This window comes from Heterocephalus glaber, unplaced genomic scaffold (assembly GCF_053883595.1).
Source record: "Heterocephalus glaber isolate CG9 unplaced genomic scaffold, H.glaber_assembly_v1.0 deba00001097, whole genome shotgun sequence".
Taxonomy (NCBI): domain Eukaryota; kingdom Metazoa; phylum Chordata; class Mammalia; order Rodentia; family Bathyergidae; genus Heterocephalus; species Heterocephalus glaber.
This window is the reverse complement of record NW_028258191.1, coordinates 5,581,010-5,653,098: the sequence shown is the minus strand read 5'-3', so window position 1 is coordinate 5,653,098 and position 72,089 is coordinate 5,581,010. Positions and strand designations below refer to the sequence as shown.

General features: G+C 35.2%; 1 long non-coding RNA gene and 1 other non-coding gene across 3 annotated transcripts; one reads left to right on the top strand and one right to left on the bottom strand.

Annotated features, from left to right (window-relative positions):
* Nucleotides 1-12,067: 12,067 nt before the first annotated feature.
* LOC147828431 (uncharacterized) lies at nucleotides 12,068-53,224 on the top strand. Of its 2 annotated transcripts, XR_015450837.1 has the most exons (4): nucleotides 12,068-22,700; nucleotides 25,055-25,266; nucleotides 46,041-46,999; nucleotides 53,119-53,224. It is a non-coding gene; the product is annotated as an uncharacterized LOC147828431 (long non-coding RNA). The 2 variants fall into 2 exon arrangements; XR_015450836.1 differs by lacking the exon at nucleotides 12,068-22,700 and having other exon boundaries at nucleotides 24,739-25,266.
* LOC147828432 (U6 spliceosomal RNA) lies at nucleotides 50,188-50,294 on the bottom strand. Its single transcript, XR_015450843.1, has one exon. It is a non-coding gene; the product is annotated as a U6 spliceosomal RNA (small nuclear RNA).
* Nucleotides 53,225-72,089: the final 18,865 nt, after the last annotated feature.

Below are 72,089 nucleotides of genomic sequence, written 5' to 3'. Positions count from 1 at the left end.
CTTCTCTTAGAAGTTGGGCTTTCTACTCAGTTGTGATGATATTGTTGTCAAATTCTGGCTCCTCAGTTAACACCAACACAACCTGTTCATAAGATAAAGTTTTGCTGCTTACCACCTAAGGGAGGATGCCCCTGTACAGTGGTCTCAATGTCTTAGGGAGGCAAGGTTTGAATTTTTGGAATGGGAAGTTTGATTTAAGGTGAGTCAATTTTTGGTTTGTGGAAGGATGCATGAGATAATTGGTTAGGATTGGGTTGAGGATAATGAAACAACAAAGCCAGGTTTTTGGAGGCAAAGGTTCAAATAATTCGACAGTGCAAATTGTCTATTGTTACTTTCCATTGATGAATTAAAACCATCAGCCTATGTTAGTGCAAACAGTAAGTTGTAGGGTATAGAGTCAGAAATTTTAGTTTTCCATACTAACTTTTGTGAGGAGATAGGTAAATAATTATGGTTCTTACATCCCACTAGAAAGTAAAATCTTCAAAGGAAGAAAATTTTTTCTATAATTGCCTAGTAAGTACCGGGCATTCAATGCATATTAATAGAATGAATGGATGGATGGATTTGAAATAGATTTGTCTTCAGGCTCATAAGGGTCCTCAAGAGTACAGTCAGAATCAGTGTAAGATAGATAGATAGATAGATAGATAGATAGATAGATAGATAGATAGATAGATAGATAAAAGCCAACAAGCAGGGGCAATTCTAGTGGAAATGGGGAGAGTACGTTTGACAGTGCACATACAGTATCAGTCTGAAGAGTGTATGGAGCTCCTTCTTTAAATAAAAGATTGAATGGTCTAGACATACAGAAAATCAAAACCTGTGACTGAATTAAGATCAGTACAAGTCAGGTCAATATGGAAGAACAGTGGTCCTCTGTCTAAAATGCTACATGTGTTTATGATTAGCATCAGCTCCAGGGAGAATCAGAAGGGGAAAATCTTGAATTTGACTAGATTTAAATTCAAAAATCACTCTGAAAGTGTAAGTTAGCTAAATCAAGTTTTTTGAATCAGACTGAAAAGGGGGCCCAGGATTAAAATTGTCTAGTTATGGAAAGATAAATAAAGTAATATTTTTGCATCTCTGTGATTCGTGCAGTTTGTACATTGCTGCATAAACATGTATTTTCCCTCTCCAATGAAAAGATTAGGCTCCAAAAATCCCTGTGCCAGGAGAATTCACATTTCTAAAAACATGTAAGCCTTTAAGAGAAATGCAAGAGTGGGCCACTAAGGTTGTTAAAAAAAAGCTGTGAAAGTTATTGTGAATATACTTTTGTCTTTCTTAAAAAACAAACACCGGAGACAGCATACTTAAATTGTTTCTTAGCATGTTCAGCAACATAGATGTATGCTCTTTTGCTTTTACAGTATAGGAAACACCTTTATCCTGCCCTATACATATTCTACTTTTCATTAAAAAAATGCTGGGTGAGTAAAGAATTTTTTGGCTTATTTTCTGTATCACATGCTGATTGCTAATATATACAGTAACTTGGTTGGAAAAAATCTAGGTAACTTTTACTGACCAAACAGGTAGCTCCCAGGCCTACGTTCTATCTACTGTTGTAACTTTAGCTCTGCTCACAACAATTTTGTGGGAAAACACATGCATGTCTCCTCCATCCAGCCGGTGGGATGTAATACTCACTTTGCCTCAGCTACCTTAATTTCTCCCAAAGCTGCATTTAAATTTCTCTCTCCTGTTCTGCCACCTGCTTTACTTCTTTTATGCTTTGTCAAACTCCTGAATTCTTCCTCCCTCTTTTTCAAATTATCCCAACAGATGTGCATCTAACCAAAGGTAAGATTTTCCTGATTGTGGAAAAGTGTAAATCCACATATGTGCAAGTTCATGAAAGAGAAATTGCATTTGGTAAGGGCTTTCTGTAAATGCAATTATGTGTGAAAGTGCTTCAGTAGTGCTGTGGACAAAGTGCTAGGGAAGCACTTCAAACAGCTTGTAAACTTAAGCACTAGGCAGCTGGAGTCAAGAGGAATTCATCATAGTAGAGACCTGCGCCAGGAGAATTCACATTTTCAAATACTAAGTCTTTGAGGAAAAAATAAAATTGGAAAACCCAAGTTGTTAGTGAAACTATGAAAGTTATTTTAACTTTCAGAAGAAACTGGCTCTTTGCCTATAAATCTGATGATAAGAAAAACCACGGTCAGATTAACATGTTCTATTTATTGATCCATTTATTCAACAAATATCATGAAGAACCAAATCTGCTTCCTTTTCTATGTTGAGTGCTGACACACACTTAACCCTGCACTCCAGATCCCCAGCGTCTGGCTTTCCCAAGCCACAGCTGACTTTTGCCAACAGAAAGCAGCAGTTTACCAGAAGGGAAAAAATATCTATCATTCCTCAATTTGCTATGCTTTTAAAACTCAACAATCAAATCTAAAATAAGATCAAATTTCATTATCATGATTATCTGATATTTTATGTTGCCCCATAATTTTCCCTTAACACTCTTTTTTGCTAATAATTTAAATTTAATCTTTAGTATGTCTCCCTCATTCAAAAAGTTGAGTACTAATGAAACACCCTTAGATTTCTACTACCAATGAAATTTAAAGTCATTGTTTTAGGAAAGCCATCTTACCATTCCTCTTTGTGTGATCTATTCCACACATGACGTGGAAGAAATCCCACTCAGTTTTATTTGGAATCAGTTCATTTATTGATGAATGGATGCAAGCAGAAATTCACTGCAACAAACATTTGGTGAGCAACTATGGTATGCTGGCGATGAAGTGAGCTTTGAAAATACATAGGATAGTAAGGCACAAACTGCCAAGTAACTGCTACTATTACTAGTAATAATAATAATTACTGAATAGTAACACTAATGAATAAACTAGTTTTGAATGAAGGATGATTGGCTAGTCCTAACAAAGCACATTGATCAAGATTTCACTAGTATTTGTGGTCCAGTCTTCAATAAATACATTGCGTTTTCCTCCAAAATATAACTTACCTTCACAAGGGGACCTTATGGCATATGCAGCTCCTGCTTTCTGAAGCACTGGGTTTCCTATTGATAGTCTGTTTCCTTCTACATTTCCTTTGGCCCAAGTACTCTATCAGCAGAAATAAGATATGATATGTAATTTGCCTAGTCTGTTTTGAAGCATGTTTTAAACATCCCCATTATTCCCTGAAGAATGACAACCTACAAGTGTGTTTACTTGAACTTTTCTAATTAATGCTTTGCTATTTCTGACTCTTGACTTCGTCATAAAGTTAATCAGATTGTATCTGACACATTTTCTTGTGGTACCCAAAATATCAGTTGTGTTTTCTGACAAGTGGCACTTTTTAAAATAAGTTACATGAGGGTCTACCAGATCCCCACAGAAAAGCTGTTAGATCACTGCCCTAATTCTTCCAGGCAAAAAGTTGTGGTAGTAGTTAGTATGTGGAACAGATAATCAGTCATAACCCCAATACCCAACAGAGACCCTGACAGCTGAGCCAGAAGTCTGAGAACAATATCAGAGAATAACGAGAGGTCTCACATTAAAAGAATACACAGAGACACTTTAAATCCTGTGCCTCCCAGGGGGATAGTTTACCTTGGAAAGATACAGCATGCAATTGGGTTTTTCACCTTTACAATATGATTTCATGAATATCCTGAAAAATCGCCTGTTTCTGGCAGGCTGACAGATACCCCAGTATCCTGATCAATGGGAAATGGCCAGGAGGAAAGAAAAACTGCCAATGAGAACTGCAAAGGGAGTTTCTCCAAAAAGTTTATATTGTAATTCTAGTCAGATGACCTCACTTCAATTGATGTGTCATCACTGTGGGGACTTGAAGTCCACAGCTGCTGCCCTATCCAGGATGATACAGGCTTTCACCCTCATTGAACACATATAATAAGCTGCTGTCGCCTTTGCATTTTATCCTTTGCCTCTGTGCAAGAGCATACCTTAGTGGATCACTATCAGCCCCTGAAAACTGCATGGGCCATTACTATATTTTGTGTGTTAAAGAAACATAATTGATCATGACTTCAAATGGTTCTACTCTGTTAGCCTCCAATGCGGCATCTCTTAAGATTTTTAAAACACATCTGAGCACACTCCCTCCCCAAAAGGCAGAAATCCTCAACACCAAAAATAATGACTAATTAGCAAATCTATGCCAAAAAGTCTTACAGAAATACAAATTGAATATACAAAAAATACATCCGAACTCAGAAAACCCCACTCCAATTTTAACTGGAGAAAAAAGACCACATATGAAAAGGAGAAAAATGATTCTGACTTTTCTTTTTGCATGACTATTTTGCAAGTGCCACAGTGTAAGAGTGAAAATCACAAGAGCAAAAGAAAAATGGTGCCACCACTTCTTTGTCATACCACTTTCTTGGATGAGCAGAGTGCTGGTGTTGCAAAACCTTCCAGTGAAAGCAATAAGGAAGGAGAGGGAAATGTCAATGTACATTGTATCTTAGAAAGTATAATCCCTAAAGTAAAGATTTGAACAAAAACAAAAAGATTTTTTTTAATGCTGAAAATAAACTATTTCTATGCCTCCAGTCACTTGACCGCATCTAGTGGCAAAGACTTTGAGGAACGTGCTCTAGCTAATGAAGTAGAGTGAAAGGGTTGGTAAACAGATAGTAGTTTCTGCCTCACATGCAGCTCTCCTAGGTTAGTTGTGGACAGACATTAGAATTTGATCAGGAGCTGGCTCATTGCCCTACCTTCCTGCTGCACATCTAAATAGGAATTTTTCTATTGTTCAAGGCCATAATAAATAAACCTAGGACACAGAGCACAGAGAATAAGGCCAAGCCTAAAATGTTAGATCAGTGTTCTCAATTCTGAACCCTGACCCCAGAACCCAAAGCTTTTTAATGATGAATGGCTCTTTTTATGATGAATAGCTTATAAAATCCCCTTTATTACCTTGAAATTAAATGTATATATAATATAAAATATTTACACAATTTTCAAAAATATTAACATAAAGCCTTAACATTTACACAAATAATTTCTAGAAGTATTAACATAATCTCATAACTTTAATATAAAGTAAAAAGAATAGAAAGATAATTTATAATAAATTAATGTATATTCTACACAAAAATGTTCAGGTATTATAACAAGCAGCCATATGAAGTAGTCAGATGTTTGCGTCTATACTTAGAATACACATGAATGCGTCAACTACAAATGGAGTTGGGTACAGGTGTGTTGCATTGGCAACTCAAATACCCCAAATGGCACTGCCATTGGTGATGTAATTCTCTAAAACAGTGGGCGACTCTTCATAGAATTTCTAACAAAACAAATTACAATCTTTCCTCAATTTACAGTGCAGTTACATTCCTAGAAATTTAGGTATATATTAAAACTTTAATGAATAAGTTTACTTTGTGAATATATGTAGAATGGAGTTTTCAAATCCATATAATTGTAGGTAGATTCTTCACCTGTAAGTGGAGGACACTTGAAAGCCATAGGGAATACAGAACTGTGCTTACACTCACGTGAGGCTGCCTGCATGTGGCAGAACATCTGGAACCACTGACCCGTATACACTGTGATGCCACCAAACATCAGAATAAGCCAAAAGACATGCACAAATTTCAAAAATATCTCCAGAAACAGGTATTGGCTTTGTTAAGAATCACTAAGAAAGGAGGACAAGTGTGGTTAGTATAGAGAGAACAGAAAAGAAAATGGTTTTAAAAAATCAGTGTTTTAGGGAGAAGCCACATTACATTGTTGTTGTTCTTGTTCTTGTTGTCATGGAGCACTATGAGAAGCCATCAGAGGATTTTAAGTAGGAAGCAATATAATATATGGCTCTAAAATATCATTCAGTTTGCTGTGTACAGGATGTGTCATAAGGGCACAAGAGAAGAGGAGCAGACAGCAATTAGAAAGCTATTGCAAGTATATTGGACAAAGATGATAATGGTTTGCACTGGGTGTAGAGATGGATGTGGGGAAATTGGTGCATTCAGGATTTATCTTTGATATGGCGACAACAAAACTTACTCAGGTGGCCAGATGTAGTAGGTAAGGGAAACAAAAATAAAGAACGGTTTGTGGATTTTTGTTTGAGTAACCAAGGAAATGGTGGGCGTTTCCTCCGAGGTGAAAGATCAGTGAATAAAGAGGTTTGGGAGAAAAATATGTTTCATTTGTTTGGGAATATGTTAATATGCCTACTAAATATGCAAATGGTACTGCCAAAGTAGCCAGACATGTGCATTGGACTGGAGCTCAGTGAAGTGGTCATTTGAATGAGTTAAGCTACGTAGAATACGCAGGTGGATGGAACTTTAGAACAATCACCCATGGCACCAGAAAATGACTTATTAAGGAAGACCAGGAAGAGTAACCAAAGAAGTAAGAACATTCAGTGCTACAAAAATCAAGAGAAGGAAAAATTTTTTATGATGAAGGCAAGTCTTTGAATTATATCAAAATGTTGAGCAAGATGAAGGTAGAGAAGTGACCACTGGTTTCAGCATCAGAGAGCTGATTGCTCAGCTGCTTATGAGCAATTTGACTGTGTTGATGAGGACAGAAACCCTATTGGATCAGGTAACAGAAAAAGAGGGCACTGAGAAGTGTAAACTGCAGCTATAGGTTACTCTTTCAAAAGTTTTGATAGACAAAAAAATTGTTTAAAGATTTTTTTAAAGTTTTGATATGAAAGTAAATAATGTAACTAGAGGGAAATATAGGAACAGTATTTTTAGGTGTAAGAAATTTGAAAAAGTGTACCTTCTGAGAACAATAAACCAGTTGAGAAAAGTGGTGGTTATTAAAAAAGAGCAAAATTAAGTGAAAACAAGAATTCAATAGTCAAAATCTGAATCTAGCAAATACTGAGAAGAAAAGTATAACAACTCTGCTAGTATTCTCCCCACACCCTCTTTGCACTCACAAGTTGAGGGCTGATTCCTGGGGAATATATGCAACTCATATGAGCACTGTTTTCTAGACACCAAAACAACGTTTGCCCACATATAGAGCCAGATGAAAGTACCAGAGAGTTCATCCCCCTCCAAGGTATTTTCAACCAATAATTGGCAAACAATTGATAGATGAATATATCAGTTAAATAACCCTTACTCTAGGATGTCACTGAGGTATGTTCTAAACTATTTCTCAAAAATTCCTCAATAGTATTAAAATATAAGCACCAACCATGGTACTTTTCTGACAACACACATTTGACTGACTTGTTTTCCTTCTCCATCATACTGCTTTAATTTTTTACCAGTGTTTCTGGGGATGACTTCTCAAATAAATCATTTGTAACCATATCCTTGTCTTAAGGTCTGTTTGTACAATATAAACTAAGACCCAAGGGCAAAAGTGAGGAACATCAAATCAACAGTGATTACGAACTTAGCTAAAATATGTCATTGAAGAAAGACTGGACAGCACAAATTGTTAGCATTAATTTACATTGAACCTGGTGTGTGACTCTGGGAGGATTCTTTTAGTTATAAATTACAACAAACTCCTCTAACAGAGGTCTTCTAAGAAATACAAATTTTAAGTTTTATATCCAAAAAGTATAGGGAAAAGGACATAGCTTGATTCAGCATTCAAATAATCTCATGAAGAATCAGTGTATCTCCTTTTTTCAGTCATTCTCTTTTGTGGCAGCCATAATGTGACAGGTTTAGACAATGTCTCCACTATTAAGTCCTCTCAACTTTAAAAATCATGGAAAATAATTATCCCACTTCCTTGATAGCACATACAAAACTTCCACAATTGAAATACATTGGGTCTGATGGGCTGATTTGAGACAGATCTGTTTAGTAAGGATGATAACCAGGGAGTAACAGGTACTGATTCCTTATACCTGAGCCATCCAGCTGGCACCTGTCCTCCCAACCACAAAGAGCTGGTAACCCACACTGGCCAGCAGACTACACTCTGTGGAGGACTGGAGTGTTTGGCACATTTGGGTGTCCCTCATAGCTGCAATGAACCAGCCACCAAGTTCTGTGGTCTCTTTATCTTAGATATTTATCCCTTACTCTAAGCCAAATGTGTATACACTAGTTTACATGATTGGCATTGCCCACATGGATTAGCCAACAGCCTCCTAACTACTTGAAACACATTCTTTATCACCAACCCACATTCATTCTTTAAAAAACACCCAGAGACTTCTTCATAAAATACAAAATTGACCATATAACTTTCTTGTTTAAATCATTTTAATGTTACTCATTGCCTTTAAGATAATGAGAAAATTACGTTTATAGCTTAACTACCTTGACAATATCATCTTGTGCTACTTAATGTTCTATGCTTTTAATTTGCTATACTTCTTTTGGCTCTTTTAACATACCCAACTCTTTTTTACCACAGGGCCTTTAGCCTCTGTTTGCATACCATTTCTCCTCTTTGGCTCCTTATCCTTTACCAGACAAATGACCTTTAGGCTTCATCTTGAATGTTTCTCCATCAACAAGTCTTCATTCTTGCCTATCCCCTTGCCCTCCTCTAAAGCAGATGCCCATCAGATGCTCCCTTAGCATCCAGCATTTCCTTCTAACACCACCCACACTTGAAAGAAAATCTCTTCCCCTGCTAGACTGAAATTCAATGAGGACAGGCACTACATCCCTAGCTCTAGCAGAGTAAGAACTTAATATTTGAATGAATAAATTGATGAATGAAAACTCCTGTTGTTTCATTCCTTATTGAAACTGAAATCCCAGAAAATCTATATCTAGAAACCTGAGGATTGAAGTATATTGTATACAGCTTAGGCTTACAGTTATTAAAGGATAATAAAGTATAATAAAAATATTAGAAAGGAACATTTCAAAATATATTGAGAATAACTTTGTCAGACCATTATGAGGCATAGGAATCAGGATCAAGTAATTGTTTTCCACTCTTTCACATTTTCAAAGCAATCTAAAATGGTAATGTGATATAGTGACTTTGAAAACATTTTTAAATATCAGAAATGTTTAAAAAATATTCATTGTTCTTACCTGTAGGGAAAAATGTATACTTAAGTGGGCACTCAAAGATTTATTCTTATAACTCTCACCTGGTATTCTCAAAGAAGTCATCTCACTCTAACTTTCAAATTTTATTAACATAGGAAACCTTTAATTTTCAACTGAAATCTCATGGGAAACTTGATTTAAAAAGGCCCAGAATTTCAGGTTGAAGCCGGGTGGGAAACAAACGCATATAACACTCCACAGCCCACGCTGTCCTGGAGCGGCCAAGGTATAAGTCCACAGAACTGGGGCTACTGGGAATGCAGTTCAAAAGCCATGGCATCTCTCAAAACAGTACAAAGTTCATGAGGAGCCAAGCTCTGTTGTCTGCAAAGTGAAGCTCAAAATAAATTTTAAGTCCTAAAAGCATTAATTGCAGCTCTGTATTTTTTTAAAACATACAAATTGGTTCAAACAATATCCAATAAGTAGGATCTTCCACTAATGGAAAAGGAGGCTTTTTATTAATGTATATTATTTATACAGGATAATGAGTTTCATTTTGGCATATTCACAAATGCACATAGCATATTTTATTTCCTCCCCTTCTTTCCCTCCCTTATTCCTTTCCTCTTCCAAAAGTTTTCCTTCTACTTCTGTGTCATCTTTTTTTAATTGATTTTCTAAATTATGAGAGAAAACATGCAACATTTGCCTCTCTGAGTCTAGGTTATTTCATTTAATATGATGATCTCCAGTTCCATCTATTTTCCTACAAATGGCATGATCTTGTTCTTCTTTATGTTTTCTTTATGATATATATATTTTCTTCACCCATTCATTTATTCACAGCCAATTCAGTTGTTTCCATAACTTAGCTATTGTGGATCATGCTGTAATAAACATATGTAAGTATTTCTATAGTGTTATCACTTTGTCTCAAAAATGTACCAAGGAATAGTATAGCTGGTTTACATAGTAGTTCAATTTTTAGTTTTTTGATGAATCTCCATACTGATTTCCATAGTGGCTATCCTAATCTACATTCCTGAAAGGTGATGTTTTAAAAGATATTTTTAGCCAGGCTGGTACATCAGATCTATAACCCCAGCCATTTGGGAAGCTGAGGCAAGAGGATCAAAAGTTTGAGGCCAACTTGGGCAAATGAATGAGTCCCTGTTACAAAATAAATCAATGCCTGCCTAGAGCACTTGCCAGAGTGCCCACCTAGCATGTCTAAGGCTCAAGGTTCAATCTTAAGTATCACTAAAAACTAAAGACAAAAGCATTTTTTCCCTTTTTTTTTTCCATTCCTTTTTGGAAAATAAGAAATAATTTCTAAAATCATCAAATAAAGTTGGGCAAGATAATGTCCTCACATGGATGGAATGTAACTCAGAGAAGGATCCAAACATTTCAAATGGGGTTAGAAGGGCCCCATGTAGGGACAGTAGAAGCCATGGTTAGCATCAGGATTCAGAGTTGAGCAGGATGAAAAGAAAATATCCACATGTGGTGGCCAAAAAGGGTGACAAAGCGTAGGCAGAACCAGAAGGCATTTGTGTAGGCTGGGGTGAGGGTGGTACTTGGAAAATGGCTACATGACAGGAGATTGATTAAATAAGTAAGTATTTCAAGGGCAACAGGAGCCAGGCCTCTCCCTACTAACAGAAGAGAACTACAGATGTGAAGAGTGGGGAAAACTGGAATGAACCCTGTGTAAGGCTGGAGATCAGATGGAGGTGTAGGTATGAGCTCATGATTTCCGATACATAGATCAACACGTATCAATATACATATAGAGGGAGTTATTTATCAATAAATGGGTACATTGACATGCAAACATGGATATATAGAGAAATAAATACAGAAGAGAGGCCTGGGAATAGTGACAATTCAACAGCAAGGGGTGGATAAAAATTATTTTCTGAATGCCATTCACCTTTAAATGGAATTAGACCTTTTGGAGAAGTTTTTCACTCTAGGACTAAGGCAAAAAAATCAGCCTGGAACACCTTTTCATACCAAAAGGCAAGGGAATAATAAGAAAACATTGGTAAAATATCTAATGGGCACAGGAGCTAGCTGGAAGGGACTCCCATTGGACAAATCTGAGACAATTCAAACATCAAAATAAACAATGACAATTACAAATTATAACTAGTTGAATAGGAAATAATGTCCTTATGTTGTGAAATAAATAAATGAATACATTGAAAGTGTGATGGAGAAATTACTGACTAAAAGAATAAATGAATGAATAAGTTTAATGAGATTAAATATTTACACAAACTATCTTCCCAACAAATACAAATTACAAAGGGGGAAAGAATAACATTAGAGTGGAGAAAACTGGCAGATACTAAGTTTATTAATAATAGAAGTACATACTGACATCAATAACATGACAAATCAAACTGGTATGCACCTAAAACAATGCAGTGAAACACAGCATTACTTCTGTGATACTGCTGCCAGAAATGCATAACTTGAATCTATTCTTTAGAAAACATCAGACAAGTCAAAACTAGGGGACATTTACAATCTCCAAAAGTGTTAAGATCATGAAAACTGAGAAAAGAAGAAGTAATTGTTTTAGATTGAAGGAGATAAAAATTCCATAATAACTAAATGCAAGATGTGATTCTGAACTAGACATTTTTGCTCTAATGAGACATGTTTGAAAAAAAATACAAAGCTCAAAAGATGATGTATCAGGGCCAGTTCCTTGATTTTGATGACTGTATTGTGGTTATGTGATGAAACATTCTGGTGGTAGGAAATATGCACTAAAATATTCTAAACTGATGGGGCATGAGATCAGCAACTTATACTCTAATGGTGCAGAAAAATTAAAGTTCTTCATATTCCAACTTTTCTGTATGTTTGAGATTGTTTTGGAACTTTTAAATATTATAACAAGAGGGCCGGGGATTTAGCTCAGTGGTTCCGCTGCCTGCCTCACAAGCGCAAGGACCCAAGTTCGATCCCTGGTACAAAAAAAAAACAAAAACCTTGGGCCGGGGCTTTAGCTCAGTGGTTCTGCTACCCGCCTCAAAAGCGCAAGGACCTGAGTTCGATCCCCGGTACCAAAAACAAAAAAGAAAAAAAAATTATAACAAGAACAACAACAAAAAGAAATATTGTCCCGGATTAAATTTTCAGTTAGGAATGCCTTGTAAGCCAAATCACGGGAGTTTTGTTTGTTTGTTTTGGTTTTGGTTTTGGTGTTTTGAGACAGGGTCTCATTATATAGCTCAGGCTGGCCTTGAACTCAGTATGTAGTCCAGGCTGGCCTCAAATTCATGACAATCCTCTTGCCTCAGCCTCCCAAATGCTGGGATTACAGACATGCACCACCACACCTGATATTCATAGGTATCACTGCCCCATTTGGACACTATGTCTCAAGTGGATGGTGTCTACTTCTACATAGTTACCCAAAGAGCCACCTCTGTGACCCTTTCCCTTTGCATATATGAAATCCCTGGCTCCTGTAGCCTATTCTATTTAAAACTTAGTCAACCATATTTGAAACCTGCCCACTCCCTTTGCTGAAACAAATCCTACAGAAAATAAACCACAGTGTGCTCCACTTTCTAATGAATAGAAACTCCTGATCCTAAGTTTCTAACATTCTCAAAGCATTGCACAGTCTCCCCCGCCCCACCTTAGCACATTTATTTTGCAGTCATGGTGAGAATGAATATATTGCTGGGTCTCATAGAACAGAAGGAAAAACAAACAAATAGGTTGATGTTAATCCTTACAGTTTGTAGACTCCATACTGAAAATATCTTTACACATTGTACCACAAATGGGGTTGGGGGGAAAAGAATGTGTTTACCTAGATATATATACAGTAAGAATTTTTATCCAGTCTTATAACTCTAGACACTCAAAGGTGGACATGTTTATCCTATTGCCCTCAGACTAGTGCACCACTATTACCCAACATGAAAAAGTCCCGTGAAGGTTGTAGAATAAGCTTTAACATGATGAAAATCAAGAGGCTAGTCACAATGCCCAATGAAAAGAATTTCATTTATGATTTAAATCTAACTGTTTTGTTCTGCTAAAAGTCAAAGCAACTGGTAAAGCTCTCTTCCATTAAAAAAATGTATGCATTTGAGATGCTACTTAGGCACTCGGTACAGATCACATAATACAAGCAAGGACTGAGCTAAATCAAGTTTGGGTTACAGCTTTTGTAAACTTCACCTAACACTGCCCGGCCCTTCCCAGTGTGTACATTCCAGGGTCCCTACCGTGAGATGAAGAACACTTCCTACGTGTCAGGTCATGACTCCCAAACATTGCCCTGTTGAGCTCCAGAAGACTGTCAAAGACCTTGCTCCACTTTTCAGAGTGAGGCTCTCTGGTTTCTCGCCTAACCTCTGGCTCTGCTCAGCTTATGAATTCCACAAAAACTCAAAGGAGAGTCTGTGGAGTTTAGGATTGTTTCCTTATACCTACCCTCCCTCTGAGACCTGGGTCCTTCAAGTCTTGGAGGCCTTCATAACCCTCAGCTTTAATTTTTGTTTCTCTTGCATTCTAGAAACATTACTTCTGCTGGCTTCTCTGCCTCTTAGCTACAGCCCTGTGCAGGATTTGAAGCTTTTCTCTACAGGCCAAGAATTGATAAATGACTCTGGAAAGGAAACTTTTCACAAAATATTGGTTCATCTCTCAATAATTACCTCTTATGCTAGTTACTTGACCCTTCGTTGCCTCAGCTGTTCTCCAGATTCTTCACACAAATCATATTTTATATTTTGTCCAACTCTTCAGTTATTCTCATTGGGAATCTTCTGCCATAAGCTAATACATCGTACATTTTGGGATCTTTTTAGATGAGCTTTTAATCTCAGCAGTCATCACAGTTTAAAAGAATGCAACTTAAATGCAAGTTTGTGAAAGAATTTGTTAACTCCTGTCTCCATTTTTCTGTGGCATCTTATTATCTCCTGTGATATGATTTGAGTAATGTGGAAAGGGTGTGCCTGCTTCAGAATGTTTTATTCACATATACCTGTTATTTAAGATCCAACTATAGGCAATGTGTTCAGGAAATTGTCTCTGTTAATATATAAATGTCTCTAGAAGATTGGCAGTTAGTAACACTGATGATGACAGAGATCAGACTTTTATAAGGGAAAGAAAATAGAGGAAAAATGTGAGTCTGGGTCTTGCTAGTGAGGGAATCACAAGACCAGACACAAGCTGGGCACCTAGGAAAATAGAAGAAAGCCACAGTGTGAAGAAAATACCCTGCGAGGATGGAGTTTGCCTATATAACAATGGCCATATTGGCTTCAAGCTGTAGAATGAATGTATTCTGTCCACTAGAAAGTGCATAATGCCCAACAAGGCTGGCCACTCTGCCCGGGGGCTAATCTGGCTACTCCCTCTGTCTGCTTGGTAGAGGGTGTAGAGCCCAGCTAAAGCTCAGCTAGCCTCAGCTTTCCTGTATTTGTTTTTAGTAGACTAATGTTTTTATTGATCCAATATGGTGAAATTTATTGTATATTTTTTCCTTTAATAATCATGAAACTTATGACAAAGCCCTGTGTTTACATGGGAAAAAGTAATAAATATAGAAATGAGGCTTGATTATTTAGTACTTGACCTATGAGTAAGATGGTGAATCAAACACCTATATACTCAAACTTTGGTTTTAGGTTTGGTTTGGAGTAAAGCTGGTTGTTACTCATTATAAAATGGGTGTGTTTCCTGTTACTCAGGAAGTGCAAGCTAGTCCACATCAAGATACTTCATCTAAGAGAAAGAAAAACCACAAACCACTGTACATGATTGGCATTTGCCATTCCACATAGTGCTGCTGCAGCTACTCCCAGATCTGCACGGAGACTGCACTGACATTTGTTATTCAGTGAGATGGGTGGGAAATGAATAAAGGGTTGAGAGGAAGGTCACCATGACAAACTGCTGCAAGTGATGTTTTATTCACTTTCAAAACTGAATGAAAATAGTCACAATATTGGCCCATCTCAGGCTTTTATGGCCAAATTTGTTCTCAGACCAAGAAATAGCACCAATATCTCAAAAATTCATGGACAGAAAGCAATGAAAGAATACTAAATAATAACTGATTTAAAATTAGGTGAGAGAAAGGAAATAATGTTTATTAAACTCCTATTACATACCTACTAGACTAGGGGCTTATTTGTCTTATAACATTTAACTCCAGCATTACTCTATCATAGTTGAAATTATTCTCATTTTTATAAGGAATAATTCAAGGCTCTGAAAATTTAAATCACTTACCCAAGATGATCCCATTAATGACTGGCACATCTGAGATTTAAACCTGGGTAGGTCTGGTATCAAAGCTTGTATGCCTTTCATTGCTCCAGGATGCCAAAATATCTACTTTGTATCATTCTGGGTTTTGTGAAGACCATATCACTGTGATAAGCCAAATTCAATGCCTTTTAAAATCACATGGAGGCATGTGTTCCTTATGTTTCTCAGCAAGACAGCTCAAGACATAAATTAAAGCCTGATAATATCATCCTGGCATAAACTGCCATAGTGTGGGCCTCCTCAATTCAAGTTCTGTCAAATCCAATCACTTAATTAAAGCCCTGGGAATGATGGGAATTTCAATAGTAGGGCACTCTGGGAGCATTCTATAATCCAAAGCAAATACAGAAATAAAACTACTAGAGAGAACCTATCAAAGCCATAATACATCTATTACCACAGCTGTTTCTCCCCAGAGACTAGGCTCCCTCCTGAGCCTATTATTAAGTGCAAATGACCAGGCTCAGTGACTATTATTTGTAAAAACATTACTTATCCTGCATTGTGTTCTGAAACTTGTTGACTTATTTTAATTTGCATAATTATAGTAATTTTCTCCTATGTCAGTGCCATAGGATTATATTAGGATTTCGCCTTTTATTTAAAGAACTACACAGGTTCAAAACAAGCTGTTGTATCATTTTTGACCCTTTCAGCCAATTGAGATGCAGTGATGATGGAATGGTACATATTGCTAAATTTATCTTGAATTCATGATTTGAAGAACTGATATATTTATGAGAGACCCCCAAAAAAGGAAACAAAAATGTAAGTGATTAGGAAAGTAAAAGAAATATAAGGAGATGTCAAAACAAAAGAAAGAAGTCCTCCTTCTTATTTCAATCCTTTACTATAACATTGTTTTTTAGCAACTCAGGGAAAGCTGGTCCTGAACTTGTGGCTCAAGTGATCCTCTCATCATAGCTTCCGGAGTAGCTGGTATGATAAGTGTGTGCCATCATGCCTAGCTATTACTGCTTAAATTAATTCCCCACATATTCCCTCAGGCATCTCTGCTCCCTCAAGTATATCTCAAAATAAAAAATAAGAGACCTCTAATGGAATAAAAAAGCAGGATTCTGGACATGGCTTCTGCCCATGAATCTTGTATCCAAAAGCTTCTTAAGGAAAGTGCATACATAAAATCCAAGAGATCCTCCCTACTCCAAAGGTGGATGAAGAAAGAAGCAAATAGACTGACAATATGCATACTGAGATTTCTCTCTCCTCTTTTTAAAGCTGTGTGCCCACTCAGTCAGTAAGAAAATAATTAAATAAATAAAATAACCTCAAAGGACATGAGAGAAGAGGCATCATCTTTTACTACACTTGCAGATGAGGTTAAAAGGTTTTGTGTGGGGCATCTGAACTCCCCCAACTATGTTTCCAAATTTCTTCTTAGCACTTCCCACTGGACCAGTCATCCAAGACCTGGTGTTTGATTTACCACAAGAGCCAAATCAAATATATCTTCTTCTCCTCTAAAGCCAATTTCTCATTAGCAGACTAAACTCTTACTCAAGTTAGAAACCATGGAACTATCTTAGACTTCTCTTTCTCTCTGCTTTCCTCATCCAAACAGCAATTAAAACGTAACCAAAGGATGTTTGACTGAGAGCCTGAGCAGCAAGATTGCATCAGTACTTCCCTTCTTTACCTGTCTCCAGCCTTCCTATTCCTGCCTTCCCTCTCTTCATCAGAGATAACACATAGCACAGGAAGGTCTTGAAGACAGATGAATGGGCTAATACACAAGTACCTGTAAGCACAGCAAGGACTCTATAATAAACTCTTAAAATGACTTCTCTTTCATTTCCAGTGTCTTCACACTGTGCAAGCCCTTATTAAACTCACCTGGATAATTACATTGTGTTTTAACCTAATAGCTCTCAAGTAAATTGGTCCTAGGATTCTCTTTTTCTATTATCTTTCACTGCTATATATGTGTACATAAACCCAGTCAAAACAGTACTCCCTGTTATCAGAAGACTCCTATGCATGTCTATTCTTCTTTATTTGCTCCTTAGTATCCCCCCTCTATGAAATGTTCTCTTTTTCCCTTAACCTTTTGGCCTGTCTCTATCATATTGTGAGTATATCCTGACCCAAGAATATGGTTAGTACCTGCTTTGTATCACCATGCAATTCTGTGTGTGTTCATTGTTTTTCTATGCTCTAACGTCTGCCTCCAAGTTTATAGCTTCTTTTTTGAGGGAGAGGTGGTAGGGATGGAACCCAAGCCCTTACACAAATTAGACAAGTGCTCTACCACTGAGCTACATCCCATCCTTATAACTTCTTATGACCAAAGTCTTACGGATACGGCCAGAGTCAACATAATGCCCTCCACAAGATTTTTTCCATATTTTTAATTTAAATGAATTCTGTCTTAGTTACTTTCTTCATTGCTGGGACAAATATTCAGTACCACAACTTAAAGGAGGAGAGGTTTATTTTGGTTCAGGTTACAATCCATGGTTATCCAGTTCTAAAACAGAAAACACATGATAGAAAGGTCTGGTGAAGGAAAGCTGCTCACATCATGGCCACTAGAAAGTAAGAGAGAAGGGAGGAGAAGGGGAGGGAAATATACTCTTCCAGGTCACTCCTCCAGTGACCTGCTTCTTCCAACCAAACTGCCTCCTAAGCTAGTCAACTATATCGCCCGCATGATTCAATCACCTTCCAAAAGGCACACTTATGAGTGCATGACACCTTTGGGGGACATTCTTATCTAACCATAACACATTCTTTGTTTAAATTAGAAATAGTTCCATTAACCACCAGCATAGTACCATGAGATGCTATCAATTGAACTATAATTACTTAAAAAAAGAACATTATGTGGCCAATTTTGAGATGACGAAAGATTTGTTAGTTTGTCACCAAACCATGATTGAAAAACACTAATTGAATCAAGGTGATTCTAAAAGAAGCTATTATTTTAATAAATTATTATATCATAGTCATGATAATCATAGTATTAACTTTAAACGTGTTATTGAAAATGAATGTTTTCCACAAATACATGATAAAAATTTTATATCGTCAATAAGAAAATGGAGCTGAGCACAATGGTGTGCAACTGCTGCTTGGAAGGCTGTGTCAGGAGAATGGTTAAGTTTTCAACTAGTGTTAAGGGTTGCATCTATATGTTACCCCAAAGCCTCGTGGGTCACAAGTGAGTTTTACAGAGGTTCCTGGATCTAGGGTGCGTGATGGATGCTGGGATTAAAGGTACCCCACCCTGGGTGTGACTCACCCTAAGGGCAAATAGCATGAATGGAACACAAGGGACAGAATGAAGGCTGCTGCTGTTGCTTGCTGCTTCTTCTGTTGCTATTGTTGGTCTTCTGCTGCATTCTACCTGCTCTGTGATGCCCCTCTGCCATGTCACCTGCCTTGGAGCCAGCTGACTATGCGCTGAAACCTCTACAAACTGTGACCCAAAATAAACCTTTCCTCCTTTAACTTTGGGTGTTTAGTATTTTGTCTTAGCGATAAGAAAAGTAATTAAGACAGCTAGTGTGGGCAGCTTAGTGTCTCAAAAATAAATAAATAAAATCAGAAAGTGGCAGTTTAGTAAGGATGAATAAGTTGCCTAAGGTAGCACAGGTAGAAGAGAATTAAACTAAGAGTCAGGCCAAGCAAGCCCTGTTTTCTTCACAGTCCTATTCTTCTCACGGCTTTACACTGAAGAGAAGAGTTTTTAACTATTCTGCATATGAAAACAAGACCCTCCTAGGTTTAAGAATAAACAAATAAAGATTAAAATACAGCATTTTCTGAATCTTGAACTTGTGATCTAGGGTACATAATTTGGGTTTGTGGACAATATGGTCTACACAAATTTGCCCTTAAAAGAAGAAAAGTGGCCACAGAAAATATGTGATGGTGTAAGCAAGACTGTCTTCCAGCAAAACTTAAGAGACTATAAATATCAGACTTCAGCCTGATTAAGTTTAAAGGCTAGAGCCTGTGACCCCTATTAAAATCCCCAATAAATGTCCATCTGCTTTCATGGCAAAGAAGCAAGCAAGTGTGTCTTATGCTAAGATAAAACCATTTATTAGCTAATCATTCACATTACACTTGTATTAGATACTTAGGGCACAATACTGCATAACACATGGAAATTGCCAAAATTATACATAATTACAACTCCGAAACACATGTTGTTCCCTCAATAGAAATTGAGATAATCTACTAAAACACATTTAAAAAAACTAAAAGTGGAAAGCATTTTTTGCTGCAGTCGTTTGAATATAGGATACGTAATTAATAGATTTTAAGTCCAGAAAATAAATATAGCCAAGTGCTTCTGACCTTTGGTTTCTGCATTCTCACTCCTAAAATAAATTGATCCGTTCCAGTGAGTGTAGACATCTCGTTCCTAAGACTATAGGTGATTCGTTAATGAGCTGATCTTTTATGAGGAAAGACCTGGTATAAAATCACAGCACACAGAATATAATTTATTTTTAATAGAGATGAATTCTGTTTTCATATAAGCTAGTGAAAATATTTGTTCAAACACAGCAGCCTATTTACATACAAAACTTCCACTTCCCTTGTAAACTGGTGGAAAATAAGTTCACTAAAATCTTGAGGTTGACCTTTATAATTGAGTAAAGCTCATGCAACATGATGTTGTGACTGAATACAACAGTAACTGGCACACTGCTTTGCTGTCCCCCATGGAAGCTTGGCCTCTCTCCCCAATAACAACTCCATTTAATCTTTCATGCTCATGCTTATAGTTCAGAGTACTCACTGGTTCTTCGGTAGCATCTGACATTGTTACATATTTTTCAAATACATATTATTTGTGTAATATTATAAATATTTGAGATGGATTACATGTGATTCTAAACCACAGTTTCATTTTTAATTAGCTATGTGTTTATTGCCAAACTATTTTTCTTCTGAGAGTTAGTTTCAAACAATAATAGTAACCACCTATTTACAGGTTTGGTTAGTTTGCATTTAGTAACTAACATAACCATGGTCACCACTATCACCAACATCAGTACTTTTATGCTTTCTCTTTTAAGAAGTTTTCTTCTACTGCCCAATTTATTATTTATCAACTTACACAATTTTTGCAAGTTTCAAATTATTTATCATTTTTATGCTTCATTACAATTATTTGTTTTCATGTCTGCTTTCCTAACTAGATCGAGGTTCTATGAAATTCTCTTGAAAGAAACTTTCAAGTAAGATATCAACTGAATACTTTTTTAACTTTTTTGAAGGTCAAGAAAATTACTCTTTGCTTACCTTTATAGACTTTGCTTTTCATATGTGGTCCACAAAAACATGAATAAAGAAGAAAAATGTGAACCTAGTGCATCTTCCCATGCTGATGTATAAATACTTTTTCTAGAATTCTGTCCTGTTATGAAAAAAAATGAACTGCAAAGGTTGGGGGAAATGGGAAAAGAAAAATACAACCTTGTGAAGAGATATCTAAAGCACACGAAAGGATTAATAATAAAATACCAATACATACTTCAAACATTGGGAAAATAGGGAATGGGTAGGTCTGATTATCTATTGATTCATTGTGTTCATGGGTAGACTTCTTAATGTAGAAAAGGACTATTGGTCTCTCCTGGGAGCACAGTGTCTCAGCTCATAGCCCAAACCTACTCCTATAGTTAGACAAAAGAGAGTACTGTACTCTTTTTCAGGATCCATGAGAACAGGTGGTTTTATTTTCCTAATTGTAGCTTTATAGCTAAGTGTCCCAGGCACCTGTCTACTCAGGGTGGTGTAGAATTTAATTCTTATCTTAGAGTATCTTCTGCTTCATTTCATTTTCACCATTTTTACCATCTGATAGAACTGACACAATTGACACTTAACCCCCCAAAAGAACTTTTTAAATTTATCTCTTTAACCTCTCTTTTAATTCCTGCTATATATCACTGCATAATTATTCATCCAAATACTACTTTGTACATTACACTGTCTAGTGAAGACATTCAATGACTTTCTGCTATATTTATTTTAGGTCAGAAGGTCAGATGGGATCCTTACTATAAAAGTTATCCCAAATTTTCAGGTTGCTCAACATAACCTATTGAAATTCTAGTTCATGCAGCCCAGTATTAATATTCCTTGTCAACTATCCCATCAAGTGATTCTCTGTTGAGTGGGGGCTTAGATAGCCAGGTTTGTTTGTTTTTTGTCTCTACTGTCTAAATCTTCAGAATCTTTTTCATTATCCAAGTAAAATGGAAAAAGGAATATAAAAATGTTGTATCAAAGATATTTATGGGGTAGAATTGGCAAAAATATACATTAAATTTATCCACATTTTAATGACTGAAATTGTCATATGACCCATTTTACTGGTAAATGTAGTCCAGCTGTGTGCCTACAAAGAATAGGAAGTAGGATAGGATGAATACATAATGATCTCAGCTACCCAGACACAGCATAAGCAATGCAACAAGGCAGGATGGACTCTCCATTTTACTAATAGAATGTTAAATGTGACAACACAAAACAATTTACAAAGTTCATGCCCATGAACTACCTTGCCTCCTCATCATTTAATGGATTTGATCTACTTGTGTTTTTATCCCTTTCTTTTTTTTTTTTTTTTGGTACCAGAGATCAAACTCAGGACCTTGCATTTTCGAGGCAGGTGGTGGCACCACTGAGTTAAATCCCCAGCCCTTATATCCCTCTTTTTATAGATAAGGAAACAAACATGCTAGAGCTAATAACGGCCAAGGTTATGTAATTGAAAAGAGAAAGAATATGAATTCAGAACATTTCGTGCTTATTATAATATTTCCACTTTACTGAACCTAAAACTGCTTATATACATTCACTTTACATTTACAGTCACTCCTGTATAGCCACAGAAGGATGGGTTCCAGGACCTTCATGAATTTAAAATCCATGAATTCTCAAGTCCCTTATACAAAATGCTGTGATATTTACATATAACTTACACATATCTTCCTATATGCTATTAACCATCTCTAGATTATTTAGATTACTTAAAATACCTTACACAATGTAAATCAGTGTTCCTCAACTTTTTGGCACCAGGGACCTGTTTCATGGAAGGGAACCTTTCCACAGATAGGGGAATGAGCATTGGGTCCTGGTTGGGAAGTGCTTGTTTCAGGATAATTCAAAGGCAGGCACCACCTAGATCCTTCAAAAGTGCAGTAAGATCTAAACTGTAAAAACCAAATACCCGCTGCTGATCTGACAGGTGGCAGAGCTCAGGCAGTAATGTGAATGATGGTGAGCAGCTTCAAATACAAAAGTTCTGCTTGATCGTCCCATCCGTTTAGCTCCTGCTATGTGGCCAGCTTTGTAACAGGCAACAGATTGGTCCAGGTCCATGGCCCAGGAATTAGGGATCCCTGATGTAAGTGTTATAGTTTTTATATTGTATTGTTTAGGAAATGGTGACAGAGAAAAAAATTCTACATGTTCAGTACCTGTTCAGTCGTTTATTTGCTGAGGGCTGCTGTGCATTAGTTAGTCACAAACACTTGTAACACTTTCACTAGGTGTCAGGCACAGGCACTTTTCTAGGCACTGAGTTCTAGACACGGGCTGTGTCCTCATGGACTTTATAATCTAGAAACCCTCTATCAGTAATTTTCAGTACAAACTGTTCCACTAGGATGATTTCCTCATTACTCTTTACCCAGAAATTATACAACATTGCCTCTTTAATATATTTGTATATATATATATTTATATATATATTTGTGTGTATATGTGTATATATATGTATGTATGTATATATATATTGGTACCAGGGATTGAACTCAGGACCTTGTGCTTGCAACACCAGTGGCACCATTGAGGCAAATCCCAGCCCCTTGTCTATACATTGTTATTCTCTATCTATTAATACCATTAGTTTACTCTTTGTCTTCAAAGTCAAGGACAAGTATCAGTCTTATTTTCTTCCTGAAGACTCTATATTAAACCCTAACTATCTTCATTTTCTTTGACTAAAGACTAATGTCTATCCCTCATGGTAAAACATGTAATTACATGCTGTCTTGTATTGTTTGCTAATTTTTTCATACATTATTTAATTTCTGAGCTTCATTAGCTCAACATACTTCTAACAGAATTATCTTCACTTATTTATGCCTTAGTATTGAATGCATATATTAAAAACAGTTATGTGAAGATCATTTATATATTTCTTGTAAAGCTATAAATGAAAATGTGTTGTTCAATGTTCCTTTAATGAGGTTAGTTGATATATTCTTTTGATCAGGAAATATTTGAGAAAATGTCACTTTTTTAAAAAATCATAACACTTTATTCCAAGGATAATAAGAATTATCTAATTACATTTTATTTTTTGCTCTGGATCCTCCAGATTCTGAGCAGCAATCCCTCTTATTTAATGTGTTTGCTTTCTATTTTTTCAGGGCTCTGATTCTTTACAAACAACTCAGTGACATATATATTAACATCTCTCAATTTACATGTTGGTTAGGTTCCTGGAAAGTGGCAAGTGATTCAAAAACACTTAAATCAAACTGAAAGTTTGCATAATAAAAAAGGAAATACATTCTGGTAGTTTAAAACAATCCAGTTTATCCACTCATTTTCTCATATCACATCAATTTGAACCATAAGTAAACAGTTTATGTAAATATCTGAATATATTAAAAATGTTTATTCATGAACAGAAGCACACTCCCCAAAACTATGCAAGAGATCTACAACAGACATAAGCTATTAGGAATTTTTGCATATAAAGTGTTACATGCCTAAGTAAAGCATGAAGCCATAATGCTCATTAATTCACCTTTATAAAGGCATCTGTGAGCTTAGATTTTTACTCCACTGGTGTCAGGATTTTTTCTATTTCTTTATTTGTGGGTCTGCTGGCTCACATTGCATTTTTCAGTCATGATTTCACTTGAGATGGACACAAGAGTACATAAGACATGGATCCAGAATATCTAAAGGTATGCACGGTAAGTTAAAGGACTTTGTGGATGGTAGACAAGCAATCGTTGTGCATTTTTATGAAAGTAATGTCATATGCTATCAGCCTGGCCACCAGGCAGTGTCCTCAAACTAATGAAAGAATCCCTCATACATAAATTTATAAATTGACAAATAGATTTCAAAGACATAAAAATAATTTTGTTTTTGGTACTAGAGATCAAACTCGGGTCCTTGCGCTTACATAAAAATAATTTTAAGTTGAATTAATCTCTCAATTCCTCTAAATCCTAATTTTCCCCTTATAAAATCATGTTAACTTACATACATTTTATGAAGTTGTGAGAATTATATGAAGTAACATAGAATGTTTAGTAGAAAACCTGACACAGTTAACATTCATTAAAAGGTTAGCCAATGTTATTGGGTATTATGGAAAAGTGATAGATGTCAAAACATAGAAATGTTTACTGATGATTAATCTATCCCTAACCCTTCAAGCTAGCCTGATCTATAAATTTAAAATGCTCCTTTTGATGTATGGAACTTAAGAATTAATATCAGACAATATTTGTTCTAACTTTATTTCTATCAGATCCCAGCACTGTTCCCTAAGATTGGATCAACGGTGTTATAATTAATTCCTCCTCAAACACTCTAACCTCAGTTTTCTAAGTTCACAAATGCTCAATGACACTTAATGACTTGGGTTCCTATCTGTAATACAATCTCAAAGCAAAGAATAACTCTCAAGCACCGAGGAAACAAATGGAAAAAAAATCTACTCTCTTCTTCCAGCTCATTTGCAGATGGAAGAATGAAAGATACTCACCTCAAGTGTCCACCATTCAAGCTGATCCCACACCAAGATAGTACCATCCAAATATACTCAGATTGAGCAAAAATGCCTGCCGAACAGGGAGAAGGAAAAGCTAGTGATATGCTTAAATGCATGGGTACTCCAGAGGCCAAAAATGATAAGTGGAATTTTCAAAGCTGAAATCTTAAGGGTAAGTTTTCAAATTTTCCATAAAAAATACAAATGAATGATGGGGATGACTTGAACAATCTGGAAGGACAGCTGCAACAAGTCCCTGAATGATTGAGTCTATCTTTATTTCTTCTTTTCAGCTTTCAAAATACTAAGTAAAATCAACACTATTTTCTAATAGACTGCTATTTACACACACACACACACACACACACACACACACAACTACTGGTAGTTGAAGTTGACCATGGTGGGAAATATTTAATACCACTGAAATCACCACAAAACCACAAAAAAATCAGCTTCCAATCTTTACTGACAGCTTGACAGCCGATTTACCAGCACCCATTGGCAATCATGTTATTTGTTATGGAATTACAAAAAGTAATCAGGACTCAGCTAGGGGCCATATATAACATAACCTAAGAGTAAAGCATTTTCAAGCAGGCTCAGATACCTAAGAGAATGACTAGATATTTTAAAAGCACTTATTTTCAAAGTAAGGCTGAGAGAATTGGAACAAACTTTAGAATAATTTTTAATACTGTCCATGATCAGAGTTGACTCTGATTTACATTCTGAATGCCTACCAGTGTTAGGTTAGACCGGGAGTTCTCTGTACATTATGGCTACTTCCAAGATTAAGACTGAAAACACAAAATAACAATAATGGGTCATAAAAAGTAATTCACTAAATCATGCTATAGTTCAGATATAGTCATATCCCTGAAAGGTCCATGCATTAAAACCTTGGTCCCAAGCTGAGCACTCTTAGGAAGGGGTGAAAAATTTTGAGGCTGGATCTAAAGGGAGGTTTGAGACACAGGAATTGGGGAAGTGTCCTCAAAGGGGGCTGTGGCATGCCAGTCTCTGTGGTTTTGTTCTGCCATATACTCCTGCCTGCCATGATGCAATACCTCCTGAGAAGGCCAAAGAGAATTGGGCCAGTTGATCATGGACTAATACACCCAACACTGAGAGCCACAATGAAACTCTTTCTACATTTATCATCCTAGGTATGTGTTAGAATGGCAGAAGCTTATTAATATTTTGAAATATAATAATATTATAATAATAGTATGAAACAATGTATGTAACCAACTTGGTAATTCAAGACACAAAATGCTTTTTGAACCAAGTCATTGCCAGTACTGCTAATACATTGAAGTGAAGGGAAGGTACTAAATTAATAACTCACCATCGTCCCTGAAAGTCCTACCATTAGGTTTAATGATACTATATATGAAAACTGATTCCAATTCATTTTTTAAGAAGAGGTTGAAAGATTCAGTCACAACTAAAAGCACTATATTTCCCTGGATCATCATGGAAAGACAGAAGGGGGAGTTAAAACTGACTGGAATGGTGAAACTCAATTTTAAATTACTAAGCGTCATTTTATAATTATGAAAGTACATATTTGATTTTTGTGCAGTTTTTTTAAGAAGCAATTTCTTCCCTTGTTTGTCCAAATGTAGATAGCACATCAAATCATTAATAAATATTAATACATCAATTAAAACATTCCTTAGTAAATGATGTCAAAACTAGAGCAATCAGCATTTCAAAAATAATTCACATTTGTAAATGGAAGAACATAAACGAGTTTTAAGCATTCAGCTAATCACAATCAAAAAACGATTTTTAAACACCAAGTGTGTGTGCAGTATTGCTTTCAGAATACATATTAAAGATAAATATAGGTTGAAGATATACCTCAACTTTCAAAGCCAATAAATTAATATTTTTCTTTTATGAGTAATTTTCACACAGAATGTTATAGGTTAACTCATAAAGCTTCTAAATTTTTTTTTTTACTGAGTTTACTTTTAAGGAATTTTGTAACAATGCATATTCCAATTAATAGGTAGCCACTTACTATTTTTTTCTCATATGATGGACAATATGACTCTTGAAACTTATGTTACTTTTAAATTTTGCTCTGAAAAGTAGGAAACTCATAATCATACTGTGTAACATACAACTACAAAATTATACAACTGGATGGTATAATGGTTCACTTTATATGTCTCTGTCTCTCTGACTCTCATCATATTAGTAAGTAGGTTAAATTTGTGAATAATTATATGACTAGATAATATCAATGTGATCCACTTGACAGAAAAAAAAAGACAATATTGTATATGGCTCTTCCCCCAAATCGGTAAAGTTTTAGCGTATTTTGTTTGACCTGACCCCTTAAAGGGCTTTCAATTCATCCAAAACTGGATCATCATTGTCAAGCTACCTCAGAACTGAGAGTTGACACTCAGATAAATTTATCTTTCTTACCTGAAAAAAAATCCTATGATCTATATAAATTCTGTATTTTGAGAGAGACAACAGTTATATTAATGAGAAGAATACATTTTCATAGGACTATACCCCCCCTACTCCCTCCTATAACTAGCTTTTATCTTTCTTTTCTTGGCATATCCCATCTCTCTCCTGTAGTTAGCTATCAACATTCTGAAACTAAGGTGTTCGCTCTGCAAATGTGCAGTCTATCATTTGAAGTTATAATCAGTTTTTGTCTAAAAACTGTAAGAAATGTATGCTAATCTTTAAACTAAAGTAAAGGTGATATTTCAAGGCTACACAATTTAAATTATACTACTTTATTAGTCTTTTTATGTAGAAACATATTTTTATAATTACATACAAAGAAATCATGGAATGTTAAGATGAAAATGTTTTATAATGTAACCTGGGTGCAACCTGGTTTGATCTATCAGACAACTTTGTCTATGTTTACCCTTATTTGTGATCCCTAGGAAAATATTGAATTCTGTGTGAAGGCCTCAGAAACTGATTTAATTGAGGTCTATTTTAAATCATAAGTATAATTGGGATGTGATTAATAACACATGGCAAAAAAAACCCAACATAACATTTCTACCTATGTCTAGATTATATCTTGCATTTAAAGTGACATTTATCTTTCTTTAAGTAATATAAAAAGGTAAAGTTGAAAAAGATAACATGAGTCATTGATAACAAATTTGTCAAATACAAGTGAAAAAAACAGAAGCTTCAAGTCCATACAAGGCCATATGTACTTGTTAGTCAAGCTTTCTTGAGTTTCAGTGTTTCTCGCTATTTGGAGATTCTACAAATTGCCAGGTTAATTTTTAAAGTTTTACAATTTATTGAAGTGTGTATCAAACATACTCATAGAAATTACAATGAAAGTTATTCTTTCTCAATGAAAATGCTAGCAAGAGTGGGAAACTGAGTCTCCAAACCAACTAGAAGAGTCTGCATAGAATGCCAGAACTGAAAGACATGGGACCAATCATGAGAAATACAAGATGGGTCTTGGCAGGCAAGAGCAGTTGTGGAGGAGGCACTAAAGATCATGTGCCCCTGACTTGTATGTTCCAGCTTTCAGTAGTGTGGGTTCAGCCATCATCACCTAGAACATTGTAAGCATATAATACAGTATTACTAACCTTAGTCATGCTGTACATTTGATCTCTAGATGTTATTCATTGTAGATAAATGACATTTTGTAGCTCTTAAGTGCTCTCTCCACCATACTCTCAAAGAAAATAACTGTGAGGTGATGGCTGTGCTAATTAGCTAGACTACAGAAATAATTTCACAATGGACATTACATTGTACACCTTAAACATAAAATTTTTGTAAGCTAAAAATAAAATATTTTTTAAAAGCTATAGCAGAAGGCAAATAGAATAGACAGAGTTGGTCAATTTGACTTTTCTACTTTTAACAATTGAATGAGTTTATACATTTGTGAAATTTCAAATGAATAAAAATATAAACACTAAGAAATACAAGTCTCATTTTATTCCTCCCATACTTCTTTCCCATTCATTCTCCTCCCCAGAAGCAATAATTGTAGCAGTTTAAAATATCTCATTTAAGACATTTTTCAATTTTCCTTAATATGTAAACAAATATTTAAATATATGCTTTAGACATAATGAAAATCATATAGACTATTGTATATCTTACCACTTTCACTTCACAATATATAATTAAAATCTTTCCAAGTTGGTTTAAAAAACATAGCTCGTTCTTTTTAATGACTGCATAATATTTTATTATACATAAATCATTAATTTAGCCATTGTCCTACTGAAAGACACTTAGAGAATCCCATTTGGTGAGCTTGAAAATACTTTTTAAATTATCATCCTTTTACATGCATATTTTTGCATGAGTGAATTTCCTACAGCTTGGATTTAGTAGAAGTGCTGACTACATACATACGTTTTATACACACAAATTTCTCTCTAAAAGAGACTATGCTTACTTATAATACCAATGCAGTTTGTAAACCTGTGTGTTTCCTCACACATAATATGTTCTGGTTATTATCAATATATTTAGTATTTATCAGTCTTAAGGTTAAAAATTGGTTTCCATTTTCATTTAAGTATTCAACTCCTTGATAAAAAATTATTTTTATTCATTATTTTTATTTCTTCTATAATTTACTAATTTATATAATACATTTATTTTCTTGTTTGATGTTTTGTATTTTTCTTAGCAATTAGAAGAAATTCTAGAAATAGATTGAACAGCAATTCTTGGATTTTTCAGATGGACTCTTCCATGTTCATTATGTATAATTGTTTTATGGTTCCATTTTCTACTTATATTAGTTTATATATTCTGTATTATTATATTGATTAATATAGATAATTAAGTATAAAACCCAATACAATATGTTATATTAGAAACATAATTCCTGTAATATTTTTCTCTCATTTCACTTCCTAAGAATTCAGTATTCAAAGATAACAATATCAGTAGACATCTTTCTTCTCATGCTAACCTAACTTTTGTAGGTATATTCTTAATAATTAACCATTGATTATAAAGATTGTTATACAATTTTATTGCATACTTGTACAATTGCAGCTTGCGTGGATGCTCTCTGATTACTACAGGAGCTGGAAGCTGGAGAACTTCTAAAATCCTTTGCCAGCAATTTCTGGTTTAGTTTCCATCAGCAAGAGGCACTTTTATAAGATCTGGGTGGCAGGAGGGAAAAAGAAACCATTTCTCCTCCAGCATTAGTGAGCCAAGTCTTGAGTTAGGTAAATATGAAGTTTGCAGCAACTCTTTTTTTTTTTGATAGGAAATCTGAAATTATTTTGATATTAGTGTAGCCACATTGACTTTTTTATTGATAAATGTAAATACACGTTCTACCATCCTACTATTTAAAAAACTATCTATGTCTTTTTATTTAACATGGATTCCTTGTAGCCAGTTTATGGTTGAGTCTGTTATCAATCAAATTGGTATATTTATATTTTTAAAATTTAGAAAATTTATAATCTTATGATTTTTATAACAAAAATTATTAGAGAACAACCATGGTAAACAAACACTGTGTATCATGATCTTAAAAGAATATATTTTCATTTGCTAACCTGACTCTCAGCTCATTTCCTAATAATACTATACCTTCTTTTTGCAAAAAAACATTTTAAGTATTGACAAAATATCTCACATTCTGTATAATTTTGAACAATTTCTTCCTATTTCACAATATTTATTATTATTTTTGGTCCTTATTTTCACTTTCAGTTTCTTACACCAGAGAGACAACATGATATTTATATGTGTATTTTATTTATTTAACTTTGAATGTTCTCAAGGTGCATCAATTTACCTAAAAATGTCTGAAGTTTATTCTTTTTTATGGCTGAATAGTACTCTTTTATATTTTTTAAAAACACATCTTTTTTGTCCATTCATCAGTTGATAGGCATTAAAGGTTGTTTCCAAGATTTAGCTATAACAAACTATGCCACTGTAAACATGTGTGTTCATATATTGCTGTGGTATGATGCTTTTCATTCTTTTGGGAAGCTACCCAGAAGGGGAATAGCTGGGTCAAAGGGGACCTCTAATCCTAGATTTTGAGGAATCTCCACAATGATTTCCACAGTGGTTGCAACAGTCTACACTTCCACCAACAAGAGAGAAGGATTCCTTTTTCCCCACACCCCTACCAGCATTTGTTGTTGGTTGATTTCTTGATCATAGCTATTTTCTCAAGTGAGATGGAACTCAACATTGTTTTAATTTGAACCTCTCTAATGACCAGTGATGTTGAACATTTTTTCATGTATTTATTTGCTGTTTCTACTTCTTCATCTGACAAATGTCTGTTCATTTTAGATCCCCATTTTTGGACTGGGTCTTTAAATTTGGGGGGCTTATATTTTTCAGTTTTTTATATGCTTTAGACATTAGTCCTTTGTCTGATGAATCACTGACTAAAATTTTTTTCCACTCTGTGGGTTGTCTTTTCACTCTGTTGGGGACTTCTTTTGCTGTGAAAAGCTTTTTAATAAGATGAGGTCCCAGTTGTTGATTCTTTGTGGTATTTCCCGTGAGGTCTGGGTTTTGATCATGAAGTCTTTGTCTACTCCGATGTCCTCAAGTGTTCTACCTATTCTATTCTCTCTTCCAGCAGATTTAGTGTTTCTCTTTTAATATTTAGATCATTGTTCCATTTTGATTTTAGTTTAGTGCATGGTGAGAGACACGGCTCTTATTTTGGTCTTCGGCATGTGGAAGGCCAGCCAACACATCAGCCCACAGGGCTACCAGTGGTGCGGCGGTGCCAAGCAACTCTTGACTTCCTCCTTGAGTCACCCAACTCACCACAGCAGACAGCTGTTACCAGCCGCTGTGATTTTTGTAGTTCCTCACTGAAGTGTTAGGAGGAACCTTTTAATTTCCTGGAAACCCAGACAGTCCTAAAATCTGATGGGCTTTCTAAAAGTCTTCATTTCTTGTCTTGACAACTGGTGTATTTCTAAAATATTTATTTTAAAGATATATGGGCAAGTGCACACTTCAGTTTTGAAAATAACCAATTTTCTATGTTAAATTCCTTCTTAAAATATCTGGAATCAATTTTATTTCCCTGATAGAGCCTTCAGTTTTATTTTAAGGGTTTTGGTAAAAAAGAACTCTGACATTTCACAAAATGATTGTTGTTGACTTCCGCAGTAATGGCATTTAACTTTTTGGTAAATTACATTCATAGATTTTCTAATGTTGAACCATTCTTGCATTTCTGCTCAATATTTACTGAGCATTTTTCCTCAATAAAACCAATTTTGGTGTGATATATTTTTCTTTTACAATGCTGCTAAATCTAATTTGGTTATATTTTATTTAGTATTTTTATTTATAAGTAAATCTATGAGTTTTATTATTATCCTTGATGTTTATTAGCAGAGATATGCTAAATTTATACAATGAATTGTGGTGTTTTTATTTTTTTCAATATTCTGAATGAATATTAATTAAAGATTCTTTTTCTTTGATGAGTTTGTTATGATCTGCTACAATTATTTGCACATAATATGATTCTAAATATAGTTCACTGTCATTTTTGTTTTTATTGATATATTTAGTTTTTCTATCTCTTCTTGAGTCATTTTTGACTTTTTATATATTACATAAAATAATATAGAAGTGTTATATAATTCCTTTTTATATAGCCAATGAAGATACTTTTTTTACATTTTTTAAATCTTCATAGTAATAATTATTTTTCAGTTATATAATAAACAATGTATAGGAAGTATTTTTTATTTTTAGTTGACCTGTTGCTTTTATATAGTTTATTAAGAAAACTACATTTTTGCTTATAAAGCCTACTATTGTATGTTTTTTCATTAATTCTGCTCATTGATTTCCAATAGTTTATTACTAATGAATTTTACTTCATTAATTCTCACCTAATTAATTTTGTCTTTCTGTGTGGTTGTTTTGTTTAGATTCATTTCTTATGTCATTGAGTTGTAATAATTTATTTCCAATTTCTTATTACACAGTAAAAGCTATTAAAGGTAAAAGGCAACAGAGAGAAATTCTGTCTACCTTCACTAATAGAGAACTTGTTGAAACGATAATAATAGTCAATAGTAAGCAAGAACATAAGTGTCTTCATCTGGGAGTGGAGCCCTTTGATGAATTTAAGAGGCAGGTAAGAGTGCAGCTGGAGAAACAAACTCTGCCTTTGTCAGTAACAAATCTATGACTTCTGTCAAGAATCTAAATCTCTCTTGGCCTTAGCTTCCTCATCTGTAGAAAGGAGGTTCTAATAGTAACATCTTTCACTGCTGGAAGGAATTGATATGTCTATACATGTAAATCTTACAGCACAATTCCTGGAACATAGTAAATATTCAAAAAGAACTAAATATTATTATGTCCTGAGAAACTTCATTACCATTTATCTTCTTTCATATCTGCTAAGAAGGCTCCTAAACGAATGCAAGTTCTATTCTGCTTCCTTCTCAGCCTCGATACTCAAGCTGGCATCTCTCCAAAAGGAAAGCTTTTCATTCCCTCTCTCCTAAAGATGTAGACCATAGAAAATAGAGGGCTAAAAATGAAGGTCAGACCTTCAAAAGGGCCTCCATACTGTCCTGCCCATTCTTCCATACCAAGTGTGATATGTGACACAGACATCTGAGCACCAGATAATCAGAACAGGGGTCCTGAAGCCCACCTATGGGCCACGTGTTGAACCTTCCACGCTGAATCAAGGTCCTGGTGTGCTTGGAAATGGCTATTTAATTCAATGTGCATGATTGTTTTGTTTAGGTTCATGACTTATTCTATGTCACTGAGCTGTGACCTTAGCTCATTTATTTTCAATTTTTATTATATACTAAGTACAATTAAAGGTAAAAGGCAAGTATGAAAACACTAGAATGATATATCTCTGTAGGGCAAATACCAGCCCTGTTTGCAAACCAGCTAGCTCTTCAGTTCATCATTTCCAATCTTGAAGCATCCCTGGAAACATTTTCACTTCTGTAGGAGTTTTCTTGTATGTCTGCTTTGAGGTGCATGCTCATAACTCTTCTTTCCTTATCAATCTGATCTTATCTGCTTTTTGTCTTACAGGAAATTCATCAAAACTTCTGATTACACCAAATGATTATATCTGTTTTTCCTTCATGACTTAGAATAGATATTTTATATGCTTAAAGATATGTACCAGTCATTTTAATGAAATTAGAGTGGAAAGGAAGATATATGCATTTAGTTCATTAGCTTGATCTATTTCCCTTTTTTAAAAAATTTGAGCCACTACTTTATTTCCACTATTTGTCTAAAAGTCTAGATATTTAGCATATTTAAATTAAGTTCAGATTCAAATTAAGATATGAATAAAAGAGGCAATTGATTTACCTCTCTCAATAATTTAACTATAAATCTTAAACTAGTTTTAAAATATGTGATTAGCTAAATCAAATGGTGTCATACTTAAACATCTTTAAAAATTGACTCACAGTAAAATATTGGATGATATAGAAAGTACCTTTAAAATAATCAAAATAAACCATACTTCTAATTTCTAATAACATAATGTTTAATACCTCTGAATGGGTAGGGTTTTAGTGGTGTGTGTGTGTGTGTGTGTGTGTGTGTGTGTGTGTGTGTGTGTGTGTATACAGGGTGCCTATCCAAATAACCTTCATGAGCATCTTGTGTTTCTCATGCCATGATCTACACTGACATTAAGTGGAGTTTGAATTTCAAAATGAAAACAAAAATATAGGAGGGATGGCAAGTGGCACCTAAGATGAAAAGCCTGATCAGAAGCCACTCAGTGGTGAATTTAACACAATATATACATAGAGCTTACTAGTACTATAGATATGATACTAATAGAAGAAAGGAAGAAGGCAAAGAAGAAAGAAAGAAAGAAAGAAAGAAAGAAAGAAAGAAAGAAAGAAAGAGAGAGAGAGAGGGAGGGAGGGAGGGAGGGAAGGGTTGAATTGATGTTAGATGTGCATGGGTTCACATTGGTTAGTTTAGTAAACTTAGTGATCAAATTGAAGATAAATTTTGCTTGAAATACTCAATTTGAATTTTTTCAAGATATTTTCAGATTAAAGTTTACAGTTAATACCTAGTTCCTGGATGAGGACAAGCACAGGCAGCATTTTGTGCATTTTCTCCACCCCAGTGTGTACATAAAGCACAGATGACCAGGATTTGGTGGCCATTTAGTTCTCTGAGTCTTTGCCTCAAAGAGCAACTCTTATTACCATTACTTTGCCTGTCTTGGGTGATTGCTACAAGAAAAACAAAACTTCAGGACATGAGTCATGTATCTTCATACTTGCTAAAATGAGTACATAAAATGCGCTGAGTCTTTTTATCTTAGTGGGTAGGAGTCAAAAGGAGAAAAAAAATCGGCTTATAAATTAAGACTACAAAATATGTGTATTGCTTCCTCCCACACTGCTTTATGCATTGCTGAATAATCATGGTACCTTTTCCCAACACACACAGACTGTTGCACTTGAAGTAAAACCTTATTTGAGATGAAACATAAAGTAAATTATTTTTAGGATTAAAAAATAACATCTATATTTGACCTATAACATAGTTTATAAAGGACTTACTCATACTTCATATCATCATTTATGACATTATGGGTGTGTTTTTGCTTTATTTAATAAATGATAAATTTCAGAGGAAAAGGCATGCAGCTATTAAGTATAAGAACCAGGATATGAAGTAGTGACTTTGGTTTGAAAATCTGATTTACTTGGCTCTTTGTACTATATGACCCTGAACACACACACACACACACACACACACACACACACACACACACCCCTATACATACTTATATAAATAAGGAAAGGCAAAATGGGAATAATTATTAAGCAATGGTACTAAAGTAGCAGTAGTGACAAAATATAGTAACAAATTTAATTTCTGCTGGATTTCTTGTTATAGTTTTCGGTTTTCAATCATCAAATAAAGTGGCAGCTTATAAGTTTTCTGGGTTAGCAGATGTCAGGCCTCTTTAAAGGAATGGATTTAATTCCATAATTTCTTACATAGTTTGGATCTTCTAACCCTTAGTTTCTGAGACAATATCATAAAAAAGATATTTCCAGTCTACACTGATATTCTCAATGTAATCATTAGAATTACTATAATTTATTGAGCATTGTTATGTAGCACTCTTTGCTCTTTGTATATATTATCTTATTTCTTTCTCATTCTGACACAGCAAGTATGAGTAACTTCATTTTACATATGACAAACGCAAGGCTCAGAGTTTAAGTAATTTGTCTCTATTAATTTAGCTCAAATAAGACAAACCTAGAATTTAAATGTAAATCTTGACTCCACATTTTTCTCAGAATATGATAGTGTCTTTAAACGAAGAGGTAAATCTTCAAATTTAAGTAATGACTTTATACACAACATTCTCAAAATTTCTTGTGCCCAAAACAAAGAGAGGTTGTTCTTCCCAGCATCACAAATAAGGCCTCATATCCCTTTCTAAGCTACAATGCAATGAGAAATACTTTTCTCTGTCTCTATACTGAGATGTCCTTTTCACAGATGGTTCCATCTTACCACCAACATACTGAGGTACTCATACTTATTTTTTCATTTCCCCCCAAATCAAAATATATATATATATTAAAATGAACTCACTAGATCATTCTTGCATATACACATATGTACAGCTATACACATATCTCACTTCATTTTTCTTCCCTCTCCCATTTTTGGTTGTAGTGCTATAAATTTCTCCAATATCAGTGCCAATGTCATCGATATCTAGGTTTAAAATCTTATCTTCAGCTTTGACATTTTTCATTTCTTGCCCAAATGTAGTCAGTTTTACCTCAACAATGTTTTCAAATGCACCTTTCTTTCCCATCTTCATGAAAATGACCACATCAGTGGTTCATTACCTCTGACATAATTTACTATTATAACATGACTCCATGTCTCTAAGGATTCTGATTCTAATCTACTTTTTTTTTGTTTTTTGGGGGGTTTTATTGGTGCCGGGATCGAACTTGGGCCCTTGCGCTTGTGCAGCAGGTGGCGAAACCACTGAGCTAAATCCCCGGCCCTCTAATCTACTTTTAACACAGATTGCAGAATAATTCTGTCTATGCTTAGGCCTATTTATGCATCTCTGCTGTCAATAAACCTGCTTTAGTTGCCAAATAATGTCTACCTCCTCTGGTTTGGTCTTCAAGGCTTTTCATGGTTTAGCATTAGCCCGTAGTAAATTAAATAAATTCTGACTACCACCCCGCTTTGAATCTCATTTAATTTACTAACTCTGTAGCCTTGAGAAAATAATTCCAGACTTATAACTCAATTTCATTATCGTATCATATAGATATAAAATATGATATGTATATAATTGTATATATGCATAATTATATAACACATGAAATGCTGCTGAAAATAAAATAACATGTAAAATTATGTTATGACCAGAGAAATCTAGTGTAATAAGTTATATAACAGTTTTTGGTGAACTGTAAAAATTTTCAACAGTAAACAATTTTTTGAGGGCCAGGGATTTAGCTCAGTGGTTCCACCACCTGCCTCACAAGAGCAAGGACCTGAGTTCAGTACCTGGTACCAAATAAAAAAAAACAAAAAACAATTTTTTGACAATGTTTGGAAGAATTTTTATATATGTTGTACCTTCACACTGTCCAAATAACAACTGTAATGGTACATGTTCAATGAAGCCTTTCTGTAATCAGCTAGTTCCAGTAGTTCCTCATCTCTGATCTCCCCTTATCTGTTCTTGATTCTCAATGCCCTGCACAGCCTGCATGACTGCAGTTGTTACTGTGTGTGTTCTGTTACCGATGCTCGATGAGAGGAAGCTCAGACATGGGCCCACAGCGGCATCTTTCAAAGTGTGTAGAAGAGGGTCTTTTCTGTAGCAGATGCTTAATAAATGTTTAGAAATGCCTGAATTAGTGCATATCATTTTATTTGAATTTATATCCATGACAGCATCAAATTAATTTATTTTGCTCACCAGTAAATGCCTAGTATATAATAGCTCAAGGTACCTAAGAGGTTGAATGGTTGATTTATTCAAGAGACAAAAGAATATAAAGGAAAAAAGGATCCATAAACATTATCAGTGCGACAGCATGGTAGTTTTAAAACATGTCCACAAGGTTCTAAGAGTCCACCAGTCAAAATGTGGGGTCCATCTCATTCTTGTAACAGAGTAAGGCAAAAGTGATAATGTAAAGCTTTCAAGACTATGCCGTACACATTTTTTGAGGGAAACTCAGCTCATTGGTGAGAGAAGGGCACTGAGCTCAGAAACACACTCTGTGTTCAAGTTCTTACTTGGCCACTTACTGATTGTATGGTTTTGGGATCTCACTTTATTTCTCATTTGGAACGTGTAAAGTGGGAATAACATTAATAAAATCCTTTCTTGTAAGATATGTATGGGACAAAGCTTTATAAATAGCAGGCAAGAAAGCCTGGGACAGAAAGTTCAAAATAGAAGAGGTGGTGAAGACAAGTTAGACGAGTACCCGAGGCTTCTGAAACCCCAGATCCTCGTCCTGTTATACCAGGAGGCCCCGCTTCAAGCACAAAGGAGGTGAGCCACACAGCACCAGCAGCACCCACCCCCACACCCCACCCCCATTGAAATGAGAAGACACATAAACAAGTTTCAAAACCAGATTTCCAGATCACCTAAAACAACCCCAAATGGAAACAAGATGGAACACTGTGAAAGTCAACCACCTGCACTCCCTGAACTATCAACAAAAGAGGATCTGGAAAAAATGAAATCAGAAACAATTTCTCAGATAACAACAGAGATTGTGCCCATAGTTCAAGACATGATTAATAAATCTAGAGAGGACACAGATAAAAAAAATAGAGGATCTGAGGAACATGATGGAATCTCAACATAGGAAACAAATGGAATCCATAAAACAGTTGCAAACAGATTTCCAGGAGATTAAAAACTCCACTGAAAGTCTGTGCAGCAGAATGAACCAATGTGAGGGCAGAAATTCAGATATAGAAGATAAGATTGCAATTAGTGAGGAGGAAAAGAAAAATTGCTTTAAAATAGTAAAAGACCACGAGAAATCAATTCAGCAGCTGCTAAATGATGCAAAGAAGAATAACATAAGACTAATAGGAGTCAATGAAGAAGCAGGAGAGAGTGCAGATGGCATAAAAAAGCTGTTCACAGAGGTGATGACAGAAAACTTCCAAGCAGGGGAAAAGAACTTGACATACAGATAAGTGAGGCATATAGGACTCTAAGAAACTGTGATAAAAAAAAACTACAAATAGACATATAATAGTTAAGATTCCAGAAACACAACAGAAGAACAAAATTCTACAAACAGTTAGAGAAAAGAAATAAATCGCATACAAAGAAAAGCCCATCAGAATTACAACAGACTTCTCAATGCAAACCCTCAAGGCAAGAAGAGCTTCGAGTGACGTATTTCAAGCTGTAAAAGAAAACACCTTCCAACCCAGATTGATGTACCCTGCAAAATTATCTTTCAAAATGGATGGAGAAATAAGATACTTTCATGACAAAGAGCACCTGAGGAATTTCATGACTACTAAACCAGCACTCCAAAAACTTTTAGACAATATCCTATGAAAAGACAAGCCCAGGTAGCCCAGCAGAATGAATCTGGAACAATTTGATACTCAATCACCTGGACTCTCTGAACTGGAAACAAAAGAGGATCTGGGAAAAATGAAATCAGAAATAATTACTCAGATAACAGCAAAGATTTTGCTTATGGTGCAAGACATGATTAATAAATCTAGAGAGAACACAGATAAAAAAAATAGAGGATCTGAGGAACATGATGGAATCTCAACATAGGAAACAAATGGAATCCATAAAACAGTTGCAAACAAATTTCCAGGAGATTAAAAACTCCACTGAAAGCCTATGCAGCAGAATGAACCAATGTGAGGGCAGAAATTCAGATATAGAAGATAAGATTGCAATTAGTGAGGAGGAAAAGAAAAATTGCTTTAAAATAGTAAAGGAACATGAGAAATCAATCCAGCAGCTGCTAAATGATGCAAAGAAGAATAACATAAGACTGATTGGAGTCAATGAAGAAACAGGAGAGAGTGCAGCTGACATAAAAAAAACTGTTCACAGAAGTGATGGCAGAAAACTTCCCAAGCAGGGGGAAAGAACTTGACATACAGATAAGTGAGGCATACAGGACTCGAGCTAGCCTTGATCAAAAAAAGTCTACACATAGGCATATAATAGTTAGGATTCCAGAAACCCAACAAAAGAAAAAAATTCTACAAGCAGTGAGAGAAAAGAAACAAATCATACACAAAGGAAAGCCCATCAGAATCACAGCAGACTTCTCAATGCAAACCCTCAAGGCAAAAAGAGCTTGGAGTGATGTATTTCAAGCCCTAAAAGAAAACAGCCTCCAACCCAGATTGATGTACCCTGCAAAATTATCTTTCAAAATTGATGGACAAATAAGATACTTTCATAACAAAGAGTACCTTAGGAACTTCATGAAAACCAAACCAGCGCTCCAAAGAATTTTGCGCAATATCCTAGAAACAGACATTGAGGATCACAACTCCAGGAAGCAAAGCAAAATGAACCCATCTGGCATGACAAGAAATTAAAAGCAAAGGGGGAGAATCCAACAAACAGAAAAAGTCATGACAATGATAAATCAGTATGTATGTGTTATAACCTTCAATGTTAATGGTCTCAATTCATCAATCAAAAGAAATAGAGTGGCAGAATGGGTCAAGAAGCAAGACCCAACAATATGCTGCATACAAGGAACACATTTAATTCAAAAAGAAACTCATAGTCTGAAAGTTAAAGGGGGGAAAATAATGCTCCATGTGACAGGAACACCCCCCCCCCCGCAAAAGAAAGCACTAGTAGCTATCCTCTTTGCAGATCAAGTGGATTTCAAAGGAAAAATGTGAAACACTCTGGTTCCAACAAGTTCCGATAAGGGATACTCCAGTTGTATGTACAAATCTATTGTGAACATGGGTTTTCATTCCTCTCAAGTAAAAACTTAAGAATAGGACTGTTGGTTCTTAACAGTAATACAAGAAATTTCTATATTGTTTTTCAAAATGGTTTTGTCCTTTTACATTCACATTAGCTGTATTAGAAAGTTCTAACTGCTTCACACTTAAGCTGACATTTGTTCTTTTAAAACCTTTAACTTAATCTCTCTAATGAGTGTATAAAGTGATCTTGTTATTGTACTGATTAGTATTTTTCTGATTCTAGGGTTGCACACCTTTCCTTGAGCTGAACTGGCTATTTATCATCTTCTTGTGTCTACTTTTTAATTGGATTGTCTATTAATGAGCTGTAAGAGTTCTTTATATATTCTAGTCATAGTTTATATACATTATAAATATGGTCTGTTTAAGGACTACTTTTTATTTTCTTAATGATGTCATTTAATGTTCTAAATTTTTATGAAATCTCATTTATCAATTTTTTATTTTATACATCATTTTTTACATTCTAGGAAATTCTTGCCTACCCTAAATTCATATACATTTTCCCTTATAATTTCTTCCTAAAATTTTATACTTTTAGTCTTTCATATTTAGGTTCATAGATCCTTTCAGGTTATTTTTATGTATGGAAATAAAGGGGTGAAGTTACTTTTTTTATATATGGATACCCAGTGTTCTAGTGCCATTTGCAGAAAACATTATCTTTTCCTCTGCTCTTGAGTTGAGTTTATGTTCTATAAAATGTTACTGTTAAATAATCTTTCAAAACTCAGTGGACCATATATGTGTAGTTCTATTTCTAGATTGTCTGTTTTATTCCAATGACCTATATGTCTTTCCTTACACCAGCACTGCCTTGATTACTGTAGCTTTAGAGGAACTGTTAAAATTAGGTATTAAATGTCTTCCAACACTGTTTTTTTTTTCTTTTTTACTTTTTTTACTTTTCTAGGTACTTTCTTTTTTTCTTTTTTACTTTTTTTTTACTTTTTCTACTTCTACATAGCTTTTAAATTTCAATATCCAATTCTTTATTTATAGAAAATATACATAGACTTGAATTTTTATATATACCTTGTGTTTTCTAATCCTGCTAAATTCAAATACAAGTTCTAGGGGCTCCTAGAGATTTCTTAGTATTTTCTGTGTAGATGATCATTTCATCTACATATAAAGATTTTGTTTCTCCCTTGCCAATCCTATCCTAATTGTGTCATTTTATTGCCAGACTCTTTTGGTTTGGGCCTATGTTTCAAAGTTGAATGGACAGATGAAGAGTAGGCATATCTGCCCTTGTTCCCCACCTTAAGGAGAAAGCATTGTATCTTCTCCATTCATATAAGGCGTTTTTGCTGGAAGTATGGAGTACATGTCTTTGATCTGTTGAGAAAGTTCTATTCTACTTCTAGTCTCCTGATAGCTTTTACCATGAACAGCTGTAGAATTTAGTCCAATACTTTTTCTCCAACTACTGACAGGATCATATGACTTTTTCCTTTCCTCTGTTAAAATGATTACTTTTGGGGGTGGATCTTCCAGTGCTGAACCAACACTGCTATCCCTATAATAAAACCAATTTCTACATACTGCCAGATCTGACTTCTAATAGTTTGTTTTGTTAAACAAATTTCTATCTATGTTCATACTTTTTTCTTCTATTATCTTTATCTAGTTTTAGGATTAGCACAATGTTGATTTCCTAAAATGAGGGGAAAAGTGTTCCTTCTTTTTTTTCTGCTTTAAATGTTTGATATAATTTATCAGTTAAAATGTATATGAGCCTGCTGTTGTCATATAGGTAGATTTTCAAGCTAGGAATATACTTTCTTTGATAGGTGCTATTCAAATTTTATATTTCCTCCAGAGTTAGTTTCATTAATTTGTCTTCCGAGGTACTTCTTAGAAGTTGTCAAATTTATTTCAAAACAGATTTTTGTAATATGCTTTCTATATCCTTTTAAATTCTGTAAAATCTGTGGTAATGTCTTCTAGATCTTGATATTGTGATTTTAAAAATGTATAACTGATATTGTGTAATAGGAAGAAAAGGTCTAAAGGAGTAGGAGAAGTGGGAGGGGTAGGGATCTGTGAGTTAGGAGGGAAGGAAAAGGGGCAGTGTGCTGAGCTGCCCTATGAATAAGCTGAAGGGCTGGGACATTTGTTCTGAAGCCTCAGCACAAAGCTTCTAAAAAATAAAGAAAGAAAAAGACTGTGTTGTACAAGGCAACACAACTTCAGAGACTCGCTTTCTCTCCCTCCCTCCCTCCCTTCCTTGCTCCCTCTCCCTCTCTCTCTTCCCCTGAATTCTTGCCATTGAAACAGAGTGATTACCCTGTGAGAACGCTAGGGTCACACTGAGAGACACAATAGGTGTTGCATCCAAGCCATAGCTGATGTCCTATGTGACAGTCAACCTTCACTTCAAAATCTGTGAAAGAGGAAGACTGCAAATGATCCAAGTCCACCCCTTGAATATGTATTTGAGAAAAATATCTCCACTAAATCTTTCTCAAATTGTACATTCCTGAACAAAATAAACATTTCTGTTCCTTTAAGCAAGTAAGTTTTGAATGGTTTCTTACTCAAAAATATATAGATACATAGATAATAGACTTTAAATTTTAAAAGTTTATTACAGTAAAAGATACATTGCCATTAGTACCTCTCAAAATACTCCTCCTCTCTTTGAACACATTTACCCCATAATTCTTGCCAGTTTCTGAAGCAGTTTGAGAATTCCTCATATAAGTGTTTTTATGAGATGTGATCAAAAATATAGTGAATGCTGTTGCTGAATGCCATCCAACAGAAAGGCAGGCTTGTAAAATCACTGCAGTGTGTCTTTGTCCACCTCATTCACTAGATATAGCACTGTACAAGTTCTGGCTCTTCACCAAATTCAAAAACCATGACAGATAAACATTTTGAATCAATTCAAGCATTGAAGCAGCAAGGACAGCACTGCTAAAGGCACTCACAAAAGAGAACTTCCAGAACTCCTTCAGAAAGTATGAAAGGTGATGGGATAACTGTCTTTGAAGTGAGAGGAATTAAAGACAATGTGCATTTTACAGTAATAAATTATTTTTAGTAATAAATTATTTTAATTTAAATATTCAGTATAACTTAGTAAAAAGACAGAGCTAAATAGTCCATTTAAGGCCAAAATCTGCATATTTGCTTCCACAATACTACTTTCTCCTAGTTCTTTAGGAAAGTCCCATTCTTAAGAGCTTTATATCTTCTTTAAAATTTTCAAAGGAAAAAAATTAACCATTTGATGAAAATATGCATTTAATAATAAAAGTCACATTTCTTAAAAGGGTAGGGTGTACCTTTTATGTCCTTAAAATAACTATGTCATTAGCCAATGAACAGTAACAGATCCTCAACACATCAAAGCCTCTCCAGAGCATATATATTCCCTGTGTTTCTGTCACTGTTCTGATACCTAAACACGTGTGTTTATAATATGTGTGATACATAAATAAATTACTTGACAGTCTCATAATTTATCTATAAGAATACCAGTGGATATATGACAATTGGAAACATTTTCTTAGCTACTAGCTGCTAAAATCTACTTACCTTCTATTTAGTTGGGATTTGGAGACTGGGTGTCAGCAGGTGTCCCTGAAGACAGATGAATACATTCTTTGTATTTATGAACCATGAGCCCTCTCCTGAAGTCACATATCTTGATGCTTATTTTTTATCCCTACATTCTGAGCTGACCATCAGAAAGGATAACTTCATAAGGTCAAAATTGTGGCATCCCTGAGTTCATTTGAATTTCTGAAATACTCATCTTATATTTGGAGATGAGCACCCAAAATATTTGGCATGAACCAAAAGTCCTGGTTTAAGAGGAAAAAGGATACCTCAGGGCTCTTTATAGGATGAATTAAAATATACAAGTTAAATAAAGTCCTCTCCTTGCAAAATAGGATTTGATGCATGAACAAAATGGGCAGGCAGTTTACGTGAGATCTGATTTTTCTGACATACTTTAAATCTGCCTCTTTTTGAAGTTTGATGACACCAAAAACTCTTCAGTCTTTCCAACTACAGTCATGTGAAGATAGTTGAGGCTGTCAGTGTAGAACCTCCGAAGTACATCTCCATTTTTCTCAGACATCAACACTGGGCCCCACAGTGATACATGTTCATCAGTAGTAGAGTTAGGAAGCATCCAGTAAACCAGTACTTTATTAAGAAAAGGTAATAATAGCTACTATGTACTGGACACACCAAATGCGAAAACATACTATACCTTTTTCCACAGTGCTTGGAACATACCACTATGCAATACTATGACAAAGATAAACCTATAAGTATCATTGCTGTGGCTAAGAACTCTAAATATGTGTTCTTCCCTTCTTCACTTCCTATATAGAGCACTCAAACTTAACAGAATACCTCATCACTCACAAAGGAGCTAGATTCTAGACTCCCTGATTTAATGATGTGATTAAGTTCTTCCCAATAGGATGAATGATGGGTGGATGGATGGATGAATGAATGGAGAGATGACTGGTGGGTGGAAGGATAGATAGAATGAAAAAGAAATTACAGCAAAATGTTAATGTTTGGAGAATCTAAATAAAGAGTATATGGGAATCCTTTGTATAATTCATAAAATTTTCACAAAATCTTAAATTATATCAAATAAGAAAGCTTTCCAAATAAATTAATTAAATATATAAGAATGCCAATTACAAGTCAATGACTTTTGCAATTAGATACAAGCAGATTTTTTTGGAACCGTAAATAAATTGGCCCTATCACAAATAATGTATACCACCTTCAAGGACCTTATAGAATAGCAGAATAAAACAAAATTATGTAAATTAAAAGTATACCAATTAGAAGGTTAAGATCTTGGGCTCTAGAGCCAGGTTTCTCAAGTTTGAAACCAGCTCTTTCACTATCTTTCTAAATCAGGGAAGTACATAATCTTTATGCTGCAGTTACCTCAACTACACAAAATAAACTTCAAAAGGGTCTACTACATGTCACTGTGAATATACAATAAGCTGATCCCATCCCCATCATATGGTAAGTGTTGAATAAATATTATCTATTATTTTTTAATTTATATTTTTAGTAGTACCTGTTTGTAATACATTGCTCACATTTCTTATGGGGAGTTTGTACGTGTACATAACACACCTTAATTCTTTTTTAATCACCTTCCGCTCCCCTCTCTCCCCGCTTTCTCCATCATTTGGTCTTTGTCCTATTTGCTAAACATCTATCTGCCTATTATCTAGCTTTTATTTTACACTTTATTTATATTTTATGTTCCTCATATGAGGAACCATTCATTTGTAAACTTATGCATCTGATTCATTTCACTTAACATTATTGTCTTAAGGGGCATCCACTTTCCTACAAATGACTGGTTTATTGTTTTGTTTTGTTTTGTTTTTGTTTTGAGACAGAGCCTCACTGTATAGTTCAGCCTGATCTTGAACTCACTGTGTAGCCCAGACTGACATGGAACTCACAGAGATCCTCCTGCCTCAGCTTCCTGAGTGTTGGGATTACAGGCATGCACCACCACTCCCAACTTGAAGTTTATCCTCTGAGGCAGAGCAATCCTCCATTGTGTATAAATACCACATTTTCTTGATCCATTCATCTAGGTCACCTCCAAGATTCAGCTATTGTGAATGATATAGCTGCAAACAGGGCTTTAGATAGATAGAAGATAAAGATGTAGATTAGATATAGACATAGATAGATATAGATCACGGTAATATAATGTCTTAACTCTTTCAGGAAGATACCTAGAAGCGGAATAGCTGGATTGAATGGAATTTTCAGTTTTAGTACTTTAAGGAATCTCCATACTGATTTTCATAATGGATGTACTAGCTTACATGTCCACCAACAATGTGGTAAGGTTCCTTTTTCCCTGCAGCCTCACCAGCATTTGATTTCATGATGATAGGTATTCTTTTATCTAGAGTAACATGGAATCTCCATATTGTTTTCTTTGCATTTCTCTAATTGTCAGAGATGTTGAACATTTTTTCATGTAGTTATTGGCTATTTGTGTTTCTATTTCTGAGGATTGTCTGTTCATTTCAGTTGCTCATTTTTTATTGCACATTTTATTTGTGGTGCAATATTTCTTAGTTCTTTATATATTATAAATATTATTCTTATCTGAGGAATAACTGACAAAAAGTTTTCCCATTCCATAGTTTGTCTCTTCAAATAACATATGATAATTGTTTTTCTTTGCAGTGCAGGAGCTTTGTAGTTTGCTATGATATTATCCAATTTATTGATTCTTGGTATTACTTCTTGTGCAATTGGCATTCTATTCAGAAGGTCCTTGCCTACTCCTGTATCTTCCTGGGTTTTACCTATTGTACCTTCCAGCACATTGTTTCTGTTTTAATATTTAGATTCATTTTAGATATTTGATTCATTTTTAGTTTAGTTTAATATATGACATATGAGCAAGACATGTTGGTCAATTTTCTGCATGCAGATAACCAGTTTTCCCAGCAACATTTTTTAAAAAGGCTGTTTTCCTTCAGCATAAATTTTTGGCCTTTTTGTCAAAAATCAGATAGCTGAATGTTTCCAGAGTTGTTTATGCATCCTCTATTCTGTTCTATTGATCCACATGTCTGTTCCTTTAGTTTAGTTTTGTTTGTTTTTCGCCAGGACCACGTTGCTTTTATCGCCATAGCTTTGTAATATAACTTAATGTCTGGGATTGTGATGCCTCCTGATTTGCTCTTATTGAGCTGAATTACTTTTGCTATTCTGGATCCCTTCCAGTTCCATATGAATTGTAGAATTGTTTTATCTAATTTGGTAGGAATGCTATTTGGAAATTTGATTGGGATTGTGTTAAATCTGTATATCAGTTTTGGAAGTATGGACATTTTGACTGTATTGGTTCTATCCAGGAAAAGAGCATATTTTTCATATTCTGATGTCCTCTTTTATATCTTTTTGCAGATAACTATAATTTTCATTTTAGAGCTCTTCCACTTTTCTTGATTGGGTTAATTTCTTAGTATTTCATTTTTCTTGATGGTATTGTGAAGGGTGTTTTTCCTAATTTCCATCTTGTTGAGTTCATTATTGGTGTTTAGGAACATTATTGATCTGTGTGTGTGTGTATGTGTTGACTTTATATCCTGCTATGCTATTGAATTCTAGAAGACTTTTGATGGACTTTTTTGGGTCGTTTATATGGAGAATCATGTCATCTGCGAATAATGATCATTGGACATTCTTCCTTTCCTATATATATATCCTTTTATTCTTTCTCTTGTTTGATTGCTCTGGCTAAGGTTTTGAGAATTACATTGAACAGGAGTGTTGATAGCAGACATCTTTGCCATGTACATGATTTTAGAGGGAAAATTTTCACCTACATAATCTTGGCTGTCGGTTTGTATAAATGGATTTTATCAAATTAAGATGAGGTTCTTCTATACCTATTTAAGGTTTTGTATATCATGAAAATGGATATTGAATTTTATCAATGGGTTTGTCTGCATCAAATGAGATGATCGTGTGATAATTGTCCTTGTTACTTATGTAATGTATTACATTTATTAATTTTCATATCTTGAACCATCCCTGAATCCCTATGATGAACCCTGCTTGTTAAAGATGTATGATCTTTTTGATGATTTGTTGCATTCTGTTTGCCAGTGCCTTGTTGAGGATTTTGCATCTATGTTTATTAAAGAGATTGGCCTGTAGTTCTTTTTAGTGTGTGTGTGTGTCTGTGTGTGTGTCCTTTGCTGGTTTTAGAATAATCTACTATTAACTTCTGCGAATGACTTTGAGAGTACACCTTCATTTTCAATTTCATTAAAAGCTTGAGGAGTGTGAGTATTAGATCTTCCCTAAAGCTCTGGTAGAATTCTTTAGTGAATACAACGGGACATGGGCTTTTCTCAGTTGGTAGTTTTTTTTTTTTTTTCATTACTTCTTCAATTTCATTACCTGTTATAGGATTGTTCAGGGTTTTTTAAATCTTCTTGGTTCAGTTTTGGAAATTCATATGTACCTGAGAATACCCATTTCTTCTGAATTCTCTTAAAGTACAAATTCTCAAAATAGTAATAATCGTCTGGATTTCAGCAGTATCTGTTGTAATTTTACCTTATTCATTTCTTTTTTTTATTTTTGGTACCAGGGATCAGACTTGGGACTTTGCACTTGCGAGGCAGGCACTGGAACCACTGAGCTAAATCCCCGGCCCAAACCTTATTCATTTCTAATTGCATTGATTATGACCTTTTCTCTTTTTTGGTAAGATTGTCTAGGGGTGTTTCTCTTTAGTTTATTCATTCAAAGAACCAGCTCTTTGATTCCTTGATTATTTTTAGTCTCAGTTTCATTAATTCTGCCCTGGTCTTTATAATTTCCTTCCTTGTACTAGCTTTGGACTTAGATTATTCTTGTTTTTCTAAAAACTTGAGGTGCAGCATTAGCTTATTTATTTGGCTTTGCTCTGTTTGTATTGTGTTGTTTTGTTTTGTTGATGTGGGCATTTAAGCTATAAACAACCTTCCTCTCAGGATTGCATTAACTGTGTCCCATAGGTCCAGGTATATTGTACTGGCATTGTTTTATTTTAGGAATTGTCTAATTTCTTGAGACTTTCTGTGATCCACTGGTTATTCATGAGAGCATTGTTTAATTTCCATGTGTTCGCACCTGTGGTTTCTGTTGCCATTGATTTCTAGTTTCATTGTAGTATGATCTGATAATATGTGTGGGATATTTGAATTATTTTGCATCACTTAGCATGTTTTCTGGGCTAGCATGTGGTCTATTTTGGAGAAACTCCTATGTGCTTCTGAGAAGAATGTATACTCTGATGCTGTTGTTGGGTAAAACACTGTATATATTATTAAGTCTATACTTTAAGGCTTAATTCGACTGTAATATTTTTATTGATTGAGATCTATATCACAGGGTAAACACTAAGACAAACCAAATATTGACATACAGTAAGTAACTTCTAATGCCAAAACTATACCTTCACTGACAACAGAAAATAATTCAACAGTAATAACATATAGTTAGCTAACTATCTAAACAGAAAAATATTGAAGACTTCAAAAATGTGTGTGCCATCTTTGCACAAGGGCCATGCTAACCTTCTCTGTATTATTCCAATTTTAGTATATGTGCTGTCAAAGTGAGCACAACATTATCTATTATTTTTATAATGTATGTGAAAGTTTAAGAAAGAAAGACTTCATGGAGGCAAAGATACCTTCCTTCCAAAACTCACTGAATTGAAAGGAGAGGAAAGTACCTTGTCAGAATCTATAGTTATAGCAGAGTTGGTGTTGCAAGTGTAACAGAATTGCAAATGTAGCAGCAGATGTTTGACACAGAATATCTCAACTAAAAGTACTTGAGACATTTTGAGAATAGCCTCTGAAATTATCTTGCAAAGTAAATGTGCATTATCAACTAAGATAGTTTTAGTCTCTTCCTACAGGAAAATTGACTCTTTTTAAAAAATTATGGGTTTTTTTAGCTTTACCATTTAATTTTCTACCAAACTCTGTTGAAAGCTGATTTTTCAGAAATATGGCATGTAGTAGTAAGCTAAGATTAGATAACAGTGATCATTCTTTATATGATGGCTATTTGAGAATTACTTTATAAAGAGTATAATTTTTATTTATTATCAGCTGATAAAATTCTTCAATTTCTCTATTGCATTAGCCATTAGGTCACTCTGAAAAATTTCCCTTCTCTTTCCCTTATGAAAAGTCGGAGGTAATAGAAGTCAATTGGACTACACCACTGATGAGCAAGCAGTCAAAATTCCCAGTTTCTCTTGAAATTAGTGTAACCAGGTGACCTATATCTGGGCAAATGAAGTTTATGGAGATAATCCTAGAAAGATTTTCCTTTCCTGGTTAAAAAAAAAAAGAACTAAGATATTCCCCTTATATCTTCTGTCTTGAATACACATAAAGTGTTTGGAGCTGTAGAGGCCTTTTTATGATCAAAAAGTGTCAAATGTACAGAAAAATTCAAACGATTCTGGCCTTTTCAACATCAAGGCACTAAAACGATACCAATCATCATGTACTTCCAGGCCTCTTATCAGGTAAAAAGCATATGTTCCAATTTTTTTAAATAATTATGACCTGGATTTTTGTTATTTAATAATTGGTACAACACCCAATTTATGATGTTAGGTAATTCCGATCTCCTTAATTTAACTGTACAATTTGTACATCATGAAGCAGTATGTCAGGGAAATCTTTCAACATCTGAAGTTTCAAGAAAGAGATAATAGTAAAATATATAATAAATGAGCATCAGAACTTTCAATAACTTCTCTGGGCTTGTGGATAAGAATTTAATAAATACTCAACAAGAACTCCAGCACAGTAACATATAGATTCATCATAAAAACTAGAAATTTGTTTTTTTAATATCATAAGCAGTGATTAGTCTGAATTGTAAATGCTAAGTCACAGAACTCTTCAGTCCCCAGATAACACCACAATTACTTAGTAATAGTTTTGATTCTTTTTTGGTTAATTGTGTCAATGTCAAATCACACCAACAAAATTAGAGGAAAAAGCAACAGTGAGTGGAACATAGACCCTGAAAGCCAAGAAAACTTTGCTAAGCCCAAAATCAATCACTGTTTGACTTCCATGTCCAACCAAGGATTTTTCTTCTAGATTTGGTGATATAAATCAATATCACTCACCATTTTGGGATCCAAAATGTGTGAGAAATTGCATAGCTCAAGAAGGCCTAATCTCTTCCTTTAATTTTTAGTAAGTAAATGTTGTGGATTACACAAATTATGTCTTAGGGAAGCTAAACAAGCTGCTTTGATTCAATTGATTCAGACTTAAGATACTATATTTTCCATTTTGCTTTTACTTTTTCTAAGTAAAGTGTTTATGTGTCAAAAGAACATCAAATTTCTAAGTGTTTTTTCAACTTGTTAATTTCACAGTTGAGATATCACAGGAATATGGCATTGACTTCGAATCAGAGGCGGCAGAAATCAAACATCATATTCCACTTGCTTCAAAACATGTCTAGATTTCAACAGATCAATAGAGAGAGCAGAAAAAGCAGAAGCTGGGTCTCAAATCCATGGATAACTGCAAGTTTGCAGCTTCCCAAGTCACAGGCTAGCCAACCCTTTCAGCTCTGATTTTGTCATGTATAAATATCTAAAGGGCACAACTAATGGGTGAGTATAGCTCAGCAGACAGTGACAAACATAGGCAGAATCATCTTGCTGCCAGAGAAACGGAGTCAGGTCATTTTCATTGAAATAGTAACTCAAAATTAGTTGAAGCAAAAAAGATTTCATTTCAGGGAAAGGACTGGAGAGTTAGTCAGAGCCCCAGCCAAAGAATTGTGCAGATTACTGCAGAAGCTTGGCCTTAACAGCTATGTAAATCACAGGCTAGTGGGGGAAAAATTAGCTTACTAATTCAGTGATGAACAAGCATGTATTAATCATAGTTTTAGAGAAGTAAAACTAAATATGGACCTGCCCACTGGCATATAATAGATTGCAATGCCTGGATAAGGTCAACTGAAGAATGCACCAAGTTGCATCTTTAGAAAGAATAAATTCATAATCATCCCCTGAGCAGTGCTGGAACAGATAGGAGTTAAAATTCTTAATGAAGCCACTTGCCAAAGTTTTTCCTTCAATTAATGATCTCGATCATTCTTTGTATTTGGTAGTAAGATATTATTACTAACTATATATTCCTACCATATGTTTTGCAGAAGTTCCTCATACATATGGAATAATGGCTTATTCCAGTATTAAAGATGAATTTCTATACAAATAGTATACGGAGGTTATAAGTTATGGCAATAAAAACATCTTAAATGCTCAAGAAAATTTTCCTTTCTTCCCCAAAATATACTAAATAAATCCTACTTTCTACTTCATCTGGAAATTACCAAATCCCAATGCAATCACATTATTTCTCTCTCATGTGTCTGCTTCCTTGGTGAACAGTTTAACAAATCTCTGGAGGCCAGTCGCATGGAAAACACCGAATCAGCCCGTGCCCTGACAGCAATCCACTGGACACCCCCACCCCACCCCCACCCCCAACCCCACCCCTGCTCCTCTGGCCTCTTCTCTGTACAGCCACCTGGTTCCACACTACAAAAACGCAGAGGACACTGGACCACCAGACCACTGTACTGGGTAATTTGGAGTCATCTTCACCTCCCATCAGGACCAGGACTATCTTCAGGGGAAGGGCAGCTGGAACCTGCAATACAACTCTGCAGAGTTCAATCCTACGGGAGGACAGGGAACTCAACTTGGGACTTGCAGCCAGAAATCTGCCTGAATCTCATGGGTCTGCGACCAGCTTGCTGAGACTCATTTACTTATATCTGCACACTGCAACCCACATTGTCTATTGTGACAGCAAAGACATACCCTGAAAGAGGCCCTTCATCTTCACTGTTATTTTTTATTCCCAAAATTAGTATTATTAGTTTGTTTTCTCTTTTCTTTTCCTTTGCTACTCTTATCTTTAGGTTTTTTTCAACACTTTGTAAATATTTTTTCTCTCCTTTTTTTCTGTTCTTTTCTTCTTTCTATTCTCTTTCCTTTCTCTCTCTCTCTCTTACACTCACTCTCTTGCTCTCCCACATTGTTCATCTTCCCTTTTTGTCCCTGTTTTGTCCTCATTCAGAGTTCTTCTATATTTTCCTATTATTCTCTATTTCCTTCTCAACTGTGTCCTCTGGCCACACTGCTAACCTTCCCCTATCCTTCTTCCCATCTGTCCCTCCCTTCCCAACCCCTTCTAACTCCCCATCACAAAGGGTAAAGTTGTTATATTGAAGAGTTTATTCACTATATGTTGGGTTTGTCCTCGATCTTGATTTAATTCACACAGCTAAAGGTGATAGATTAATAACTACCACAAAATGTCATCTTCAAAGATGTACTTGATGCAATGGTGTTGCTGATTGCATCACTTGGGCTAAGGTGTTGTTATTGAGCTAGTCAATGAACCTTCCAAGTATAAGGAAAATGAGATAGCCTTAGAGTCATTAGAGACTCAAAACTTAAAGACCAGCTATATCTGGAAGACACCTCTGAGAGGTAATCATTCCATAAGGGTTCTAATTACAAGCAACAAAGATATCTACAATAAGCAATTTCAACTATCAACCCAGGAGTTGAGCCAAGGACAGTACCAAAAACAAAAATGAGAAGACATTTAAGCAAGGCACAAACTCAGACTTCCACCCCACCAAGGGTAAATCCTGGGGGAAATGAGATGGAAAAGTCCCATAACCAACCACCTGGGTACTCTAAACTGATAGCAGAGAAAGTAATAAAACAGATGAATGAGGCTCTAGAAAAATTCAAAGCAGAAATAATCTCCCAGATATCTACAGAGATGGTGAGCAGAGTGAAAGACATGATTAGAGGATCTAGAACAGAAACAGATAGAAAAATAGATGAGCTCAGAAACATGCTGGAAGCCATGAATACTCAGCATAAGAAAGAAATGGAAACCATGATCTCTCAACATAAGAAAGAAATGGAATCTATGAAACAGATTCAAACAGATAACTCAGGAGATCAAAAACTCCATCAAAAGTATCCACAGCAGATTAAGGGAATCTGAAGATAGAATATCAGATATAGAAGACAGGATCATGGTTAGAGACCACGAAAATAGAGATTTCTTAAAACTAGTAAGGGACCATGAGAAATCAATCCAATAACTGCTAGACAATGCAAAGAAGAATAACATAAGACTGATAGGAGTCCATGACAAAACAGAAGAAAGCACAATTGACATAAAAAAACTGTTCACAGAAGTAATAGTGGAAAACTTCCCAGACAGAGGTAGAGAATTGGACAAACAGACAAGTGAGGCATATAGAACTCCAATTAGCCATGATCAAAAAACATCTACATCTAGACATATAATAGTCAAGATCCCAGAAACCCAACAGAAAAACAGAATCCTACAAGCAGTTAGAGAAAAGAAACAAATCACCTACAAAGGAAAGCCCATCAGAATCACATCAGACTTCTCAACACAAACCCTCAAATCAAGGAGAGCCTGGAGTGAAGTATTTCAAGCCCTAAAAGAAAATAACTTCCAACCTAGACTGTTGTATCCTGCAAAATTATCTTTCAAAATTGATGGGGAAATTAGATACTTCCACGACAAAGAACACCTGAGAAATTTCATGAACACCAAACCAGTAATATCCTAGAAAAAAGTAATGAAGGTCACAACTCCATGAGGGCCAACAGAGGGAAGCCACCAGGCAAGGTAAGACACTAAAGGGAAAGGGGGAAAAATAGGAAATAAAAGAGCCAACAAAAGTAAGACATCATTACAAGGATAAATCAATATCAATTATAACCATCAATGTTAATGGCCTCAATTCACCAATCAAAAGAAATAGACGAGCAGAATTGATTAAAAAGGAAAATGCAACAATATGCTGTATTCAAGAAACACACTTAACTCAAAAAGAAACTCATAGACTGAAAGTAAAAAGATGGAAAACAGTTCTCCATGCCACAGGAACCCAGAAGAAAGCAGGGGTAGCAATCTTATTTGCAGACAAAGTAGATTCCAAACCAAAACTAGTTAAGAGAGACAAAGATGGTCACTACATCCTTGTGAAGGGAACAATCCAAGAGGAAGAGATGACAATCCTAAATATATATGCACCAAATACAAATGCCCCCAACTATACAAAACAAATACTAATAGACATGAAAAACCAAATAAACACTAACACAATTGGAGTAGGGGAACTCAATACCCCACTATCACAAATAGACAGAACATCTAGGCAAAAAATTAACAAGGAAATTCTAGAACTGAACCAAGCTATTGAACAAATGGACTTAATAGATGTTTACAGAGTGTTCCATTCCACAAAATTGGAATACACATTCTTTTCAGCTGCACACGGGTCATTCTCCAGAGTAGACCACATGCTAGCTCATAGAACATGTCTAAGTAAATGTAAAAGAATAGAAGTTACCCCCTGTATATTATCAGACCATAGTGCAATAAAATTGGAGATCAATAACAGAAAAAACCACCAAATCCCAGCAAACACATGGAAACTGAATAACACTCTCTTGGACTACCAATGGGTCACAGAAGTAATTAAAGAAGAAATTAAACAGTTTCTACAAGTAAATGAAAATGCCAGTACAACATACAGGAATCTATGGGACACAATGAAAGCAGTTCTATGCTGGAAATTCATAGCAGTGAATGCCCATATTAGGAAAACAGAACACTCAGATAAATAACCTAATGCGGAACCTCAAGCTCCTAGAAAAAGAAGAGCATAATGAATCCAAAACTCATACAAGAGAGGAAACTATAAAGATCAGAGCAGAAATCAATGCAATAGAGACTAAGAGAACAATACAAAAAATCAATGAATCAAAACTTGGGTTTTTGAAAGAATAAATAAAATTGATAAACCTTTAGCCAACCTTATCAAAAAAAGGAAAGAAAAGACACAAATTCATGCAATTAAGAGTGAAAAAGGTGAAGTCACAACAGATCCAACAGAAATCCAGAGGATCATCAATACCTACTTCAAGAACCTCTTCTCCAATAAAATGGAAAACACAGAAGAAATGGACAGATTCCTAGATACATACGAATTGCCAAAGTTAAATGAAGAAGATACAGAAATTCTAAACACCCCAATTACAATGAGTGAAATTGAAAATGTAATAAAATATTTACCAACAAAGAAAAGCCCAGGTCCGGATGGCTTCACTGCTGAATTTTACAAGACATTTAAAGAAGAACTAATGCCATTACTCTTTAAACTCACCAAGGAAATTGAAAAGGAACCAATACTTCCAAATTCATTCCTGGAAGCAAGTGTTACTTTGATTCCAAAACCAGGGAAAGACCCAACCCAAAAAGGGAACTATAGACCAATCTCCCTAATGAACATTGATGCAAAAATCCTCAACAAGATACTGGCAAACAGAATACAGGGGGTCATCAAGAAGATCATACACCCTGACCAAGTCAGATTTATCCCAGGGATGTAAGGATGGTTGAACATTCATAAATCAATAAATGTAATACACCACATTAACAGAATCAAGGACAAAAACCATATGATCATCTCAATAGATGCAGAAAAGGCATTTGACAAAATCCAGCACCCATTCACCCTACAGAAAATTGAAATAGAAAGTCTTTATCTTAACCTGATTAAGGCTATCTATGAAAAACCAACAGCCAGCATCATACTAAATGGTCAAAAACTGAAAACTTTCACACTAAAATCAGGAACAAGGCAAGAATGCCCACTATCACCACTTCTGTTCAATATTTTTCTGGAAACATTAGCCACAGCAATTAGAAAAGAGAAAGAAATAAAAGGAACAAAGATAGGAAACGAAGAAGTTAAACTGTCATTATTTGCTGACTATATGATACTTTACATAGAAGACCCAAAAAAACTCAGCCAAAACACTTCTAGACTTAATTGACAGATTCAGTAGCGTAGCTGGATACAAGGTCAACACTCCAAAAACAATAACCTTCTTGTACACAAATAACAGACTCACTGAGAGAGAAATTAGGGAAACAATTCCTTTTACAATAGCATCCAAAAAATGAAATATCTAGGAATCAGTCCAACAAAGGAAGCAAAAGACCTCTACACTGAAAACTACAACACTCTGAAAAAAGAGATTGAAGAAGATACAAGAAAATGGAAAGACATCCCTTGCTCCTGGGTAGGAAGAACCAATATAGTGAAAATGGCCATACTTCCAAAACTACTATATGGATTCAATGCAATGCCAATTGAAATTCCAACAATATACTTCATAGAACTAGAGAAAACAATCCAAAAATTCATTTGGAACCAGAAGAGACCTAGAATAGCTAAAGCAATTTGAAGCAACAGAGACATGGCTGAGGGTGTCATAATCCCCAACTATACTACAAAGCTACTGTGATAAAGTCAGCATGGTACTGGCAAAGGAACAGACCTGAGGATCAGTGGAATACATTAGAAGATGCAGAAACACTCCAGACATGCTCAGCCACCTCATCTTTGACAAAGGAGCCAACCACCATCACTGGAGGAAAGATAACCTATTTAATAAATGGTGTTGGAAAAACTGGATTTCAACCTGCCAAAGATTAAAACTAGGTCCATACCTATCACCATGCACTAAACTAAGATAGAGGTGGATTAAAGATCTAAATATTAAGACAGAAACACTAAACTTGCTGGAAGATAAGTAAGGTAGAACTCTTGAAGACATTGGCATAGGAAAAGACTTCATGAACAAAACCTCAGTAGCATGGGAACTAGCAGAAAGGATCAACAACTGGGATCTCATCTTATTAAAAAGCTTCTGCACTGCAAAAGAAACCACCAATAGAGCTTAAAGACAACCTACAATATGGGGAAAAAATTTTTAGCAGCTGTACCTCAGACAAAGGACTACTATCTAGAATATATAAAGAACTGAAAACAACCAGAACCCCAAATTCAAAGACCCAATTCAAAACTGGGCATCTAAAATGAGCAGACATTTCTCAGACAAAGAAGTAAAAGCAGCAAACAAATATATGAAAAAATGTTCAACATCACTCGTCATTCGAGAGATGCAGATGAAAACAACACTGAGATTCCACCTCACCCCAGAAAGAATGGCTGCTATCAAAAAATCAAACAAATAACAAATGCTGGCCAGGTTGTGAGGAGAAAGGAATGCTTTTCCATTGTTGGTGGGAGTGCAGACTGGTGAAACCACTGTGGAAGTCAGTATGGAGATGCCTCAAAGAACTAGGACTAGAGGTCCCATTTGACCCCGCTATTCCCTTGCTGGGTATCTTCCCAAAAGAATTAAAAGAATCATACCACAGCGATATACGTGCACCCATGTTCATAGCGGCATAGTTTGTAATAACTAAAGCTTGGAAGCAGCCCAAGTGCCCATCAACTGGAGACTGGATAAAGAAATTCTGCTTTTCTTATAAAATGGAGTACTACTCTCAGGCATAAAGAATGAAAAACTAGAGTCATTTATAGCTAAATGGATGCATATCGAGGCCATACTCTTCAGTGAAATAAATAGGACACACGTGTAAATACCGAATAGTTTCTCTAGTGTGAGAAACTGATAGTGTAAACAAGGGTTAAAATGATTAAAATGAATAATTGATAATTTGAAATAGGAAAAATGGTCCAAAGATGAAGGAGTGAAGGGAGGGGAAGGGGAAAGGAAAAGAGGGAAAGGAAAAACAATGAGAAAAGAAAAAAATGGAAATGAAATCTATGTAAATAGGGAAGGGTGGAGGGGGTGAAGGGCACATAGGTAATGCGGAAAAAAATAAGAACCAAGATATGTCATGTACTGGTACAAACACCCAATGATAAATGTAAAAGAATTTTATACCTAAAATGTACCAATAAAAGAACTAAAAAAACCCAAATCTTTGGAATGATTTTGTTTTCTGGCTATTCTAATAATGGTGTATGTCACCCAAAGTGATTTGAGTTATTTCTCAAAAGCAGTTGCTTTTCTCAAAAATTGTTTGCTTTGCTTCCTTTTCAAAATGGGGACATATTTGTTACCAAAATGATTCACAACTTGGTTCTTGTAGCATTAATGAGGTAATTATTTTGAGTGGCCTCAAAAAATTGCACAAAATTCTTGTATAGAAGTACTATACTAAAAACATGACTTTACCACTATCTGATATACTAGTAACTGAATTTATTTACTACTTGTGTTTCACACTTATAGCCTTTGAAAAGGCTCTAGATGGTGTAACTGTAGATAATGTAACTGTAGATAGTGTAACATTATGTACTACTACAGTAGATAGTGTACTGTAGATAGTGTAACATCATGGCACATTTTACATAGCAACTTCATATCCACTTAATGAACACGGTCTCCAAATGCCACATGTAAGTTGGGACTCCTTATATTGCAAATGATAGAAACCAGTAAAACTAGTCTAAGCAAAAATAAATAAATAAATAAATCTAATGAACAGAAAAGGTAATTTGTTATGTATATGATTAGAAAGAAAAAAGATCAAATTAGTAGCAGACATAGCCATTTAATTTGAAAGCTGCTCTCAAAGTTACTGACCCAGGAAAAAAGCCACTCTCATGAAAAGAAGAAAACAAGGCAAGTCGACAATTTAATTCATTTGATAATTTTTAAGATGTTACAGTTGAGATAGTGCACTAGTATGAGGAGTTTCCGACATCTATACCAAATAAATTACATTATCTTTCTAACAGATAATTTTGGATTTACTTCTGCCATCGTATTTTTTATTCGTGATTCTTTCATATCTTTTAATATCAGTTGTGTGGTACTACTGTTGTTTCATTGTTTTCTTATTTATTTGTTTGTTTTAGTCCAGAAAAAACTTTTTCTTGATAGACTTGGTAGTTTGAAACCCGAAATACTTATTTGCTTTCTATAATTTTTCCACAAGTACTTTAGTTAGATCCTTCTAGAAATTTTATTCTAAGATATCACCAAAAATTATTGTTTTATAGTGTAGCTTTACTTTAAGAATGTAACTGTTACTGTTATCTTGGTTAAAACAATTGACTAATTTAACTGAATATCATTAGTAGATATTTTAAAGACATTTGATACACAACAAATATTCTTTCATACTCTGAATTTTCTCCATAATAAAATCTTTGTCCTACGTTGCTAAATTGTGTGATATACACTATGAAGGCCAAAGAATAATTATGATGCACACTATAGTGGCTAAAGTAGTAAACAAAATAAATATCTATGCCCCCACCTGATTTTATTCCATGCATGTTCCTGGATTTATGTATACCCATGTGCATGTGCTTTCTCAACACATTATTTAATTTTGGTTTGGGACTCATCCAATGAAATATAAGTGTTTTGCTCGAAGTTGTGTGTTTGAGACTCATCCATATTTATGTATGCAGTGGTAGTTAACTTGCCTCGCAGTAGAGAATGTTCATGTAGAAAGATAGCACAAATCATGTATCCACTTAACAGGGGCTGGGGATTCTTGTACATATGCAGATCTCCTGGTGCTGCATATGTGAATTTCTCTGGGGTGTAGAGTGTATATAGTTGGCATATGATGTATATAATCAGCACACTATAACCATTGTCATCTTCATAAAATAAATGTCATTCTTTCCCCAAGGCACTATTCCAATTTTTAAACCCAGTGACAATATGTGGGTGCTCTCACTCACCCACATTCCTATCAGCACTTGACACTGTCACCTGATGATATCAGACTCAGGTTTGAAAGCCAGGATTTTGTCATGGAAGAGGATAAGCCTCCTGAGTGCAGTCCAGACTCAAAGGAGTGGAAAATCCCAGGTGTTCACAACATATACCAAGAATGTTTAAAAATTTTTTAAAGTTTGTTACAGTGAAAGACACATTGCCATCAATCTTCCTCAAAATACCCATCCTCACTTCAAATACACTTATCTCCTCATTCTTGCTACTTTCTGAAGCAGTTCTAGGAGTCCTTTTGTGAGTGTCTATAGAAAATTAAATTGAAAATACCATAAATGCTGCTGTGTGGCATTCAATGGGAAGGGAGGCTTGTAAAATATTTCAGTATGTCTTCATCTCTCTTATCTGTCAGACCTGGCATTGTCCAACTTCTGGCTCTTTCTCAAGGACAAAATTAAAGATAACATCCTGAATTGATTCAGGCATTGAAGTAGCCATGGCAGTGCACCTGTAGACACTTAAGAAAGAAGACTTTCAGCAGTGCTTCAGAAAGGGGAAAGAAAAATGGGGTAACTATTAAAGCAAAGCAAGAGCGAGTATTTTGATGTGATTAATGACAATGTGCTTTTACTGTAATAATTTTTTAAAATTTACACATCACTGTATTTTTACCATAACTGGTAGAATTCACTTTCATTGTGAGGTGCAGCATGCATCCTGATAGTGACTACACTCGGAAAATAGCACTATTACAAGTTTCCAATTCTTTAAAGTTGATACATGGAAATAGAACAACTTCTGGTAAATATATCAGAAAATCTTCAGAAATTCTTTTTGTTTTCAATAGTTTACTTATCAATTTCTCTCAAGTTTATATGAAAACAATTGTGTCATCTGGAGGAATCCAATGCAAAGGTATCACTCTCTTGGCTTAGATTTGATTATTCACAAACCAATCCAAATCATGCATATATTTCTGTCCTAAGCTAACTCTAGAATTTATCATTTAGAATTTACCATTTTAGAATATGAGCAAGGCTGGACCAAGCACATTCTTAGTCAAAACGTTTTTTAAAATGAGTATATGAACAATATTAGAAGAAACATACTGCCTTCTTAAAAGAATATCTGTAGTCAAATATGATTGCTCAAAAAAGAATAAATGTAACAAATCTAGCATTACTCTAAGGAAACTGTGTTTGAAATTAACAGATAATTTCTATTTTAATAATGCCCAATTTCAATATGGCACTGTTTGCAAACATAAAAATAAACTACTTGCTTTGTGTAAACCCTGATTTAAAACATGACTCAAGGAATAGAGCACCTGAGTTTCTCTACTCTCTCACACCCATGGCTCTATGACTTGTAAGCAAGACTTAACCTATAAGTCTCTACATTGCCATCTCTAAAATGGAACTAATAATTATTGCCTTGCCTCTGGAAGACAATTTCTATGAATGTAGCATCAAAGGATTTATGTTGAGGCAATTTTTAAAATTATAAGTAACTCAACATACACAGTCATACCTTGGTACTCATCATTAATTTCTGGAATTTTTGATGAGTGCTGAAACCTACAAATTCCAGATGAATTTTTCTCATAGGAAATAATGTAATTAGAAATAATTTGTGAAAGTGCACCAGAACTTTCGCATTTCACTGGCCTAATACTAGTCTTTTTACTGGGTTAATATAAGACTTTTAAGATTAGTGGTATCATCCTTACCCCTTTTCAACTCATGACTAGCATTTAAAATGTACAAAAGTAGAAGCCAGTCACAGTGACTTTGAGGGTTCTGTACTCCTTGTGAATACCAGGAGTCTGATCAAGTGCCAGTCCTAAAACACTCTTTCTCCCTCAAAATACAGTGGGTTTGACCAATTCTGAAGTCAATGAGTATCAAGATATGACTATATAAGACATTATAAGACCATATTTTTGTGACATAATATTTCTTGTTTAAAAAGAGGGTACTTCCCAGAAGTACTTGTTTACTCCCTGAGTGCCATACTTTCTCCGAGTCCATAACTCCAGTATGTGATCTTGTCACAGTATTTTTATTGCTGGCATGGAATAGCAGTTTTTGGAGGCTGTGATTACATTTGGGACAACCAATACAGCTGATAAATCTTCCACAATCATTCCATTGTCCTCCTGTTATTTGCTTTTACTCATTCCTCTTTTCATTCCATATTCTATAGTTTTACTCTGATAGTATTGGATGAAGATTTGTTTTGTTGTTGTTGTCTTTCTGAGATATCCTTGGTATTTTTTTAAACCAAACTCCTTATGTCATTCAACTATTGAAAATTTTCAGCCATTATTTCTTCCAATATTGCCTGTGCTCAATTCTTCCTATTCTTTTTTTTGTGATTCCTGTTAAACTTCTATTGGACCATTTCATTAGAACTGTCATGATTATTTTTAACCTCTCTTGATATCTCCCATCTGTCTATCTCCTAATTTTCATCTGTTTCTCACTCTACACTTCATTCTGTATGATTCCTCAGATCTTCTTCCACTTTCTTTTTTTTTTTCTTTTCTCAAGTTTCTTTTCACTTTATTCTTTTCCTTGTTCTCTCCTTAAAGTTTCAGTTTCTTCTCTCTTTAATCATCATAAGCATGCTTGCTCTATTTTTTGTCTACATATTTATACATTTTTGATTATGACTTAAATACTGATTTTCCCTGGTGTTTTTGTTTGTTTTGTGCCTAATTTGTTTGGATTATTATTTTTAATAATTAGTTTAATTGGGCTATTCACAGTTCTTTCAATTCTGTTCTCTTTCTGGTGCATAGATTGTATTTCTCTGTGCCTACTGAAGTTGTGTTAAGTGACTCTCTATAGACAGTAAATGTGAAGTTAACTTCTGCCATTTGTTTATAGAAGTTTAAAAAGCTAGAATTTATTCACTGTGTCCCCTTGTTTTCTGCCTTGATAATTATGTGTGTCAAGTTGGAGTCTGGGTCAACCTGGGTTCCTATGTGCCTGTCATCCTTGGCTGCACAACAGTTTGAGCCAGATTCGGCTGGCTGGTTCTGATGGAATTTATTTACCTTCACCATGGTTTGCCATTTTGGGGATCCCTATATATCCCAGGTTATGAAAGAATCCTGATATGTATTTATTTTAATTTCAGTTCTGTATTTAAAATTTCACTGGTTACTACTATCTGTATGGCTCCATAGTGGAATGAAAAACACTTTCAATATTAGCCAATTTAATCATGTTCCTGGAAGGGAGCAATTTAACTACTGCTCACTCAGTTTAGAATGTTAAACAGTGCATTGTTAATAAAAACCAAAACATGCGTATTTATATGGATTCTACCTATGCATATTATAGTGAAGAAAAGCAAGACTCTTGTCCAAAAGAGACAAAGAGTCCAATTTCATTACATAGGACTAATTGAGGGAGGTTGTATTCTGGAACAATTGTTCCTACTGTACAAGGACCAGTCCCAGTGTCCTGTGAATTTGAAAAAGAGGCAGACAGATCCAGAATTGTGCAGAAAGCATGCATCAGTAGCCTTACTAACAGAAGTATAATCCTGGGAGGCAGTGAGATTAGTTAGAGCTTTACAATTTTGGTCAGAAGGAAGGATGTGTGTGTAGGTTAGGACAAAAGTGACCTCATCCTCATTGGAATGTACCAGTTCATTTTAAGATAGTATCAGAGTTGGACAATTCTGGCCCCAGGGTCTTGTTGTAAAGGTCCATATACCACTCCAATTGGTTTTGTTTATGTACAGTTTGCTAGAAAATTATGGACGAAACACTGACTAGTATTACTCTGGGACAATCATGACAGTTACTACTCAAGATAGCTGCAGTCATGTCAGGCTGAATCCATACAAATGGGTTTTAGCTAGATGAAAATTTGAAATTATTCTCCACTTTCACACACACAAAACAGATGTTTACTACTTCTATAAACATTTTTTTTCAAATTATTTCAAAAGAAATTTCTAGCAAATTGTTTGCTGAAATAATATCATATCCATGTAAATTAAAAGAGTAAAATTCCCAAAATCAGTTCATAGAGGTAAAGTTAAACTTTATCAAACTTTAAATTAATTTTTAAAATGTCCAAAGATATCTAACTTGGATGTTTTGTATTGGAATGTCTATATTTTATAATTCCTCCCCCTGTGATCTGTGCCATCTTTTAGTCTACAACTGGCATAGAGTAAAAATCTAATACATAGTATTAAACTAAATGGTATCATTTTGGGCTGATCTTAGGCTACAAAAAAATGATAAAGTCTAAGAAGGTTAAGTGAACAGCTCAGTGGATTTTGACTATGAATTATAGATTAGTTAATGAGTAAAGGCTAGAACATCCTCTCAGATATGCTTTCTTTCAAGCCAATGTTTGTCGAACTACAGGCAAGGATATTTTCAGAAATGAAAAGCTCTTTACAAGAGTTTTTAAATGTTATGTTTTTATTTTGTAATGATCTAAAAAATAACATAACACATTCTGAATTTTCTGGAAGACTGGGAATATTGCTTCCTGACAAATTTCTGCCCAAGATTTGCGAATAAGCTCTTGCATGTCACATAATCACATTAGGCCAAACAGGGCCTCATTAATTGTTGTGAGCCAACAGGACAAACAGCAGCTGGAATAAATCATGTATTTGCACCAATCAAGACCAACCAGCATCACAGTACTCTAGTGATCATATAACATACTGTACCATGCTTGACTCCACAAAACTAAAATATGGATCAATATCATGGATCCACTGTGAGAGGCCCATTTAACTTTAGCAATAAACATTTTCTTTCACATTTAATTAAAGCTTTCAATTTACATTTTATGAATTTTGTGGTAATGCTTAGATTTTATTTAGTTTTATTTCTTTAGCTTTTATAGTGTTAGAACTATAATCAGAAGAAGGTTATTGATAATTTAATGAATTTACATGAGTATTTGACAGTCACAAGAATTATATTCTTCAAATGGAATCTATGCAATTCTCAAGTTTGACAACCATTATACTATTTTTAATATCCATTCAAAAATAGTCTACTGTATTTGTGTCAGAATATTTACATTCATACCCAATTTTAGTTCTCATATAAATAATATCAATATACACGGGAACAAATGTTGATTCTTTCTCTGTCCTAAGGATTTCTCATATTACTGAAGCTAAAACAGAGTTCAAAAATATTCTTTCCTTATGAGGTCAGTGAATTCTAATCAGCCAGTTGTCTTTATGAATGCTTTCCTTAACACAAGGAGTTGATTATTGTTGGACAACTAAAAACAACTTCCAGGCTAGTCTATCGTTCAAAGTTTAAACAAAAATCCACCTAGAAAAACTGCTTTTGAGAGGTGAAAAAATCAAGTGCATTTCTTTTTCAACTGAAGGGTAAGCTTTTCAAACAAAGAAATGACTACTGCCATTTGGTCATTTCAGCACCAAGACAGAGAAGGCAATCAAAGATACAGCTAATCATGAAGACAGCCTGAAGCAGTTAAGGCACCAGGGGAAGGATCCCATTTTTTAGGGTAAATAATACTCCTCATGACCACAGATTCAGACATCCAAGGACCCATGCATCAAGTTGATGGCACCATTTACATGAAGTCCCCATTGCAATCAGCTCTCCGACTTACACATGAAAGAAAAATGCTTCCAAGTCCCAGTTAAAATTCTGATTAATAGGTTGGTCAGGTACAGAGCCAACATTAGCAATGGGCTGCAGTTGGTGCTTTGTTCAGAACCATGGATCATTTAGGATGAATAGAGCCCTTAGTGATGGAGTTAACAGCATCACTCAGGCAGCAACTTGAAATGTAGCCTCAGGGTTTGTTTGGCCCTTCAATTGGCACCACAGGCAGAAAACACTCCAGCTGGGCAGCAGAGCCAAGCCAGCCCTCCTCACCTGATCTGCCAAGTTTGGCAGGCGCTGCCCTTTCCCCATCCAGATTCAGCATGCATGTGTATGTGGTTGTGCTTCTTAATGGTGAGGAAGTTGGAAAGGGTTGGGTTTTTTTCTTTGTTTTTAAACACACTATTATTTAGGATAGACCAATTAATAAGCAAAAAAAGGACAAACTTTGAATGAAGAAAACAAGGAGGGACCATAGCCCTAAGAAAATTAAATCTGTAGGGATGATGTAGTAGCTGAGTTTTTGCAATACTAATTCCTTGTGGAAAAAAGGGGTGAGGCTTTAACAATAGCAGGAAACCATAAAAGTGCAAGAAAGCAGGGACGCTCTAGCCACCCAGTCTTAAGGATACAGCTGCTGCCTGACGCTGCAGCTCAAAGGACCTGGTTGAAAGGCAAAATGGTTTCAGGTTTTCACTCTGTAGTCATTAGACATGTGAGCCACTCTCAGAGGGAGTGCTGGGCCTGGGAAGCTAGGCACCTGTTGTTGGCAGAAACACAATACACTTATTGATTTGAGAGAGCTGCACAGAGTAACTGAAGAGGACACACAAAAATCCAAAATAATAAATGAACCTATTACCCAATGATGTTGTAAAAGGGCCTCAAAAGGAAAGCCATAGATCCAGATTGCTTTATCTAAGGCACTACAAAGCCAAAAGAATTCCTTATGGGAAGTTGGAGGAAGGGCAGGGAGAGAAAAATGAGGAGGGAAGCACTGCTTAATAAAAATGGTGTTGTACTTGAGACCATCTGAAAGAACCCCTTCTGATTTATCTTCTCCCAAAGCTGCAGCAACAGCAATTGAAGTGACTATAATAGCCCAGGAGAAATGTTGGTGCTATTACTTGGGTGATTGATGGAAGCACTGCCAAAACAGCTAGGGAATTTGTCAATGTGTTTCTTGAAGTTTGTAAATGATGACACTGGCAAAGTGTAAACAAACTCAGCTCCAACAGACATGCTACTAAGTCCCCCAAACTGACACTCATTTGTTGGATTGTTCAATTAGGAATCATCAACTGGAGTGAAAAGCTCTGGTTTCTTAGGCCAAGGCAGATGGAGTCTGTACAATATGCAAGATTTAAAGAAAGGGATCAAAGTAACTTTTGTGGAGTTATCCCAAGAACAGCATTGCCAGTTTGTTGCAGGGCATCCACCAAAAGAAAAGCAAAAGTTCTAGATATATTTGTACCCTAAACACTCAAAAGTTCCACAGCTCTATGACCATTTTATGAATTACATTAGTTTTTAATGTCAATGTTACAATTGCTAGACATTTTTATCAGCTTCTCTTCCCAAGATACTTCTAAGAGAAAGGTTCTGTGTTCCCAGATCCATTCTGTAATGTCATTGGATGACTTAACCAATGGTTCATTACACTGAAATTTTCCTCAAAGTTTATTCTTCCATACACACTTGTTGGATGAGGTATCTTTAATTGTACCTTTTATCTGAAATCCAGAGGTAAAGATGCATAAGATCTATACTCATCAGACTTATATTCATTTGCTAGAGACAGGTATTAGTCAAATGAAAATAAAATTAGTAATCTAATTATACTTGTCATGATTTCTATAAACATAAGAATATATCAACATGATAAGGATATACCAGTATGATAAGGACATAAAGAAGGTCTCTGGTACCAATTTTCTGTATTAGTCAGCTTTCTAATCACTGGGACGAAAAAAAATGATACCCACAACTTAAATGAGGAGAGGTTTATTTTGGCTCATGGTTTTCAGAGGATTCAGTCCATGGCCGGCTGGCTCTAAGGCAGAAACAGCATAGTGAAGAGCATGGCAGAAGAAAGTTATTCAGCCTATGCTAGCCAGGAAGTAGAGTGTAAAGGGAGGAGCCCAGGACAAGAATTTACCCTTTCAGGTCACACCCTCAATGACTTACCTCTAACAAAATCCCCCCTCCTAACAGCACATTTAGCTATTGAACTGATTGATAAATGAATCCACTAATGAATATAGTGCCTCCATGATCTAGTCAGCCTCTAAACATGTGAGATTTTAGGACACATTTTTGACTGAAGTCATAACAGCAGAAGTGGGAAGAAACAGACCCAAAAAAATATTATAGCAAGCAAGAAGGCCTGGAAGCATGAAAGAGTGGGTTTGTCATTAAGAAAAACATTAAATTCAGAAAAAGAATAAGAAAAGTTCATTGAAAGTTGTTACACCATAATAAAGATTATGACTTATGTTTCCAGGCAGTGCCATTAAGAGATTTCAGGCATGAAAATGACAGCTTCAGTTTACATTTGAAGAAGACCACTCTGACTGGAATGCAGAGATTGTATCAAGGGAGCTAAGCATGCATATATGCCAGTAATAAGGAAGTTCTTGCCGTGGTTTAGGTGAAAGATGATGGTGGATTAGACACCAAATGCAGCAACAGGAGTGAAAAGAAATGAACAGATTGGAAAGAAATTTGAGAGGTAAAAATCACAGACCTCGATAATCAAGTAAACATGGACAGTGAGGGGGTATTCCTTCCAATGATGAGTTGTTGTCTGTGGCCATCTTTTCATACAGGTAACTTTTCCAGTAAACTGAAGAGAAGGGTCAAGTAGGACGTCTATGGGATTATGTTGCTCTTTAATAAGAAACAACGTAAAGTAGGAAAATGTAGGTCTTTTGAACAAAGGCCTAGACCCTTGATGGCAAACATTTCAGAGCTTTCAATGATACAAATAGTACAAGTACCATAGGTATAACACCACTGGCCCAGAAAATAGTAGGCTGAAATACACATCACCAAGTTGGGTTTTTTTGTTCTTTTTTTAACTTTCTTCAAAAACTAAGCACCCTGGAGCAAAAAAGGGAAATATAAGAACCACAGAATCTCCTGGAGAATAATAAAGGCAGGCCATGGAAACTGTAATCATCATTTTAAAAAGGAACCAGAGAATTGTTGTTATATCTACTTAGGATGTACAGAGTACCCACAAGAACACAAAGTTTAACAAAAAAGTCTTTCATTGAAGGAAAATGTATTTCTGGAACAGATTCTGGAACTAGGGCTACAAATGCAACAAAAACATTAGAACCCCTAGTGAGGTCAAATTTCAAAACAATATTCTCACTCCCCTATTCAGCAAGTGGTAAATTCAGTCTTTATTTTGTTCCTGTTATATTTGTAAAATATGAGTCTCCAAAAAGAACTTGAAAGAAGTTGTACATTTCTTGACAAGCTAAGTCAAAATGTTTTCCTGTTTTCTTAAAAAAAAAAAATCACACAATGTAAATTTTTAATTTTAGGAAAAACATATCTCTGTGCAAAATCTGAGAAGAATTTGCTTAAAGCTCCTTTGATGTAGGTACCTGGCTGAAACCCCCACCTCCTCTGCATCCTACCCCCAAGGGCACATTCCATAGCCATCACCTTGCTGTGTCTCCAGCACAACCCTATATTCAGAGCACACCAGTGTCCAATGTCCAAGGGGGTTGACAAGAGAGATCACCTAGTGAAGATAGTTTTTATCTCATTCTGGTGCTGCAGGAACTGAGCTACTTTGCAAAGGGACAGCCAGACAGACTTCCAGTGAAGCAGTGACTGGCACTAAAAGTAACTTCATCTGTCAAAAACTCTCTCTGTAGAAATGCAAAAGGAAGCTGTGTACCATTGAAACAAACTGAAAAGCATGTCAGTGTGATTGGCAAGCTGACTCCTCAAAAGAAGAAATAATTATTGCTTGTTAATGGCAGCTTATGTCAGAGATGTGAATTTTGGGGCCACCATTCGTGTTCTTGCAGGCTGCCTGACATCACAGGAAGTCTTTTGTGGCTTCTGAAGCAAAACTGTGAAGTGGCTTTGGCCTTGTCATTCCAACAGCATCAGCAACAATGGCATGTGTTTCCCACGTGACTATCCCTCCCTGCTCTAACCAGCAGACAAAGCAAGTTTGAAAGAGAGCTGTGTGGACATGTAGTCATGGCATATTATTATTTTTAACGACATCATTTTCTATATTAATGATCAATTCACTAACTTTTCATTGCACTAATTTGTAAGAGAAAGACAGAGAGAGATAATTCTTACCTTCTAAAAAGTTTGAAGACCTTTTCTAGATAATATTTTTTCACTCCTTTTAACTCCTTTTTTCCTTAATATGGTCTTCTTTTGAATTTATTGGGTTTTTTATTAATTTTCTCTAGGAATGCAAAACAGAGAGGAGACTTGAATGCAATATACTGAGCCCTCTAAGGCATAAACTACCTCGTACAAAAGGAATATCTAGGGAAAAGGACTGTGTGCTAGACAGTAATATCTCTGTCCACTTATACATTGTCAGTGTTGTTGGGAGGACCTCTTCCTTTGACTCCTCCATTCCTACAAGTACATGGGTGCACTTGCTCAATTTTTTAATCATTAAAAATAAAATAATGCTTTCAATAAAAATACATTAATCACCTACTGTACTCTAGACAGTGTATAAGGTACTGATTTACATCAAATAAATATTTCTTAATATTTTAGAATACACAACTGTTTTATATGCTACTTTCTGAAAGGAAAAGAGACTTCTACCAGGGAAGGACTTTTCCCACAGAATATAGAGAGCATATGATTCTTTGAGGCAGAATTGTTCATTACCTCACAATAACCAGTCTCCCCTTGCCAAACTGATTTCAAACAGAGTAGAAATCTGTCTGGTTCAAATAGCCAATTTCTCATCACTTAGCTCAGTTCTGGACAATAACTTCTTAGGGATCTCAAGAAAAATCACTGTTTTCCTGAATAGAGTGGGTATGGGGGGAGAAACACATAGCCTCTTTATTGTTATCAC